This window comes from Leucopleurus acutus (genome assembly GCF_964270905.1).
Source record: "Leucopleurus acutus genome assembly, chromosome: 2".
In the NCBI taxonomy this organism is placed as follows: domain Eukaryota; kingdom Metazoa; phylum Chordata; class Mammalia; order Artiodactyla; family Delphinidae; genus Leucopleurus; species Leucopleurus acutus.
The window spans coordinates 162,997,420-163,066,536 of record NC_139143.1 but is presented as its reverse complement, the minus strand read 5'-3'; the positions used below and the strand labels follow the sequence as shown (position 1 = coordinate 163,066,536).

Genomic DNA, 69,117 nt, shown 5'->3' with positions numbered 1-69,117 from the left:
CTTTTTTGAAGGGACACCTGAGTGGCAATCTCCACTTTCCTTACACCTTTCCTTTGTATGCTCTTTGGACAGGTTTGGAGAAAATACTTTCTGAGGTCATACCTCATTTGGGTGCTTCCGGTGGAATTCCTTTATTTGTTTGAGTCTATTATAGAATTCAGCAAATTCATTGGGTCCTGAAATGGCATTGAGCTCCTCCTTTCGTAACCTGCAATTTCAGAAAGAAAACAGAGAACACGGAACACAAACTTAGTCCTTTAACCATGGCTCCTCAAAAGCAATAATTCCTGGATTGGTTGTGACTGTCACTTACCCATCCTTATCATCATACAAATCCCTCAGGTTCCCACTGACTTCCATATACCTCTGAAAGGCAAACACAAACCCATCAGGATGAAGCAATCTGTACAACTTAGACCCAAGCAACCAACAAAGGCTCTCTTGTCAAAGCCCAGGGAAACCTCAAGAGATATGGTGTTAAAAGTTCCTGTTCTTTCTGGTACCTTCAACAGACAGCACTGGTTCCTAGTTACTTTTTTTTTTTTTTTTAAGATGTTGGGGGTAGGAGTTTATTAATTAATTTTATTTATTTTTGCTGTGTTGTGTCTTCGTTTCTATGCGAGGGCTTTCTCTAGTTGTGGCAAGCGGGGGCCACTCTTCATCACGTTGCGGGGGCCTCTCACTATCGCGGCCTCTCTTGTTGCGGAGCACAGGCTCCAGACGCGCAGGCTCAGTAGTTGTGGCTCACAGGCATAGTTGCTCCACGGCATGTGGGATCCTCCCAGACCAGGGCTCGAACCCATGTCCCCTGCATTAGCAGGCAGATTCTCAACCACTGCGCCACCAGGGAAGCCCCTTAGTTACTTTTTAAAACAGGTCATTTTGAAGATTAAGTGATGTGATTTGAGGGGTGGCAGAAAGTTCCTATATTTAACTTTCCCTAGAAGTGTCATAAAAGAGAGCCATTGTCACCCTTTGGTAAACAGCAGTTCCCACCTAAGACACTCAAAGATAAAAGGGCGGTCCAAGATGATTTTCACTACTTCAAAAGGCTTGACTGAGGAGTACACAGACTAAATAAAACATCACAGAGTTTCTTTTGGATTCGAACTGAAGATGGTATGAGTACGTAGTCCCTTCTCCAAAACTTTTGGGACCAGATTTGTTTCAGAATTTGGAATTTTTAAGTTCAGGAAGGTACTGCATGCAATATCCCTAGTGGAATCTGGAACACATGTTAACAGTTCTGCAGTGAAACTTACGCATTACTTATTAAATGTGATAAAGACCATAAAAAGCCTCCCATCTGTTCAGATCAAGTCAGATTTTTGCCACTAAACAATTACCAGAACAAACAAATAAAAAGCCTTTTGTTTTCAGAGCATTTCAGATTTGGGAATTTAGATAAGGGATTAGGAACTTGTAATATTAATTATCTCCCCAAAATTAGAAACTCTGTGATTAGGTCTTTTATTCTTTTCTAAACAGATTTCAAACATGCAAGAGTAGAGAGCATGGTATAACGAACCTCCATTTACCTACCACTTAGCTTTAACATAAAAACGTATCAGTATGTTGCCTTTAATTACTTTTCTAAAAGTAAGAAATTGAACTATTACTAGGAAAATGCAGTGTGGTAGGCAAAAAGTACTTCAAATGCTTCAATACAGTGTTCTGGGAGGAAAACAGTAATACACAGCATTCTCTTTTGGGGAGAAGGGAGAGTACCTTCTAAGCCCGAATGGTTGACTCCTGGTAACTACTCATTGCACATCCATGGGATACAGAATGCTCTAAGGGGCATCTTTCCAAGTAATTAAGAATGAGTAAGAGTTCCCCATGCACAGAAGCGAGCAAGGGTGGCTAAGCACCCTTTGGCAGGCGTACAAACCCTCGACTGGCCAACCCGGTTACCTTTGTCCAGGGCTCCAGGTGACCCCCCCGCCCCCTTCTTCCAGCCCATCGCGACCCAAAGAGAAGTGGACAGCGGGGCACTCACATCTTGCATGGCCCGTGTGCGGTGGTCAGAATTGATCTGGTCCCGGAGCTGAAGAAAGGCAAACGGTGACACAAGACACCGTTAGTCGGAGTTCTGGAGTCGGAAAGGCCGCCCAAGGGCGGAGCTTATCCGCTCAGGTCTTAGTGGCCCAAGCACAGAGGCCTCTGGGCGCTGGGCCCGGGGGAAGGTTACCCAGGCCAGAGCTCGGGTAGGGAGCCCCGGGAAGGGGTGGGCGCGGGGCAGGTCTGAGGACCGAAGAAAACTCTCAGAGGTTGAACCCGGGCATGGGGCCCAGCCTCGGGGTAGCCCCTGCCCAGGCCCCACTCACCGTGGACTTCTTAGTGAGCATCTCTTTAGCCATGACGTCCATGAGCCGTTCCTTCTCCTCGTGATAGCGCCGCTGCTGCTCCAGAATTGTCTCCATCTTCCTTCCTCCGCCGCCGCCTCAAATCAAGCTAGAACACCGACACTGCCGGAAACAACTCCTGCTGCCTTGCGCGCCCGCGTCCCTAAGCGGCGCGTCCGGCGTCACCTAAGTTCCGCGGCTGCCGGAAGTTCTTCGGGGACTCGAGGAAAAGTGAGCACCGCAGGAGACCCAGTCAGTGCTATGGAGACGGCTGCAGTGCCCCTGCTGGCCGGGGGTGTGTGGCGCGATGCCGAACGATTTACAGGTGCCTCTAGGGGGCATACAGAAATCCACCAGCCTGGCAGTAAGGAATCTGACCTGGCTTCCTCGGCCGCGTGGCCGGGCGGGTAGGGACCTGGACTGAGTAGTTGAAGAGCATGGATGAGAGCTGGGGAACCGGAACTTGTGTCTCCGGCTCTCAGTGTGACCTGTGACAACGTTTTTTCCTTCTCGAGACATCGGTGTCCTTGTCAGTAAAATGGGTATGATAGCGGGTTTCTTTTCTTCTTCCCTCCTTCCCTCCTTCCCTCTCTCTTTTTCTTTTTTGATACATGGAAACAACCTAATTGTCTATCAGCAGGGGACTGGTTAAATAATATATGGTACATTCAAGCAGTAAAATGCTATACAGCTATAAAAAAAAAAATGAGGGCTTCCCTGGTGGCGCAGTGGTTGAGAGTCCGCCTGCCGATGCAGGGGACACGGGTTCGTGCCCCAGTCCGGGAGGATCCAACATGCCGCGGAGTGGCTGGGCCCGTGAGCCATGGCCGCTGAGCCTGCGTGTCCGGAGCCTGTGCTCCGCAACAGGAGAGGCCACAGCAGTGAGAGGCCCACGTACAGCAAAAAAAAAAAAAAAAAAAAAAAAAAGTAAAAAAAAATGAAGCAAGTCTATATGTCCACTTCTAGGTGGAGAAATGAAAACGTATGTCCGTGTGTTCAGACGTTCATAGCACCATTATTCATTATCAAGAAAAACAGGGCGTAACCTCCAAAAGCCATTAACTGGTAAATGTACAAACCAAATGTGGTGTATCCATACGATGGAATGTTATCAGCAATAAAGGAATGTTACAGTATGGATGAACCATGAAAACATCATGCTAAGTGAAAGAAGCCAGACACAAAGAACGACATTAGTGTCTGTCGGGATGGCAAATCTATAGAGACAGAAAGTAGATGAGCGGTTGCCTGCTGCTGAAGGTGAGACCGGAAGTAACTGCAAAAGACGCAAGAAATCTTTTGGAGGTGATAGATATGTTCTAAAATTGGATTGTGGTGATAGTGGCACAAATCTATTAAATTTGCTGAAGTTAATTGAACCGTACACTCAAATTGGGTGAATTTTATGGTATGTAACTCATACCTCTATAAAACTGTTTAAAAAATCTGTATGAATTCAGATGGAAATATGGCCACACAGAGTGAAAAAAGCTAGAGGCACAACAGTGTATATAAAAATAAATACACAAAGAGATTATTTCTGGAAGGATATCCAAGTAACAGTAAACCATTGTTGTTTATGAGGAGACAGACTGGAAGATCTGGTATGGTAGGGACGTTTTTCTTTGTATATGTCCAAAGTACAGCATGAAAAATTTTTCATAACATATACATGCATTACTTTTTTAATTTAAAAACTTTTCATTTAAAACTAAAAATGAAAATACATATATGCACATGCCTGCTTAACAAAAAAGAACTAGGAGGTTATAATCTAACAAGGAGGGCTTCTCTGGTGGCGCAGTGGTTGAGAGTCCGCCTGCCGATGCAGGGGACATGGGTTCGTGCCCCGGTCTGGGAAGATCCCACACGCCAGGAGTGGCTGGGCCCCTGAGCCATGGCAGCTGAGCCTGCGCGTCCAGAGCCTGTGCTCCGCAGTGGGAGAGGCCACAGCAGTGAGAGGCCCGCGTACCGCAAAAAAATAAAAAAACAAGGAGTTATTAGTGATTTACCTTTCCTTTTTGGAATTCTCCAACTTTTCTACAATAAGCATGAATTGCTTTTTGTTTTTTAAAGTTTGAAAAATAACAGAGATAATGACTTTTGTCCTGCCTGCTCATGGGGTGTTGTGAGGGTCATATTTATGTCTAAAAATTTAAGCAAGACCTCAACCTTAGGGAGAGGACCCCTGGACACAACTCCTCCCCAGAAGTTTTTCCTGCACCTCTAGGAAAGAGGTAAGAAATTTCTTTTCTGGATTGCGGAGACAGCGCGTGTATCTTTTGGAGGGTAGGGTGGGTGGTGGGTAAAGGTTTGGGATCTACTGTATTTCATCGAATATGAGACAATGTTAAAGCCACCATTATTTTACGGTCAACTAAGAAAGAAAGAACAAAAATTGTCAACTAAACTATGTCACACTTGATTAGACGCTGCGTCTGGGTTTCTGAGATGTTAAATCTGAAAGATGTTTATCCTGAAATCAATGACACATTGTTGTACTTGCACATCCCTTTCCTCTTTGGTGGGTGGACCACCTAAGCACCATTCACCTGATGCCTTCCTTCCCCGAAAACCTTCTCCTTCCCCATTCTTTCAAACCAGTCACCAAGTCCTGTCTTTTCCATTCCTGCTGCCACCTGTCTCATTATCTCTCACCTGAACCACTGCACTAGCCTCCTAGTCAGTCTGCTCATCTTACCCCTCCAATCCATTATTCACGCTGCAGCGGAGTGATCATCTCACACCCCTGCTTAAACATTTCCACGGGCTGCTTTACCCGCAGGGTGAGGTCTGTTTGACTTGGCATTCGGCGTTTCATGACCTGGCCGCTGCCTGACGTTTTAGTCTCTTGGCGCTTCCTCCGAATGAAATTACTTGCTGCTTCCCCAAAGCACACCGTATGTTTTTTCAGGCCTCCAGGCCTTTGCACTAGCTGTTTTCTATGCTTGGACTACTCTTCCTCAGCAGGTATTTATTGAACATGTAGGAAGTGCCTGAAGCTGAGAGTGGAGGGGTGAGCAAGGCAGGCGTGAGCCCAATCCTCAGAGGCTGGTGGAAGAAAGAGACAAAAAATGTCGACATACAATCATTAATTATAAGCACACATGGTGGGCATTCGTAAAGGTTTGTAGAAAATGTCAACCACGGCTTCAGAAAGTTTAGGATTCGAATTGGGCCGGGGAGGCAGTGTGGATCCACCTATGTGACTTTGGGGAACTAACGAGTGGAGTCTCCACCTCCGTGAAATGGAAAAACGCCCGCCCCATAGGATTTCTGGGAGGATTTCTTTTGAGATACATATAATCACGCGGTTCTGCCGGACCGGAGGGCCCCTCCCCCACAGGGCGCCGAGGGTCCGCCCGCCCCGCGCGCGGGCCCCCACCCGGGAAGGCCGCTGGCGGTACGTGAGCGCCTCAGCCTGCGCCGCAGCCAGTGCGCACGAGTCGGGCTCCGACGGTCTGGACCGCGGAGCCCAGACCGCAGGCCGCCGAGAGAGCAGGGGCAGGGGCGTCGGACGCCGGGAGAGGGGAGCAGCGCTCCGCCCCATCTCCCCATTTTGGGGGATAGCCCCCCTCGCTCATTCCCGCCCCCGCCCTTGAATCACGGGGAGGCGGGGCCATGACCCATTCATGCCGGGAATCGGATCCAGATGTTCCTGTGGCGCGTGCAGCTGCATCCTTGCCTTTTTTGGCAAAAAACGTGCGGCCGCGAGCGGATCCCGGGCCGCCTCCGCTAATCCTCGGGAAGAGGGGGAAGGGGGGCTGAGGGTCTGGGCCCAGATTGGGGATCCGCACCCGGTGCTCGGCGGGGTTTGGGGAGGGATGGTAAGGGAGGGGGGCGATTTGTACCCGACGGAGAACCCAACGCCGTCGGCCCGCCCTGCTCCTGTCCGGAACCTCCCCCAAACCCCTCCCTTCCCCACTTGGAGGAAAAAGCCCTTTGCCAGCAGGGGGGAAGCCAGCTAAGCCTGAGAGGGACAGGAGCGGCCGCGGGGATCCCCTTTCTCGGGAGAGATTTCCCACCCCGCCTGGCAGCTTCCTCCTCTGCCCTGCATGGAGGAGGTCGAGGTCGGGAAGAGCCTCCGAGTCCCGTGGTGTGCGAAGGAATCCTCCCTGCCCCTCCACCCCCAGACAAACACACAGAGGCCTTCGCTTCCTCATACTGCTTTATTGCAGAATCTGAAAGGGGGGTGAGCCAAACCCACCCCTCTGCCCATCTCTGGGCAGAATGGAGCTGAAATGAAATGAAACGAGAAAACACTCGACAGCAAGGGCTGGGCAAAACCCTGTACCCTAGGACCCCCTAACCAGTGAACCCCTGATGTGCTGCCCAGACAGCCCCATCCCTGGGAATAGCGGTGGGATGGGGGTGGGGAGTGTCAAGCCTGAGTACAGTCCACTTCGGAGGACTTCTCAGGCACCCAAAGGAGACCTAAAGTCTTCAGGAGAGAAGTCTAGATTGAAGGGGGCCGGGGTCCCAGAGCTCTGATTTAGGGGAAGCCGGACCATAGGGAGAGGACTGAGTTCTGGCGCTCAGGCTTGGGGAGGGGATTTGAATGGTGGAGGCTCCGTAAGAGCCCAAGTTTGGGGGCCCTGGGTCAAGAAGTACCAGATTGGGGATGTTGGAGTGGGGAGGCTGAATCCTGGAGCCCAGGGGTAGCCCCAGTTTGGGGAGGGGCTGGGTCCCAGAGGTGGTTTGGAAAAGGAGCCTTAGTCCTGGAGCCCTGGTTTGGGAGGGCCTGGGCCCAGGAGCCCTGGCTCAGGGCCCCGCCTGGCTGCAGCCCTGGCACAGCACTTGGTCTCCGTCCGGCACGAAGCCCTGGCCCACCAGGGAGGTGGAGCATCGGGCGCAGGAGAAGCAGCTGTGGTGCCAGTGGCGGTCTTCAAAGGACACATACTTGCCTTCACCGAGTCCTGGAGGGAGGCTGGAGGTTAGCTCTGCGATCTGGAGGGTGGGCGGTCCTGTCCCTCGGCCTCACCCAGTACCAGGTCCCATTCCCTTGCCTACACTCTACCCACTCTGTCCTTTGACCCTTTGTCCCACCTGTGATGGGGCGCTTGCAGCTGCTGCACTTGGGTGCAAAGAGTTCTCCAAAACAGGCCACACAGTAGGGATCGTCATCTCGGGAGGTGAACTGCTGCCCTGCCAGGGGCGTCTGGCAGCCAGTGCAGACCAGGCATTCCCGATGCCAGGGCTGGTCACGGTATGTCACGCCACCCTGCGTCAGTGTCTGTGGGGCGGCGTCTGTCAGCAGGGGGAGTGGGGATTCCTACCCCACGACAGAGCCTTGCTCACCCCACCCCTGTGTGCAGCGGAGCTCGGCACCCCCGCCCCGCCGGCCCAGCCCCCACCTTGCTGCAGCGGGCGCAGCGAGGAGCAAACTTGTTCTCATAGCAGGGCACGCAGTAGTGAGCACCCTTGTCGGGCACAAAGGAACGGGAGCCCAGCGGCTGCTCACAGCTGCTGCACAGGAAGCAGTGCTCGTGCCACGTCTGGCCTCCGTACTCCAGCTTCCGGGATCCTGTGGGGAACAGGGGTCCCACTCAGAGGCTGAGTCCCGAGCTCCTGAGTGCCACCCTCTGCCACCCCCTGAGGAGGGTCCCCGCTGCTCCCACAGGCTACAGGGTGGTATCCATGCATTTGCAGCAGGATCCCCACCGCATCTAGTGCACATGCTAACCACCTCCCCCCAACACTGGATATGCTGGCTAAGCACATGCTAGGCCCCCATAAACTAGACCTGAGGGTTTGGCATAGGTGAAGTCCCCACATGTACCAGAATATGACGATCTCAGCATACGCCAGGCCTCCAGGTCACAGGCACGATGACTCAGTATATGCTAAGCGCTTATATACCAGATGTGATAGTGTGAGCACACACACAAAGACCCCATATACGAGGCAAGCAAGTCCCTGCCCACACGGAGTTCTGCCCCGGACGTGATAGATTCAGAACATAATAAGCCCCGGCATATCCTAGTCATGCCAATCTCCACGTGTTCTAAATCTTCACATTCTATTAGCCATGCAGGTTGCCATACGTGTTAAGCCCTTTATTTATATGTCTTTGCACACACCAAGCCCCAATGCAACAAACACTGACAGTCTCAGCACACTCGCCGCTCCTATGTGTGCCAAACACGCTAAGCCCCCAGGTGTGTATCATGCGTTGTCAGTCCCTGTGCGTGCTAAGCTCCCAAGAGCAAATAAGCACGACAGATACCGCACACAGTAAATTTCCAGGAACGTGCTGCGTGTGCAGGTCTTTACCAAGCCTCCATGTTGTATCAGACAGGCATGCCAGTCCCTTACAAGAACCCTACACAGATGCCAGGCATGCCAGTCCCACGCACAACGAGCCCCTGGGAGCCCCCGGGAACGTACCGGGCATGACGGTCTCCCCGCAGGCGGAGCACTGTGAGGAGAAGGCACTGCAGTAGCAGTCGTTACAGAGCAGCTCGCTGTCCTGGCAGGTGAAGGGCTCGTCGGCCAGGGAGCGCTGGCAGCGGCAGCAGCGGAAGCAACCCTCGTGGAAGTGGCGGTCTTCGTAGAACAGCTCCTGTGTGGAGCACAGCAGGGGCACTGGCACCTTCGCCCCCTCCTGCCAGCCTCCACCCACTCCCTGCCCTGTGTGGTCCAGTCCTTACCCTCGAGTCGTGCCCGATAAGCTGCTGGCACTCGGCGCACGTGTTGGCGAAGGTGTTGTCATAGCAGGGCACACAGTAGGGTCCGTTGTCTGTCTGGATGTATTTGCGCCCGTACAGGGACTCGCTGCATTTTGCACAGTCAAAGGCCTCGCTCATGGTGGCTGTGAGTGAGCCCTGTTAGGGACACAAGGTGGGGCAGGGGTCACCCAGAGGGGCTGTGGCTTAGCCCACTGCATTTAAAAAAAAGCAAGAACTAGGCATAGGAAATGCCAGGTCAGAGCAGGTGGTGATGGGGAATGGGTGTTTCTGGGAACACAAAGAGTCCTGCATGTTTATTTCTGTATTTAACGTTGGGGATGAGAGGGGGTCAGGAAAAAACCAGGAAGCAGAAGTTCTTTTCTTATCTTGGCCCTGGCAGAACTGGGGGGAGGGGGCTTTTCCTGGGTCAATGACTCATTTCCTGCCCCTGCATTTAGCCTGAGTTTAGCCTCCACTGTCCCTACTGTCCCCAAGGGGGTAAGAGCAAGGACACGGAGCCACCCCACCCTGTCCCATATGAACAGCACTCTCACCCTCTCCTGACTCCCAGGAAGGGACCCTAGGGGTATACCCAGAGCTCTGGAGTGGGGAGCTTAGGGATGAGAATGGGGCTGTTTGCACTCCACCCCCCAAACCCCAGCCAGGAAACAGCGGAATGTAAGAAGGAGGCTGAGCCAGTGAATGGTGGAGGTGGAGGAGGCTGATGGGAGAAATCACATTGGGCCTCCCCTCCCAGGAGAATCCAGCAACAAGGACTTCAGAGGCTCAGCCTAGGTTTAAGCAGGAAGGAAATCCTGCAGGCTGGACACAGCCAAGCTTCCCCAGCTGGACCCTCTGCCCTCACCCCCTCCACCTCCCGCTGGGTCTCTGCTCACACCAGCCTGGGCAGCCTTGGCCTGCAACACCTGCAGCAGCTGTGGCAGCACAGATGGCCAGATGTCAGGTTTTGCCAGCCAACAGGGGAGGAAAAAAGGGAAATGAGATGCTTGGGGACGGAGAGGGGAACTGGAGGTTATGCAGTGTGCCTCCTGCTGTCTCCTGCCGGTCATCACTCCTGGCAGCGACTGGCAAAGCCCCAGAATCTTTCCATCCCCTGGGTCATTATTTCCCTCTCCCTGCCTCTGGGAGAGACAGCATCTCCCCAGCTTTTTGAAGGGTTTGGGGCCAGGGAGTGAAGGGTGAGAGAGTGGGAGCCACTGAAGACATTTCCTCTCCAATCAGGCCTCCCTACGGTGGGCAGTCAGGAAAGGGGGAGCCCTGAGCGCTGTTGCTGCAGACACCCAGCCCCCCACCAAACCTCAGACACTTTCCATTTTCTCAGGAACAAAGCATGTTTGTGGGATGAGGTCATCCACACAGCTGCCTCTGCAGCAGGAGCTTGGGGAGTAGGGAGGGTGAGGAAGTGGGGTTCCCAGTCCCTTCTGCTGCCCCTGATTCCAGTCTCTAGCCCCAAATTCAGAGCTCCCCACCCCCAGTCTCCTCCATCATGAAGCCTGCTCTCTGAGGACTGGGATCCCGGGGTGGGTGGAGAGGAACCACTTGGACCCTAGGAAGGGGATGTTCTCACAGCTGCAGATGGGCCCCAGGAGTACAAAGGAACCCACCAACACACTCCTCCACATTAGACCCCAGTAACTGGCAGTCCCCAGAGCCTGGCCTGGCTCACGCTGAAGGCGAAGCCCTCCTTTTCTCAGCCACCCCCACCCCCCGCAGGAAATTCTAGCCAACAAGCGTGGCTCTGGTTTGGAGTTCAGACTCCAGGCGCCAGCAGACGCCCCAAGCCTGGGGGCCTGGCTCTTCCGAAGGGGTGGCTCACGAACCCACAGCTGCCCTTCTGTACGATGGGAGGACACTCAGTTCATACCCCAGGCCAGGGCATGAGGCCGCCAGGAGTCGGGGTCTTCAGAGCCGGGACTTCTGGGCTGGGGGCTATGCTGGAGGGTGGAGGGTATCCCTCCACCTCAGTCCGCTCCTCGCCATTCAGGCCTGGGTTTCCTCTGGCCCAACATCTGAGGGTTGCCTGGGCTGTGAGCCACTGGGCAGCGGGGGCCACACAGGTGGAGTGTGGCCATGCATCCATCCACGAGTGACCTGGGCCCTTCCTTCCTTCCTGGCTTGGCCCCCAACAGCTCTGTCATCTTCCCAGGTCCAGACTAGCCCTAGGCCTGCCTACTGGGAGGCAGTCACCACTCTGAGACAGGGGCACCCCAAATAGGGTATGGGCGTGGCTTCTGTTTCTTTCCCAGAATCCCCTAGTCTGTCCAGCTGGGCTCTGGTGAGGACAGAGTGAAGGGCACTATCAAGGCCCACCTGTCTCTGCCTTTTGTCTGCCCCTCCCCCCTCCCCCTTTCCCTGGCAGGACTGGGGGACTAAAGGGAGCCAGTCCTGTATTCCTTCACGGCTGGTAGAGGGGTCGGGGGGAGATCGCTCAGTCTGCCAGATGGCTCTCGGCCGCTGCCCCCAACACACACACCTGCCTACACCTGACCCACACACACATCTGACCCCTCCCCGTGAACCTCCTGCAGCTCAAAATGGCTGGATAATGGCCGTGGCATGTGCTGTGTAGAGGCTTGAGCTGTGAAATATAAACCTGGGTGATCTTGGGCAAGTCACTTAAGCTCCCTGAGCCTGCTTCCCCATCTAATACTACCTTCTACCTCCTAGGGTTGTTGCCAGGCTTAAATGTGATGATACTTGGAAAGCACCTGGGAGATACTAAGTAGTCAGTAAATGGTAGCTCTTAGTGTTTTATTATTAGCCCCTCACTCATACGGGGGTCAGTCAACAGTTTCTCAGCCAGGCCTGGGTCAGGGGGCTGGCCTGGGACTTGACCTTGACATTCTCAGCGGGGCCCCAGGGAGAGAACAAAAAGGGAACCCCCTAGTTCTGCTGGGGGAGCTGAAGAGGCCCAGGCCGTGGGGCTCACTGAGACCAGTGGGGCCAGTCTGACTCCAGTGAGCATAACTCTGAAACCCCCAACACAGGTACACAGGTGTACACACCTGCATGCTGCTTTGCCTCTCACAAAGCGCTTTCCCACCCACCCACCATCTATCAGATCTCACAAAGGGCAGGCGGGATAGGGTATCATCCTCATTTTACAGCTGAGCACAGAGGCCAGGGACAGGGCAGGGGCATGCCCGAAGTCACTCAGGTATCAGAGAGCTCAGGTCCCTTGCCTCCCAGCCTGGAGCCCTTTCCTGTTTCCCTAGAAATGGTGGTGGACGGGGTGGTCAGCGTTTAAGAGCAGCGGGACAGGAGATGCTGGATGATATCACTAGTACAAGAGCCTGGCTCTTCTCCCCAGCTGCCAGCCCTGTGACTGGAAGACACCCAGAAGTCTTTCCAAGTACCCATGCCAACCGCTCAACCCCTTCGCCCCCCTCCACCCCCCCTGTCCAGGAGGACCCTGGCCAGGTCCCACAGCTGTGACTCAGGATCAGAACAGACCCCTCCCCCAGCTTCCAGGAGTTGACAGGGGACTTGAGGGGAGAAATCAAACTCCCCCCACCCTCACCCCTGCTACTAGGCATCCACCCCAAACTCTCCACTCTCTTCCCCGCCCCCGCCATGGGGCCTGGGAGTCAGAGCGGTTTGGGAGAAGGGGGTGGGAAGCAGGATCCAGCAGCTGCTCTGGGGACAGAAGAGGAACAGTTCATTCACCCCGGGTCCCCCAGGGCTGAAGCAGCGCGTCCAAGATTTGAGTTTAAAAATAAGCTGGGGCTGTCTCAGAGAGTGCGTAGGGCTCCTTCCAGTCTTACTGTCTCATGTCTCAGGTCCTCTGCCTCACGGGGGCTCAGCTGGCCCAGTGTTTGTTTCCCCACATCCTCCCTTCCCAATCTTTCAGGCCTGAGTCCCGCGGGGTCTGTCTTGAAAACTGTCACTGCCCCTCCATGACATCTGTCTCTTGGCGTCTAGCTCTGCTCCACTCAGCACGTCTGTGTCTGTACACTTCAGCAGCTGTCTGTATGTTTCCGTGTCTCTGGGTCTCGGACTGGCTATCTCCCCACGGCAGCCTCTGTGGATTTCTACCACTGTCTGCCCAAGTCTTGGCACCTCAAGGGTCTCTAAAGGGTGGAATGTCTTGGTCCCTACCCACCGCCCTTCTCTATCTCTTAGCATCTCTGTATGCCTGAGTGTGTCTGTCTCCAGTCTCTGGATGTCTTTCTAGGCCTCTCAGAGGCTGGTTTACCACAAGGTTAATGAAGCTTAAGCTTCGGGGCCCCTCATTTGCCCAGAACCCTCCAAGGCCCTGGAGAGGGCTGACAGCACGTCTGGGGTCACGGCATGCTTCTTCCTAAAATGCTCCGCTCCACAAAACCTGGGTCGGACCCTACGCCTCGGGTCTGCCTCCCGGTGACTCTACGCCCAAGTCTCTGTCCCTGTTTCGGGTATCTCCGCAGCCTCCTTGTTTAAGCTCGCCGCTCCTGTCTTGTCTCGGTCTCTTGCTCCACCGGGCGTTCTGGAAGCCGGTTTCTCGAACCCTTCCGGTCTCTCTCGACTCTTGCTTTTCCATTTCAAACTTGGCCCCCTGCCCCACCTAACTGGCGTTGCAGCGCCCGGAGCGGTACGGTTCCGGGGGCGACCCCCGGGGCTCGGCGCCCGCGCGCCACCGCCTCCTAGCGTGTTCCCTGCGCCCGCGACCGGACCCAGGCGGGGACAGGGGGCGGGGGCCGCGGCTGCCCTTAACCCCCGGCTGGCCGCCTCTCCTTTCCCGCCACAGGGCGGGGGCCGGGAGCCGGGATGGGGAGCCGGGCTCGGCGGGGAGCTCACCTCGAGGCAGGCGGCGAGAGCGGGGCGCGGCGCTCGCGTGGGGCGGGGGGTGGCGGGCAGCCGGGGCCGCGTCCCTCGGCGCCTCCTACCTGCGGGCCGGGCCGAGCGGGACCGAGCTAGCTGCCGGCGAGGCTGCCGGCGGCGCACGGACTGTGTGGGCGAGCGGGAGCGCGGCCCCAAGCCCTCCCCGAGGAAGTGAGCGCGGGGGCCCGCCCCGCCCGGACCCCGCCCCCGGCCCTCGTCCTGGAGGCTGGGGGCCAGACCCCGCCCCCACCTCCCTTTAGGGCTGGAGCCTGCCCCAGCCCCCTGGGCCCGCCGGGCCTAACCTGGCTCTACCAACCTTCGTGGGCGGCCAGGACCCCGCCCCTGTCCCCTCCCTGCAGCTTTTGCTGTCCTCCCTCTCTTTCCCCACTCTCCTTACCTCCCCCCACCCCAGTCCCCAGCGGCTAGCTGTATTCAGTCTCAGGCAAGGGATACAGGAGGCAGCCGACCAAGGTCCATTTGGGGACCCAGAGGGTCCTCATGCCCTTTTCGTGTCCCCTCCCCCTCGCAGTTTACCCCCAGGGATCACACTCTGCCCAAATTTGTAAAAGAGGACTTATTCCAGCCTGTTGGAGGGGGTGGTTTTGACCCTGCTGTCGCGGCCCTGTCAGTGGGAAGGAAGGTGTTCTCTGGAAACAAGGAGTGAAGTCTAAGGACCCCTTCTATAGGGCCTTGACCTTCAAAGGGCATTATTCCACAACCCTGAGTGGTGAAGACAGAAGTAACCACCTCCTCACCTCCAGCTGCATCGTGGGACAGAGAAATCCTCCCTCCCTCCACAGTGCCCAGGAACAGTTTTGACCTTTGAGGCCTAGGGGAGACCCTAATCCTTGGCCCCATGATTTTTGAGCTTCTCAGGAAGGGGTGTGAGGAGTGTGCAAGGATGGGGCGCTACAGGGGCGGTGGAGGGAAGTCCTCCCCGACCTCTACAGTTTCCAACCTTCTGGCTTCCTCCCTGTGCCCTGCCCGGGCGGGAGGATTGGCGTCTGCCAGGGACACAAGGCCCCTCCAGGTCCTTGAGGCCACCGCCCCTGGGATCCTCAGGCTTGTCACTAGGAATAAATAGCCTCGATCTGGAAGGGTGGGGGAGGGAGGAGGAGGCTCTGCTGTGCTGTTAGCAAAACAAGAGACAGCAAACCAACCCTGGAAATAACCTCCTCAGAGTCTAGAGATTCAGGTGCCCACAGAGGCTCTCCCATCCCACAGGCTGGGTCCAGCCAAGCTCTCAGAGCAGAGACTCATTCCCTCCCAGGCTGGGGCTGCTGAGTACCCTCCTCTCCCACTTCTGAATCACACGCCTACCTTTCTGGGTCCCAAGTCACACTTGAGGTCAGGTTTCCTTTCAAAATTAACTAATTCCTTATTATTGTTGTTCCTGATGCCTAAACGGTTAAGTGTCATGAGGGCAGGGACTGCGGACTTCTGGTTCACCACTGCATTCTCAGTACCTACTCCAATGTCTGGCACGTAATAAATATCTGATGAATGAATGAATGATGGACACTGCTTCCATTTGGACTCCCACACCCCAGATTGGACCACAGGCACATGCTATCTGGAGCCCAGGGAGGGCACAGCCAGCCCATGGGTGGGCCTTGCTCTGGAATTTGCCTTGCAGGCGTAGGAGACTCCTAGCCCAGGGGAGTGCAGGGAAGACTGCCTGGCTGGAGGAGATGGCAAGAAGGGGTTTGCTCTGGGGTGAGGGGAGGGCAAAGGTGAGCATCCTTCAGAAAGGGAGGAGTTATGAGTGAGTAAGGAAGGTGCTGGATCAAAGGTAGGGTTGGGGGGGGTCTTTTTTTTTTTTAACTGAAGTACAGTTGATTTACAATGTTGTGTTAATTCTGCTGTACAGCAAAGTGATTTGGGGTCTCTGGTTTTACTCACGGCTTGAATCTCCGATGAGCTGCCTGAATCAGAGCCAATATTTCCTGAGTTCTTACTTTGCACCAGTCCCTGCCTAAGCACTTTACATATATTAATGCACTTGATTTCCAACAACTTTGTGAAATATGTATTTTTATCCGTGATTTAAGGATGAGAACATGGAGGCACAGAGAGAGTAAGTAACCTGCCAAGGGTGACACAGCTAACAATAGAAAAGCCTGGATTCAAATCCAGACAGTCAAATGTCAAAGCACCTTATGCCAAAAAAAGAGCTTAATCATTAGGCTCTATCGCCTCTGTAGTCATTTAACCTCTTGAAGCCTCAGTCTGTCATCTGTTCAGAGTGGGGGACTCCCTGTGTCACAGCATTCTTGCGAGGATTGGATGAAAGCACACAGTAGGTATTCAACATGTGGGACACTCCCTCCACTCCAACACTCTCTTTCCTGGTCAAGTGTTAAGATTCTGCTTCTTGGACTTGGAGTCTGGAGGCCCAGAAAAGTTAGGAGACTTTTGACTTGGCCCAGCCTGAGAGAGGGAGACTGGTGTAGGGCAGGGGCTGTATCCTTTCCCCTCCGCATTTCCAGCTCCCCAGTAGGCTTGCATTTCCCCGCGTGCTCTAATTTCCGTTGACCCACGTGGACGTGCCCCAGGCAGGTCTAGGGATCAGCCTCATGGACTCCCTGTTCCTGTTTCCCATCAGTCCTCCCCCCTCTCTCAGGGAACAGGTGTGTCTGACCGGGGCTGGAAGCAGAGCCTGAGTGCTGGCTGACTGGCGTTGGGTGAGTGGGATCTGGTTGTCCCTTCCCTCACCCTGGAGGCCCCCCCTCCACTCCGCTTCCTTATCTTGTTCAGGGTCTCCGAGCTGTTCTCTCACCTTGGAAGGGTTTACAAAAGGAGGCCCTGGGTGACTGATGAGTGGCAAGACTCTCATGGTTTCCTCTGGGTGCTGAATCACTCTCTGATGCTTGTAACCACAAGCTCTCCTCCCCCCAGTGAGAAAACTCCCTTCTTTCTCTGGTGTATTGCTCACTCTTACCCATTGGGCTGCCTACAGCCCGTGCAGGCCTCCTAGCTGAGCAGATACCCGCTTTCAGATTGCCCAGAAACACTTGCCTAGTGACCCCAAGCCTGGCAATGGGTCTGTGGGTGCAGAGGGTAAAATGAGTGACTGCTACAGAGCGTGGGGGAGGAAGAGTAGAGGGAGGACTAATCTGTGCTTAAATGTCAACTACACGCAGGGCACCATGCCAAGTGGCAGTCATTACTTCATTTCTTACAAAAGCCACGTGAGATGGTTATTATTACTATCACTATTTTACAGAGTAGTACCCGGGGCTCAGAGAGTTTGACAAGGTGGCCCTAAATCACAAGCTGATAGGTGGTGGATGTGCAATTCAAATCTGGGGCTGACTTGAAGGCCCACCCCCACTTCCAATGTGCAGAGCTGCCTTCTCCTGGGTATCCCTGCCACTCAATGCCTTCTTCAGGGGAAGTGGCAGGAGCTACTAGGGCTGCCACCTAGTCTGATGGCTGGGCTTCTTAATTGAGATGAGGCTGGAAATGTGGGCATGGGCCAGATCATGAAGGGCCTTGTCTTTCAATGGTTAAGTAACAAATAAGACGGAATTTTGCTAATGCATGTGGCCTTAGTTGGGCAAGGCTCAGACTCAGGGGCAGGAAAAAACTTTTCACATAGCAGATCTCAGCTACTTTCAGCTTTTACACGCCCACTGGCCTACTGGACTCACACCTCTAGGGACTGAGGAGAGGATTTCTCCAGAGGTCTTCAGCTGGAGAGATGAGCACTGTCATGAGAAATGGGTGCAGTTACAGAACTTGCCGAAGTTTAGCTTCACGTGGTGGAAAAAAAGCCAAATGCCTCTGGAATGTTCTGCTGTGCTCAACCCTTTCTCAATCCTTACAGGTAGGTTTAGTAATACTAATAATAACAATAATAGCTCTAATTGATAGTGAACTTGCAGATGTGTGAACACAGTATTAAGGACTTTAAACATATTATTTCATTTAATCCTCACAACAATCCTGTAGGTATAGTATTATTACCTCCATTTTACACATGGAAGACTAAGGTTCTGTGAAGCTAACTTTGTCTTGGCTGGTAACAGTTAGGATCAAACACACCTCCATGGTTTATGGTCCTAATCATTACATTGTACTGCCTCTGACACTCATTCTATCAGCTACACCTTGAGGGTGTGAGGGACTTAGAACTTTACAACTAATGCCATGATATAACTCCTCTGTTCAACTATGAGCCCCTTGACGGCCCTATGAGGAGAGCAGTGCATGCTGTTATTATCCTTGTTTTATGGATGAGAGAAATGATGCTCATTAAAGCCAAGTAACTGCGTGCATGTGCGATTGGGGCAAATTCTGGACCAAAAGATACAAAAAGACCAAAAAAATCCCAACTGCCACTTCTGAAGAGTCAGGAGCAAAACAACGGGTGTTGGAAGCAAAAGCAGGGTACTTACTGCGCATGCCCCCTGCACTCAACACCACAAAGGCGTGGGCAGAACACACCTAAGCCACCCCTCTGGCCTGACCCCTGGACACACCCCAACCCTCACCCCATATAAAGAAAGAGCTTGCCACGCCCACAGTTCCGGGAGCAAGCAAGGAAACTGTTACCTGTTTTTGCTCCCTCCTCCACCTGCAGGGGCCCCAATAAAGCCTTGCCTGAATTTCTTACCTGGCCTCTAGTCAATTTCTATTGATTGGGGAAAGCCAGGAACACTGGTCGGTATCAAAGCGACCTGTCAAAAGTCACACAGCCAGTCCATGGCAGAGCCAGACATGGTTTTAAGGATGCTTGTCTCTCTATAGAGTGCTCTTTCCGGTACACCAGAAAATTCACAGGGCCCCTAGCTTTTGCATGGCACAGGGATATCGGCTCGGTGCTTTGTGACCGCCTGGAGGGGTGGGATAGGAAGGGTGGGAGGGAGGGAGACGCAAGAGGGAAGAGATATGGGAACATATGTATATGTATAACTGATTCACTTTGTTATAAAGCAGAAACTAACACACCATTGTAAAGCAATTATACTCCAATAAAGATGTTAAAAAAATTATTATTATTTTAAATTGGAGTACAGTTGCTTTACAATATTGTGTTAGTTTCTGCTATACAGCAAGGTGACTTAGCTATACATATACATATATCCCTTCTTTTTTGAATTTCCTTCCCATTTAGGTCACCACAGAGCATTGAGTAGAGTTTCCTGTGCTATACAGTCAGTTCTAAAGTAGTTACCTATCTTATACCTAGCAATGTATACAAATACACCGCATAAACACGGCAAACGGAGCAGAGCTGTAGTCGACTGCACATGCGCACACTCCAGGCCCAGCTCACCCCAAGGACAGTGCCAGCCACGATGCTCCCAGGTGCCAACGGAGCGGATCACGAAGGCGAACTCACCGTACACGTGGACAGGCTCTGGCGAATAAGAACTGGCTGTTGTAGAGTCACGAGGCTAGACCTAGAGAACTACACTTCCCAGAAGGAGCCTGGGATGGACGCCTTTTGCTAGATGACGTATTTCCGGAAAAGCAGGCGCTGGATAGGCTGCAGAAAGGAAGGGGGCGGTTCTAAACCTCTGGCAGCTTGGCCTATATCCGGTAGGGTCAGTGGACGAGGCGGTGCGGACCCGGCGTTGTCTGTTGAGCTTTTCCAGGACTGAGCAGACATGGCGGCGGCTTTTCGGAAAGCGGCTAAGTCGCGGCAGCGGGAACACAGAGAGCGAAGCCAGGTAGGACCGCACGGGCCCCACGAACGCTGGCCGGTGGCCCCATGTGCTGTTCTCGCCCCGGCCCTACCCCCCACCAACCCAGCTGCGGGTCCTGGCCTTTTCTGTGCGGACATGTTGCTTGTAAATACATGCAAATATATGCTGACGACGCAGGCGTGGCTGGGGCGGACCCTCGCGGTTCGGGGAGGAGTGGGTGGTCGTTCTAGCTAGGAGAGCACAGCTGTCCCTATTCCTGGGAGATAATCAAAGCTATCTTGCAAGGTTTCATTGAAGTAGTTAAATGAGATACTGTGTGTGAAGTGCTTGATCTTCTCTGGAGAAGTTGAGGTCAAAGTTCACACAGGCAATAAGTGTCCCCGCTGGAACTGGAATCCACATCTAAAGATACTCAGCCCTGTCCGCTGTGTATGCGGGCTGATCCCGAAGAGATTGGAGTTAATTAATGTGCTATCATCATCATGCCTGGGCTTTGAGATCCATGGAGATCTTCCACGTAGGCTTTTTGTTTATGTCTCACCATGTAATGTTGGTGTTTTCCAACCCCATTATACAGATGAGGAAACTGAGGTCCAAAGAACAGAATTGACTTGCCCAGTCACAAACAGCAAATTCAGACCGAATAAACAATTGCAGGACTTCTGTGGAGGGTGTGTCTGTGTGGAGAGATTGAGTGGAAATTCATTTAATATATGCAGAATCAATTTATTATTCTGTTCTCAGGAATCACACAATATCTGATCCAGAAAGGCCCTTAGGGATGTCTGGTGCAATTTCATTTTACAGATGGGGAAGACAAAGAGAATGATGTGTCTAAAGCTGTGTCACTGATGGATGGGATGGAACTAAGGCCTCCCAACCACAGTTCAGTCTTCCTGCTTAATAGCATTTATCAGACATTTATTGTGCACTTGCTGTATGCTTAGTGGTGTGCTGGGAGTCGTGTATCGATAATTTGCCACCTTGTTTGGAGCCCTGTGTGGATCTATCTAAAAATAATAACAGCTAGAAGTGCTTGCTGTGTGCCAGAGCCAGACAAAGTGCAAAATGCTTTACCCTTATTATCTCATTTATCTCTCAAGAGTGTGTGGAAGTAGGTACTATTATTTTCTTACATTTGCAGATGGGGAAGCTGAGGCTCAGATAGGTTAAGTAATTTGCCCAAAGACATACAGCTGTAGGTGGCAATCAGCAAAGCCAGGGATCAGACCAAGTGTTTTGAATCCAGAGGCTACTAAAAGTTGAATAAAGAAGCAACTTTATAAGAGATGCATAAAAAAATGCCCAATGAGGGGGGGAAAAAAAAAGAAAGGGGGAAAAAAACCCCAAATTAAAAAACAAACAAAAATGCTCAATAAGGAACATGAGTGGGAAGAGGAGAGATGATGAGAGAAGCATCACAGTGAAACTTGTTGGACTTGGAAGGCGATGATAATAACTGTCAACTTAAAAAAAAAATTTATTTTATTTATTTATTTTTGGCTGTGTTGGGTCTTCGTTGCTGAGTGTGGGCTTTGTCTAGTTGCGGTGAGCGGGGGCGACTCTTCATTGTGTCGCGCGGGCTTCTCTTTATGGTGGTGTCTCTTGTTTCGGAGCACAGGCTCTAGGCGCACAGGCTTCAGTAGTTGTGGCTCGCTGGCTCTAGAGCGCAGGCTCAGTAGTTGTGGCACACGGGCTTAGTTGCTCCGCGGCACGTGGGATCTTCCCGGACCAGGGCTCAAACCCACGTCCCTTGCATTGGCAGGTGGATTCTTAACCACTGTGCCACGAGGCAAGTCCCATAACTGTCACTTTTTGAGCACTGACTGTATGCTAGGTACAGCCCAACATGCTGTACAAGGATTATCTTGTATAATCCTACAGCATTCCTGTGAGGCAGATGTTAGCCTCATTTGTATCAATACAAATGAGGAACCTGATGCTTAAAGAGGTTGAATAGTGTGTCCAAAGGCACAGTTGTGGGTAGTTGATTTGGATTCGTAGACAAGACAGAGGCAAAGAGCATGACATGGCCATGTCTGAGTGGGAATAGAGGGTCTTTGTGGGAGAGGTGAGGAGGAGGCCATGCTGGAAAGGTTGGTAAACACATTGACGAGAGCCAGGGAAGCCCACTTTGTTGCTCTTTTGACCCTTGAGTTTTCTTTCTCTATTCTCTGTCAACTTCTCTTTGTCTGCTATAATTAAAATAATAATGATCAAGAGAGGGCTTGGGTATTATTTTAAATATTGAGTTATTTCTTGCATCACTTCAAGGTAGAGGATGAGAGAGGAGACTGTTAAAAATCCCACCCAAGGACTTCCCTGGTGGTGCAGTGGTTAAGAATCCGCCTGCCAAGGCAGGGGACATGGGTTCGAGCCCTGGTTCAGGAAGATCCCACATGCCATGGAGTAACTAAGCCCGTGTGCCACAACTACTGAAGCCTGCACTCTAGAGCCCATGAGCCACAACTACTGAGCCTGCGTGCCACAACTACTGAAGCCCACGCACCTAGAGCCCATGCTCCACAACAAGAGAAGCCACTGCAATGAGAAGCCCATGCGCCACAACGAAGAGTAGCCCCTGCTCGCCGCAGCTAGAGAAAGTCTGCGTGTAGCGACGAAGACCCAATGCATCCAACAAGTAAATAAAGAAATAAATTTAAAAAATTCCACTCAAGTTATTATACAAGTTTAAACAGTAGAGAAGTTTATGTACTGCCTCAAACATCGAGAATATTCAAAGTGGAAGAGGATGCAGTGTAGGAGGGTGGGGAAGATCAGACTGTGGCCCCAGATAGAATAGGTCTCGTTCTAGCTTTGCCACTTACTAGTTCTGTCTATGTTCTTGGGCAAGTTGTTCTCTAAACCTCATTCCCTTTTTGGAAAATTGGGGTAACAGTAGTGCCTGCTTTATCCACTTTCCATGATTGTTTGGGGATAAATGACATTGTGTGTAAGGAGCATAGCAGATTGCTTTGTAACAGTATTTCTTTTTTTTTTTTCACCTTGATAAAAATTTTATTTACTCATGTTACATACTCATCCTAACAAGAGAACAGGAATTTTTTTTTACCTTCTGGGAATGTCAAAACTCCTAGATTTTACAAAGCAAAGTAAAAGTACATACAAATTCTTTTAATTTTAAAAAAATTTTGGAAGTGTAGAGTCTTCATTGCTGGGCGCAGGCTATCTCTAGTTGCAGTGAGTGAGGGCTACTCTTCGTTGCGATGCGGGGGCTTCTCATTGTGGTGGATTCTCTTGTTGCGGAGCACGGGCTCTAGTCACAAGGGCTCAGTAGTCGTGGCTCGCGGGCTCTAGAGCACAGGCTCAGTAGTTGTGGCGCATGGGCTTAGTTGCTCTGCGGCACGTGGGATCTTCCCGGACTAGGGATCGAACCTGTGTCCCCTGCATTGGCAGGCGGATTCTTTTTTTTTTTTTGCGGTACGTGGGCCTCTCACTGTTGCGGCTTCTCCCGTTGCGGAGCACAGGCTCCAGACGCGCAGGCTCAGTGGCCATGGCTCACGGGCCCAGCCGCTCCGCAGCATGTGGGATCTTCCCAGACCAGGACACGAACCCGTGTCCCTTGCATCGGCAGGCGGACTCTCAACCACTGCGCCACCAGGGAAGCCCAGCAGGCAGATTCTTAACCGCTGCACCACCAGGAAGTCCCCATACAAATTCTTTATAGTGATTTTCTTTTCTTTCTTTTAATTTTATATTTTCACATTTTCCTAAAATGTAATGGTAATTCTTAATAAATGTGGCCTATTATGATGATGTAGGCAAAAGCATCTAGCACTGACCTTGCCGTAGGTTAAGTGCTCAAGTAGTGATAGCTTGTAGAAAGATAATACCAAGATTTAATCCTTGTACCTTCATGCTATCCAAGTTCTGTATCAGAGAAAGTATTTTCTGTCATACTTGGTTTTTTCTCATGCTTAGTACCGAAATTAGAATAATAACAGTACACATTTGCTGGACACCAGCTATGTGCCAGGCTGTGTGCTGGCAGCTACCACTTACAGAGGCTCATTAAATCCTCAGGATAGTCGTGAGAAGTAGATCTTATTGTTCTTATTTTATAGCTAGGAAACAGGAGCTCAGAGATGTTAAGTGAAGTGCCCAGAGTCACAGACTGTTAAGAGGTAAAGCTTGGATTTGAACCCAGTTCTTCAGACTCTAAATTTAGCTCTCTTAACCACAGTTGCTTCCCTGTTACTATGTTTTCCCTTCATAGTATTTTATAAACCCTTGGATTAAGTCTGTAGTAATTTTAGTACAACTGGCAACTGCTTTCTTAGTGCCGAGTCATTGTTGCCTTTCTCTGTCCTTAATAGGCCAAGAAGCCTACTACGGCAGCACTTGTGACCTCTCTGGCGCCTGCATTGGCCTCTCATCCTTGGGCAGTGCCCATTTGGGGGAGGGGAGGGAACAGGATAGCACATTGGCTGCCAGGACATGGATTTACTGAACGCTCCAGAGATTCTTGTTCCTGTCAGGTGTCCTGTTGATTCGGGTATGTGTTTGCTGAGGAAACTAAGCACTTTTTTTCCCCTTTTGTCTTCTAGCCCAGCTTTCGAAAACATCTGGGCCTGCTGGAGAAAAAGAAAGACTACAAACTTCGTGCAGAGTGAGTACAGTCTTTCTGGGAGCCGTGCTGCCAGAAAAGCTTACAGCCTCCCTGTACTACAGCTGAATTGCCTGAGTGTCCAGCAGGGGATATTTCCTGCCATTGATAAAATGGCCAAAGCTCTGGCAGCCTGTCAGATACTTTTCTGCGACCCTAAACTTCTCTCTTTGTTTAGGCAGAGCGTTATTTATTTAACTGTAGTTGCATTGAGAATTCTTTTTATTATGTTGCTCCAGATCATTTTCTCAGAGTGGCTTTGGTTTGCTTCTGCCTTGGTGTTTGAGCTAAAAGCTGAATCTTTTTTCTCTCCCTTTTCTTGAAGTTCAAGATAGAATCTAACATTCCAGTTGTTGGAGTCTCTTACATCACCATGTGTGGTGTGGAATGAAGACATGTGAAAGATGGATTCATGGGACTGAGTGTGGGTGATAATGAACTTCAAAAACATTTTATAAAACAATCATCCCTATTCTTCTTCCTTAGCACTTTATTTACAAAACATTTTATAATTATTTGTTAGCCATGCATGTCAGCTGAGGTCCTTTTTATGCCCCCGGAGGAGCTGGTGATGGATTAAGTGGATTGCTCTGGGTTCCAGAATTTTTCAGGCAAATAATAATAACTGAGTGCTGTCATTAGGCCAGGCAGTGTTCTAAGAGAGTTACCATTTTTACATGCATTTATTCCAGCAGTCTTTGGGGATACTATTATTATCACACCCATTTCACAGATTAAGTTGGGATACAGATGGTTAACTAATTTATCCAAGATTACTCAGCCAGAAGTGGTGGAGCCAAGGTTTGAACCCAGACAGTCTGGCTCCAGAGTCCACGATTCTAGTCACTATGCTATACTACAACGTGTAGTTTCTGAATCTTATTTGATCACTCGGTGCCCAAGCTTGCATCAGAACCCCGTCTGAGGAGTTGTAATCTGTGCTTTGTTGGGTCTCTCCCTGTAATGATGTAGATGGCAGTAAAACTTATGTGAAATGGGGACTGTTAATTCCAGGTAGAACAGGGATAGGAGAGGACCCACAAAGAGATGAGCTCAACGTCTGACACTGGAGTGTGACATTGGAGTGTGGGTCGAATGTAGTCACTCCTTTGGCTTTTTTGAGTTTCATTTTTTATGTATCATTAGATGCTTATAAAGTTTGCTTGTTGTGGTTTTTTTTTTTCTTTTTTGCCATGAACGTTGTTTAACCTGCTTTTCAGTGACTACCGGAAAAAGCAAAAATACCTTAGAGCTCTCCGGAAGAAGGCTCTTGAAAAAAATCCAGATGAATTCTACTATAAAATGACTCGGGTTAAACTCCAGGTGGGTGCCTAATGGATCAGTTGGTTTTTTTTTTTCCCCTGCAATGCCGTATGGCATGTGGGATCTTAGTACCCTAACCAGGGATTGAACCGATGCCCCCTGCAGTGGAAGCACAGAGTCTTAACCACTGGACTGCCAGGGCAGTCCCTCAGTTGGTGTTTTGAGCTCCAACTCAACAAGGAAAATAAGGATGAGGGAGGAGATGGATAGCTAGGACCCTGGGCTTTTATTTAGCTCTTCTCCAGTTGGTCAGGTGCTCCTGGTCATTATGCAAAAGGCAAAGCTGCCCCTTCAAGAGCAGCATGCGTTTGCAGTTGTCTGATGCCTGGAGCTATTCTGAGAGGGTGATTGGAGGTGCTGAATTGAATGTGTGTCTTGGGGGCCTGGTGCATTGTGTTGCTGTTGTATGTTGCCTTTGGTTGTCTTTGTTCCAGCCACGAACTATGCCAACAACTTATTTATGATTTTAATCTAATAGGAAACGTATCTTTTAAATTTGGATTTTAGGATGGAGTTCATGTTATTAAGGAGACTAAGGAAGAAGTAACTCCAGAACAGCTGAAACTAATGAGAACTCAGGATGTCAAATATGTAGAAATGAAAAGGGTTGCAGAAGCTAAGGTAACAACTAAAACTCTTTATTCTGATATGTTTTTGTTGGTTAAGAAGAGAAATAGAAATCCATTGATCTCGAGTTGTAAGTTGATTTCTTCTGGCATTTCCAATCTTAAAGTACACTTAATTATGATAGTGGTTTAAAAGTATAGTCAGCATGGTGGAGTGGAAAGAGGTCAAGTTTGAGACAGACTTAGGTTTAAACTCTGGCTCTGCCATTCATTAACCCCATGATTATGGGCAAATTAACTTCCCTGGGGCTGTTTCCACATTTCTATCTCAGGATTGTTGTAAGGATTAAATGAGTTTTGTGTAGTGCCTAGCTAGCCCCCTACCTGACATGTGGTTGGTGCTTGATAAATGTTAGTGGTCCTTTCTTTTAAAAGAATGAAGCAGATTCTTTGCTGGCTGGTGATAATGATGTGGAATGGTCTAAACTTGTGCAAATTCATTTCTGATACCCTAGAAGAACCCAATATAAAATGAGACCATATTCTGTATCCTAGAAAATTGAAAGACTAAAATCAGAGCTCCATCTGCTGGATTTCCAGGGGAAGCAACAGAAGAAGCATGTGTTTTTTTTTGACACCAAAAAGGAAGGTATGAAATGTTTGAAAGTTTCTGGGACAGTCTAGCATATTGGTCTGTGTTGTTTGGTGTCAGAGACAGCGCCTTAAGGATTGTCTTGACTTTTAGTCGAACAGTTTGATATTGCAACTCACCTGCGAACAGCTCCAGAACTAGTCGACAGAGTCTTTAACAGACCTACGATAGAGACCTTGCAGAAGGAGAAAGTGAAAGGAGTTAACAATCAGACTCGACTTAAGGTAATTTTCTCCATTTTTCTTCAGGTCTGAGTTTATGGGAATCTAGGTTCTTTTTTTTTTCTCCCTACTGCATTTAAGATGATTATTTTTGGAAAACTTACTAAGTTCTCTTAGAGAAGTGGAAGGAGGATTTGGTGATGGGAACGGAAGTGGAGAAGGGTTCCTTAGTTTCTAAGATTAGAGGACATGTAACATAGTGGTCAGGAGCTTACTTTCTGGCCTTTAGGTCTGCATTTGTTTTGGGGTTTTTTTGTGGTTTTTTTTTGGCCATGCTGCGAGGCTTGCGGGATCTTAGTTTCCTGACCACGGATTGAATCCGGGCCCCGGCAAAGCACCGAGTCCTAACCATTGGACCACCAGGGAATTCCCTAGGTCTGCATTTGAATCCTACCTCTGACCCTGGGCTTTGTGCTTTCAATGCTTGTAACAGGTGCCAACACTTTTAAAAGGCAGAGAAAGGAGGGGACACTGAAGATGAAGGGATTTGGTATACTTTGATATTAAACCTTTAACAGTGAATATGCATATCAAAAGGTCTTTCATGTTCTGCATTTGTACCCCAACTTTTGTATTGACTTGTCCTTACGGTGCTTTCCATCACTGTAACTGGGTTTGTGAGAAGACACGCTTTTTCTCCAAGTCTTCTGGAGTTGAACTCTCACTTCTGACTGATTCATTTAAAAAACTGCTGTCAGTGTGTTTCAAGCAGACAGCTGTTCTGTTTGGATTTGAATCATTTACACTGCATCAGCTTTGTTTAATTTCACAGCAGCTTCTCTAGCTCAGAGGCAGCTAAACTTGCTTTAGTAATATAAATACCCCTAATTAGTTTGATTATATTGGGTAATCCCATAAATCAACAGTCTGTGCAATAAAGTGAAAACAAAAGCTGTCTGAAACCACTGCTGTGAGACTATGCTAGCATTGGTGAATTGTTTAAATCCAAGGCCCAGTAATATTCCCCTCTGTGTAGATAACACTTCCAGCCGAGGAGCCGGCTGACTGGTGTTCTAGTGATAACCCTCTTTGTCACGTAGTTGTATTTTCAATTAGCTGTGTCGCCGACACTTCTCAAGTATTGCAGTAGTCCCTAAAGAGATTGGTGTTCCAAAGTCCTGTGTAGAATAGTTCACCATCTTACCTTTTGAGAAGTTGGGAAGGTTTGGATTGCCCTTTTTGTCTAGTGGTGTTGTTTCTTTTGACTGTCTTGTTTAAAGCAAAATTATTTTTATTAAGAGACTGCTGGTGGGTGGCTTGCAAGGGAATTTTTAGTCTGTAACTTGGAGGGGGTGAGCAATCCATGAATGGGCTTTAGGAAGTCTATGAACACCTTCTTCCCACCTTGAAATTTTGTGTGACTGGGTATATACATTTGTATGAATTTGTACGAATACATATATACATTTATGTCAAGAAAGAATCCAAAGCTTTCATCAGTTTCTCAGAGGTCTGTGATCCCCCCACATTGAAGGACCATTGGTCTTCGAGGGGTCATCAGCAGTGAGAATTTTCAGGTCAGCTTTCACTGACAGAGTCCTTCTGCTCTCTGAGTTCCGCGGTTCTGACACCACCACACTGCCCGGTGGCCCTTCTCTGCTTCTCTACTCATTGTGTAGGGTTTCCAGCACTGGTTCATTCCTGCACGTTAGGTAACCAGGACGCTCAGACAGCTCAGTGTAGTAGTGGAAAGATTCCTGGGATCTGTGAGACTCGAGGCGCAGTCCTGATTCTGCTCCAGGTGAGCCTTGTGTCCACGGGCAAGGCTCCAAGTTTCCATGGAGCTCTGGAATGTGGTGTTCCTAAAATGGCCAACTTCAGAGTCTCTTGTCACGTTGATTCTGGGGTAAGGAGGGAATTGATGAAACCATTTATGCGTTTGGGCCCAAGTGGATTAAGAAACAGTTTCTTACTCATTTTTACCCTGTTAATTGTTTTACTGAAAATGTGTGTGTTTTTTCTGCAGCAAATAGCGAAAGAGAGGCAAAAGCAGTATAACTGCCTGACACAGCGGATTGAGCGCGAGAAGAAATTGTTTGTTATTGCACAGAAAATTCAGACTCGCAAAGATCTTCTGGTGAGAAGAGAGAGCCTTAGGCCTTCATTTTATTTTATTTTATTTTTTTCCTTGTAAAGTTCTAAACTGAGACTGGATTTCAGCTGTGTGTAAACCAACCCCAGTGAAAATGTCTGCTCCTCAGGGGCAGTGGTTTGAGCCAGTGTCTGTTACTCTGACAGTGTTGAAATGTTCCTTGATTAAGAAGGTAATAAGGGGCTTGCTTATTAGTCAGTGCTTTGGAACAGCAAAGGGTAGGATCGGGTGGCATATGAACTTTATAGCTTATGAGCAGCTATCTGTAACATTTAAACAGGTTAATAAAACAGTGCGTGTCACTCACTGGTGTTTAAAAATAGACAACATTGTGTAGTTAAATAGCAGAGCTAAGGAATATAAGATGCCCCTTTCATATTATCATTCCTCTAAATGTCAAGATTTTCAGCTTTGCAGATCATTTTGGTCTGCCTTTCTCAACTGGGGTTCCGTGAGAGAAGAAGCCCTACAAGATAATGATTTAAGTACCTTTCTTCTCAATTTTCACAAGAACTTCTGCACAGCCAGCCTCATTATAGATGCCCAGGGGAGAACTTGACTCATCGCGTCGGGGATGCCTTAGGACAAAGGGCTTTGTCTCTCTTGAACATTGAGACGGGCTGAATTAGAGGCTTTCTAATAGGTAGTTTATTAAACTTGCTGTTTTACACAGACCTCTCCTACTATTTACTGGTAACTTTTTACTCTTTTGTAGGATAAAACTCAGAAGGTGAAGGTGAAGAAAGAAACAGTCAACTCCCCAGCTATTTACAAATTTGAGAGTCGTCGAAAACGTTGAAGTGTTAAAGATAAGCCTGTCATTCCACGTGCAAGAGTTTATGTTTTTTTTCCAGTAACTTCAGATTCCACTCTTCTAAGTGTCTTGGTTTTCCTGTTTATAACCATAATTTATTATAGATCTGACATTTGATGTGAACAGTGTTAAAGCCCCTTCCCCCGTCTAAATTGTTTGTGGGTTGTTGAATTGTTGAAATCAGTCTTTTTTTTTTTGGCCGCTGCGCGAAGCCTGCAGGATCCTAGGTCCCCGACCAGGGATCAAACCCAGGCCCAAGGCAGTGAAAGCGCCAGGTCCCAGTCACTGGACCACCAAGGAATTCCCTGAAATCAGTCTTATTTTTATATACTTTCATGTTTTTTCATTATAAAAGTTACATAATCTTTTATATAGCAAATTTGGAAAACACGTGAGTTCATCTCTAATCCCAATACTTATTCAAGAACGACAGATAGCTGTTGCATGCTTAACTATGCTGGGAGTTCAGGGAAATGGAGGTGAATGACTATCAAGAGCATTCTGGTTGAGTTCCTTCATTCTGTAGAGGTTGGCACTGGTCTTTGTGTTTTGTAGTTGTAATTAAACACCTTTATGGCCTACTTTTTTCACTTACTGTTAAATCATTAGCTCTTTTCCATTTTGTTACATCATTAAATTTTTAAAAGTAATATATGCTCATAGTAAAAATTAAAGTAAATATTTCTAAGGTTTGCATAATGTTTTAACCAGTGGATAGCCTGATTTTACCCCCCATTCATTCTTAATTTATTGGATATTCAGGTGGCTGCATAAGTTAGCCAGGAAGGACTTTTTTTCTTTTACACTCTACAGCTGCAGATAGAAACCCTTGGAATTAAGAACTCACAGGGGCACCTCTTCTTTATTGATGAAGCTCAGATCAGAACAGACCTGGCTCTCCGTTCCTGCCCTCCTGGCCAGCTCTTGGTTCCAAGGCTATAAATGGCTTGGTACAGGCCTTCACCCTAGAAATAGATATCCCAGCGTGTGTGCGGCAGACACATGGACCTCCCAGAGTCTCACCCTTCCCTTACTTGCCCACACAGGGATGGTAGGCCGAGGCCAGTCAGGACAGGGCTGAGCGTGCTTACAGCAGATGTGTGAGGAGCAGGATTCTGGGAGGCTCGCTTACACCTCACCCCCTGGAGGGGGGAGAGCACCCTTCTGCGGGTATTTAAAAAGAAAAGTTACTAAAGCTTAATAAATTCCTGTGACTATTATGTTCTTATACAAAGCCTGAAATGAAAGCCTGTTCCCTAAGGGTGTACTCAGTGGGATTCAGATCTGGGAGCCCTGAAAAGCAGGAAGAAGGGCCAGGGGACCAGAAGCTAGCAGCTTTTGCCTTTAGGAAGGTAGTGCTTCCCAGTCTGGGAAGGTGCTGTGCTAAGTAAATGCTGATGGTCTTATGACAGAGGCGTCTGGAGACTTGAGACCTGAGTCAGGAAAGGGACTCATCCCGTGGGCGTTGGACAGAGGAGCAAACAGATCCAGCAGCAGTCTGTTCCTGGGACAGAACAGCTTGCGTGCTGCTGCTGCTGTGGCTGCCTTGCCCCCGCCGGGGAGGAAGGTGGGAGGAGGGTGGAGGTATACCTACGGGCCTTCTGGTGAAGCGCACGCCCACCCAAAGGTGCACACACTTTCTAGGCTCTCAGGGGAGTAGATGCACAAGGCTTCATAAACACAGGTGTGTGCACGAACACACCACTGGGGTTACACGTACGCAGATTACACACCCACAAGTCCTCAAATGCTATGTAGGCGTACAGGCCAAATGGAGCAGGAAGGTCCATCTTCTCTGAGTACAAAGTTCCAGGGTAGAAGTGATCAGAGCACTCACTGTAAGCTAGGGGTCCTGAGCTGCTCTTAAACCGAAGGCTGTCTCTGAGGCCCGAGGATTCTAAGGGAAGAGATTGGCTGCCCCTGTGTTTAACCTAAGAGGCTCCAGCCTCATGGGTCCTGAAAATAGGCCAAGGGCTTTGACGTTTTAGTGCCCATTGGAACCTCAGACTTCTGGCTCCTTGCTTGGGAAAGAGACTGTTGTTTCTTCTGCATCCACCCCTCCGGGGCCAGGGCTGCTTTGGGCTCTTGGTGGCGCCCTGCTGTGGCTGTGCTGGGGGAGTGTGGCGGCTTGCAGAGGTGGAGAACATTTTTCTTAGCAGGACACGTGTCGTTCAGGTTTGTACAATCCAAGTGTCCAAGGCAGCAGCTCCACGGGTGACATGGAAGCCCCAGGTCTCTCCAGCAGAGACCCAACCAGCCTGGCTTAGGCCACTGCCACCTGTTAGGGCCCTTCTGATTGAAGCAGGGGAGTGTTAGGCCTTACTGTATATATATTTTTTAATTAATTAATTTTATTTATTTGTTTTTGGCTGCGTTGGGTCTTTGTTGCCGAGCATGGGCTTTCTCTAGTTGCAGTGAGCGGGGGCTACTCTTCGTTGTGGTGCGCGGGCTTCTCATTGCAGTGGCTTGTCTTGTTGCGGAGCACGGGCTGTAGGCGTGTGGGTTCAGTAGCTGTGGCTCGCTGGCTCTAGGGTGCAGGCTCAGTAGTTGGCAGCGCGTGGGCTTAGCTGCTACGCGGCATGTGGGATCTTCCCAGACCAGGGCTCGAACCTGTGTCCCCTGCATTGGCGGGCAGATTCTTAGCCACTGTGCCACCAGGGAAGCCCTTATTTTTGAATAAAATCTTTTACTGAACTGATTCCTGGCGACAGGGTGGGAAAGGGCCCAGTAGGTGGAGCTGCTGCCCCTTTGCTGGGGTGAGCTCTCAGGGTGCTGCTGTTGAAAGTGCCCAGTACTCCACAGGTGCTTCGTATGCATTTGTTTATTGGATTTAATGCCACATGGTAGAACTCTTGTGAAAAAAGATTTTCTCCATCCCTGCTCCCCTAGCATGAGATAAGTGTGGTCCCCAAAGGACTGGGCAGGAAAGGGCTTTCCCTTCACGTTTCTAGTGAGGACCATGGAGGAAGCCTGTGTTGGAGTCCCAAGTCGTCCAGAGGGTGGTTCCACTGAGACATGATGGGGTCTCCCCACGTGCAGTTCTGAGTGTCTGTTGACGGCTTGCTGTCTCCCCACGCTGCTGTCTGTGGGGCAGCGAACAATTAAGAGCTGCACGGCCTCCAGCAGGGGAGGCAGCCAGCAGATGCAGACTCGCCCTGCCTACCTGTGGAGGCCGGTGCGGCTGGGGCCTGTTGGGACTTGAGACAGGCGAGTGGGTGAATGGTGCCGGCCTCCCTTCCGGCTTAAGTTCTCCCAGCGTCGGTTCACAGAGCCGCCTCGTGCACGGCGTGTTGGGGAAGGGTGGGCCGAAGCCCCAGGTGAGCAGAGGAGATGGGGGACCTGAGATACCATCCTGGGGCTGTGTCAGCAGGTTTCTCGTGCAGCTACTTCCTGGGGTCAGAGGGTGCGCTGGTCATGGGGCCTCCCTGCTGGCAGGGCTCCCGCCCAGCTCCCTTGGGTCTGTCTCAGCAGAAAGTGTAGGGAAGGAGCCCAGAGCAGCTACGCAACACCGAGAGGCAGAGCCTCCTTTCCCAAGTCCAGCGAGTAGAGTTAGGAGGTTCAGGAGGCTGCCCAGTTCATGCTTCTGCTTGCCCTCCTTTCCTAACTTCTCCAGTCAAGGGGAAAAAAATCTCTCCTGCTTCTTCAGACTCCCTGTAAGGAATCTCCCTGTTCCTTATTCCTGAATCCATCATTACTTTGGGGAAGTGCTGTCTAATCTGTATCTCTCCTAACTGGAGTTGGTTTCTAGTTCTCCCTACCCAGTCTTGGCTGCATCCCTCGATGGCCCTGGTAATGGCCATGGCTGCTTCCTTTCTTGTGCGAGGGGAGCAGACTGGCTGGTGTCGGGGCAGTGGTGCTGCGAGGGTGGTAGTAGTGGCTGGTGCAAGTCAGAGCCAAGGACCTAGCTGTTTCTCGGCAAGAGGAGTTTATCTGGGGACTGCTGTGTTTGGGGTTGAGGGTGGGAAGGAAGTCCTTTCCTCTCCTCCTGTCGTGTGTCACCTGACGGTCAAGCCCAGACCATAAGTGTTAATGAAACTCTGGTGCCCCGGAGGCAGCTGGGCAGCCCCCCCTGCCCTGAATCAGCCTGACTCATTTACAGCTCTCTCCTAGTTCCCCCGAAGTCTTCTCTCTGCGGTGGCAAATGTCGGGGGGTTGGTTTCAGGTTTCATGTTTTCACATTACTGGGTGGAAAAAAAAAACCTTTCCAAGCCAAAAAACCAGCTTCTACAGCAGAAACAACATGTCCCGAGAGCACTGAAAATTTCCCCATCTTCTCTCCTCAGCTGCTCAGCGGCACTGAGGCCAGTGACAGAGGGGTTGAGAGGAGGGGGTTGGAGCCAGGCTGAGCAGAGCGTTGGGGACAGTCCCTTTGGAGGTGGCAGCACTTCCCTTCCTGCGTAAAGACGGGAGGAGCTTTGCAGGGCCCTCTCTAGCTCTGGAGCCTGTGGCCCCCCGTGGCCAGCTGTGGATTGCCAGGGGACTGGGACAGCCGTCTCAGGACGGGCAGGGGCTAGGGAATGAGGGACCGTCTTGCATCTCTAGCTAATTTGATCCCAGGGGGTCAGAGGGCAAGTGTCCCTCCCTCAGAGAGGGCTCTTGAGGTGGAGTGGTAGGTGGGGAGATGCAGGGTCCATCTGGCACGTGGAGACTGAGGGGTGCCACCACCTCCTGCTACTGCCTGGTAGCATTATAGACCACGCCCACCCCGACAGGGGCAGATGGCCTCTATGGCAGATGGAGACTAGACCAGCAGTGGCTGGATGAGCCTTGTAGTCTCAGTCTGGCTGTGTGTGTGTGTGTGTGTGTGTGTAGAGGATGGGGTCCTGGCCTGGTCGGGCCATGCTGCGGGAGAGGGAAAGTGGAAACCCCAGATGGAGTCAGTGAACCTTGGGGGCACACCTAAGTTTGCCGTGTAAGGGTGGCAGGTGCTCAGAGCCCCGACCCTGCCCACCTGTCTGGGCTCCAGAAGCTGCCCCGGTTAGTTCTATAGTGAAGGCGAAGGTCACCCGGGGCGGGAGTCCCTGCTGCAGCTGGAGCCTGGTGGGCTGGAGGCAGACCCCCCTCCCTGCCAGGTCCCCAGAGCTCAGGGCCTGGGCAGCAGCTCCTCCCACAGGGTGCGCCTGTTTATTATGCGCTCGGGCTCCCTCGCCACGCAGGCAGGCAGCGGCCTTCATTAGCAGAGGAGCTGGGGTCTGTTTTGGCTGCCTCATCAGCATCAGTGAACTGCGTCCCTGCGAGATTTGATACAATTTAATTAACCTAATTAAAAGCTCTGATTGCAGAGATGATTGGGGTAGCGCCAGCAGCGACTGCATATTTATAATGAGCTGCAAGGTGTGGGACCGCAGCCAAATGCCACGCATCCTAATGAGTGGGAGCCGGGAGCCAGGGAGCGGGAGAGCGAACGTTTATTTTTGGCAACAATGCCCAGTTCCTCCCTGCCAGGGAGTCAGAGACCTAGGGAGCAGAGACGGACCTGCCCGCCAGAGCTCTTCAGCACAAGGTGGGAGCAGGAACTGTGCCCCACGTGTCCTGGTGCCTTCGGACGCCCACACGAGCGCACAGTGACTGTGTTTTCTGCTGCAGAGTGGGGGGATGGGACCCCAGCAATGCACTTTTCCTGCCTCTCTCCATCTTTGGACCGCGAGCCCTGGTATGAGGAAACGGCCCAGCAGAACCACCTTGATGTCAAGACTTCTGAATCCCTGGGTTATTCTCTTCCAACTTGTTGAGGAAGATCAGAGGCTGAAAACCTGGGTGGGGATCCGAAAAGGGGTCTGAATGTCCAAGAGACCCAGGTGAGGATCCGGGGCCTGGAACAAACAGGAGAAACAGGAGAGATGACCCTCCAGCTCATCCCAGACCCCCATCTCCTCACGTTCTTCCGAGAACGCTGCCTCAAGAGGGCCACCTCCCTGGACTCTCCTCTCCCACTGCCTCTGCTTGGGGAGTCTTGGTTTGTCTGACTCAGCGTTTCCGCTGTAAATCACATCTAATAATAACGAGAGTGAGAGCTGTGGCAGAGATGCCGTGGGTGAAGGGGGCACCTATGAGAAGGGATGCGCTGCCTAAGTACAGGGGGGTGTGGAGTGGGGGCCGAGCTCCGGGCCGGCAGGAGTGAGGGCTGGGCTCTGGAAGTCACCATCAGAGGCCTGGGGGTGGGGGAAGAAGGTGGGAGCAGCCCTCTCCCGCCCCAACCTCTGCCGGGTGAGCATGTGTAGGTCACGAGCTCAGCCAGGCTGGCCCAGCCCCCCTAGAGTGCCACCAGGACAAGATGAGATTTGTCCCCAGCCCACCTTGCAGAGCTGCAGCTGTTTAGCTCTCTTATCAATCTTCTCTGTGGGTTTAATCATCTCTCTGTCATCCTGCTGGGGCAGCCCTCCCCTTACAGGAGCCCAGCTTTCCTCTGATTCCCCTCCTGCAGACACAACCATCCTTCTCCACCTGACTTCCCTTATAGGAGACAGAGGGTGGGCCAGGGTGGATTTGCCCTAGGTTTAGTCTCAGCGTTGGGGCCGAGGTCCCTGTTTCCGCAAGGAGTCAGCAGGGATTAGGGGTGGGTAGAGGAGGCACTGGGGATCTTTGACTCCACTCTGGACTGGGTAGGGCAGGGCCTAGGGGTTGGCCCTGAGGGCCAATAGCCTGGATCGAGGAGATTCTGGGTAGGTGCAGTGTCCATCCCTGCCGTCTCCCTCTCTCCTGCCAGCCCCTTGGCAGCAGCCTCTACCCACACCGCCCAGCCAGCCAGCTCTGGCCTCTTTTCCTGGGTGAGTCCTGTGGGGCTAGGCCCCATTGAGCCTTGTGGGACTCAGGGGCCCGTGGGCCGGAACCACGAGCCCACAGCTTTGCGTGCATCTTGGGAAAGAGGGTGCCCAGGAGTCAATGGAGCCTGTGTTGTGGTCCAGGCTAGGAGCCAGGGCGCAAGGGGCTCTGGGGCCCATCCCTGTGCTGACGTGCAAGATGACCTTCAGGGCAACTCTTGGGCCCTCTCTGCTTTACTCTCTGTCCCCTCCACAGTGTGTGGGGAATGGGCGGGGAGGGGGGTGGCCCCTCGGAGGGCATATGAGAAAGAGGGCCTTTCCTCCCCCTGCTCACTCACTACTCCCACCCCAGCATTCTCAGTGCAAGTGGAAAGCTGATTCCTTCCCATTTCTCAGAAGGGGACGGAAGGTCCCGAAGAGGATAGCATTAGCCTGAGCATCAGGCAGCTGTCCTTAAGGTGGGGGCTGAGAGGGTCCCCTCAGGAGGGGACCACAGGTTCTGGAGGGGCACTGACTGCTCTTGGGCTGGAGGGGGCTTGCCCCCTCCAGCACAAGGCTGGGCTCTGGAGGACAATGGCGTGTTGATGAGGCTTTGGTCCTGGTCTCACATGACCCGATGTGGGTGGGTGGACCGCACGTGGCTGAGCCGCCTGGGCTGACCTTTGGTCGCTGGCTGGGGAAGAGAGGAAGCCACGAAGCTTCCCTCCCACTCAGTGCACCCCAGGCACCCTGCCGCCCCCATCCCAGGAGCTGCCCTCTGGGCACATGCACTGTCTTCACCTACCTTCTTCTTTTGGCCTTTCTCTTCCCTTCCTCTTCGCACTGCTCTGTGTGTGCGTATATGGCGTGTGAGCATGTATGTCTGTGTGAGTGTGAGCAAGGAGGCTCCCAGAGGACGAAGGACAGTGAGACAGGAAACCCCCTTCATGGGTTCTTTCTAATAATGGATGAAGTTTCTTCCATTGCAGGGATAACACCAGGGTAGGGCCAAAGTGTATGCGTGTGTGTGTGTGTGTGTATTTACCCACATGTGTTCATGGGCACAGGTGGCGCATGACTGTGCACACAGAAGGCAACGCCTCCTACCCTGCCTCGTCTTATGACATATCCCTCCTCTGGTGGGAGCTGGGGATGTCGAGGTCAGCACCTTCCAGTTGGGGCTGGAGACACCCGCGGCCCCCCCGCCCCCGCTCCCCGGCACAGGGCCAGAGCGTTACTTTCCAAAGGAAAAAGGAAGAATTTGGGGGGCGTTGTGTAATTATTGTAATCGATTGAATTAACTAAAAAATACCGTTCAGTGAGGAGGCACACACAAAGTGAGAGTAATACGCAGTCATGTGAACACAGATGGAAAGTCAAGATACAGAGAGATGGGGGATAGGGTTATACTCGCACTTATGACTGTTTTTTTTGTTTTTGTTTTTGTTTTTTTTGAGAAGCTAGGAAAGGTCCTAAAGCATTTTCTTTTCTAAAAAAATTTCAAATTTTATTTTGGAGTATAGTTGATTTACAATGTTGTGTTAGTTTCAGGTGTGCAACAAAGTGATTTAGTTATACATATATTCATATATCTATTCTTTTTCAGATTCTTTTCCCATATAGGTGATTACAGATTATTGAGTAGAGTTCCCTGTGCTCTGCAGCAGGTCCTTGTTGATTATCTATTTTATGTACAGTAGTGTGTCCGTGTTAATCCCAACCTCCTAATTTATCCCTCCCTCGCTCCTGTGATTCTTGAAGGCGGTTATCTGTCCTGCCTCTTCTCATCAAGGTGGATGTAGCCAAGCAGGTTATTTCAAGAGAATCTTTTCCCGAAGTCCCCAGAGGGTTGAGCGTGGGGGGGTGCTCTGAGGTGGGGCAAACAGTACGAATAACTTGGTATAACACTTGGAAAGGGACCTCACGGCCTGACTTTGTCACACAATATTACAAATATCACATGAGAATACTTCAGCATGGTCTCCTTTGTTGGGAGCCTTGTCCAAGTTTCACTCTAGGGCTCATCCACCCTAATAGCCCAGCGGTGGCCCTGGGAGTATATACAGAAGGAAGTTAAATTCCCAGATCTGGGATAAGGTGGGGGTGGGGTGCCCCAATGCTGCCTTGGGGAGGCCTGTGGGTGAGAAGGGGACAGCATGGGTGCCCTCAGCCTTTTTCTCCAGGCTTCTCTCAAATTAACAATTTTGATGGTTTGGTTGATGGGTATTTCTGGGCGCTCATCCCTCCCTCCCTCCTTCTTTGCCCCTCCCCCACCCTTGTATCGTCCTACTGACCCCACTGGATGCCGGGGAGCTAGTATGGGAATGGTCCTTAGCACTGAAGCAGAAAGGAGAGAGCCTGGAGGGCCTGGGATGGAGGCTGGGGCTGAGGTTGGCGTGGGGCACAGAGGCTGAGACAGAGGCTGAGGCAGAGGCTGGAGTTGGGATGAGTTGAAGCTGAGTTGAGCCTGGACCCCAGTGGGGTTGTTGGAGATTGGATTGGCGGGGCATCTCTCTCAGTCTTGACAGGAGTCTGAGAAACCTATTTTTGGAGTCCAAGGCAGATGTTCTCCCCCAATGAAGAGCATGTTTGGTGTCTGCTTTCCCCTAGGAGGGGCGGGAATGTCCCCTCCCCCTGCTCCCCTCAGCTGAGCAGAGTCATACATCACCAAGGGGCCGGGCTCCCTAGATGTATTGCCCTAATACGTCGCTATAGCAACCCCACTCTAATCCTGCATTATTCTAATGTGGTCCCCCTCCCCACTGTGATGTATAGCTTGGGTCTTGGAGCTGCGAGGCCCCTTCTCTGAGTCTGCTCCAGGTACCCTAGGGATGGGTGGGTCCGAGGACGGCTTGGCTTCCTTGGGTCCTGTCTCGCTTCTCCTCCCCCTGTGCATGGGATCCTTTGTGAGCTGGGGTGTGGAGGTGGGCTCTGGCCCGGCGGCCCACCCGCTCGCCTGCCCAAAGAGGGGAAGCAGCACACGAGTGCCTGATGCACCGACCCACGCCAGCCTGCCCGGCCTGGGGACCTGAGGCCTTGGGGTTGGGGGCCAGGGCAGGACAATGGCTGCATTCCGGCTGCCAGCTACAGGCCTCCATTGTTCCTGTGGACACTGCCTGCTTGAGGGCCGCAGTTCTGGCCCTCACCCCGCATGGGGCGTAGGATGCTCCCTGGACCACTCCCCCGGGGACCATAGAGGGGTGATTCATGGGGTGACCAGGGCATAGCAAGCCCCAGCTATGCCCAGATTCTGGGGGGTGGGAGGGGGAGGTGACTGAGGGTTGTTTGTGTCAGGAGAGGGCGGGGTTGGACAGCCAGAGGACTCAGGGCTGTGGACACCAGCCACGTCATCTCGTACTCCTCCTCATGTGTGGGCTGGTCAGAGAGGCCCCATTGTCAGAGGGGCAGGCCCACCCAGGCTGGAAGGGAAGTGAGGATGGAGAGGGACCACCTCAGAGCTGGGAGGACCCGTAGACCACCCCCCATACTGCACTGGTCAGGAAATCGGGGTCCAGAGAATAGCAGGGACTTACCCAAGGTCACACAGCTAGGTGGGGACAGGTCTGGGTCCAGAACATTTCCCCATATCTCTCTGGTGCTGAGATACTGCTGCCATTTCTGGTAGAAAAACTGAGCTCCAGTGGTGATCTTCAGCCTTGGCAGAAGTTATATCCACAAGCGCCTTTCTCTCCCTCACTTGCTTTGAAATTTCTCTAGTTTAGGTCAATACCTGGCATCCCTGGAATGAGAATTTAGAGCTAAGGGGAGTCCTTGGGCCATGCAGAGGCTATACTGACTACATCTTCTGTAGGGCCCTGAAGAAAGGAGTGGGGCATGGAGGTTCCCAGTGCTCTGACACAAAAGATTCATAGATGTAACAGTAGATTTCATTGTTTCCTCCCAAACAATGATCTCCCTTGGGCTCTCACATGCCTACTCTACATGACTGAGAGGTAGGAAAGGGAAGAGGCTAACCCAGGAGCGTTTTAAAGACAGGGAGACTGGTCTGTTCCTGCTTCTCAACATAGGGCCTGTTGAATTGTATGATTGGATGAGTGGGTGGATTGTGAGTGGTTGGGTAATTGCATGGGTGGGTGGTTGAAGAGGTACATGGATGAACGGATGAGAGGATGGGTGGGTAGACGGGTGAATGGATGGTTGCATGGGTGCATGGGTGGTTGGTGAATGGACGAATGGATGGACGTAGGATGGATGTAGGTAAACGAGGGAATGCCCATTTCATATATTGAGGTCCAGAGATGGCAAATGACCCAACTTGGGTCATACTAAAGATAAACAGTAGAGCGAGGCCTGGAGCCAGGTACCTGGCCCCTGCCTTTTAGGCTGGGATGCCCTGTGGCATGGTTTGGTGGTCAGCCTCTGGGCAGGGTTGCAGTATAAGCAGGAGTTGGGACGTGAAGGAATCTATAGTTAGATTAGTGTCATGGTGGGTGGCTTCGCGGGGTCTAGGGGCCTTGACCCTGAGTTGAATCTTCTGTGTTGGGATCAAAGTGGGTGTGTGGAAGGGTCCTGAGCAGGGCAGGAAGAGGCATGAAGGCTCAGGAAGGGGGAACTAGTGGGGTCTGAGGGCATTGGGGCTGAGTGGTTTTATCTCCTTGGGATCAGGCCCTGAGCTAGGAGGCCCAGAGGCAACCCCTCATGCATTCTTCATGACCTAGCTTAATGGTACCATTGTCTGTGGGGCCTTCCCTGACCCTCTGGGTGCTGTCTCCCCAGAACCCAGCACAGAACCTTAGTACTTAGAAGAGGCTCAGAGCACATTACTGGGGGCATGGGGTTGCCACAAAGAGTCAGATGTGGGGAACAGACTAGGAGATTGCACCTGCCTAATTTTCTGTGTCATTTTGGGCAAGTCCCTCAAAATCCTTGGGCCTCCGTTTCCTCATCTGTGGACTGGGAATGGAGAGCTTGAACTTTTCTTCCCAGAATGGTTTTGAGAATGAAGAAAAATAATTCTGGGGGTAGAAAAAGCACTAGGCATTATTTTTCTGCACTGCTTCAGCCCCAGCAATTATACAATAATATATATTGTACATATAAAGTTGATTTTATAGCTAATATTTAATGTGCACTTACACTATGCCAGGCTCTCTTCTAAGTGTTTATGTATATCATCTCTCGTCTAATCCTCACAGCAATCCTACCGGGCAGGTACTGTCATTGTCTTCTTTTGACAGATGAGGAAACTGCGGTATGGAAAGCATACGTAGCTTGCCCAAGGTCCCATGGGTAGGAGGTGGTGAGGCCAGGATGGAAGCCTGGGCAGATGCCAGGGTCCGCATTCTCAGCCACTATATGTAGCTTCTCAGTGCACAGTGCTCTGAATCGACACATCAGGAAGGCTTCCTGACCTTGGTGATTCATCCAACTTCCCTGAGCCTCATGGGATTTACCTGATTGCACGGTGGTGGAGAAGGGGGCAGATCTAATTAGCTCTAATACCCTTGGTCCCTACTTCTCTCCCTGGCCCAATCCTGAGTTCTAGAAGCCCCTCCGCTTTGGGCACATGCCCCAAGCACTGGACACTGCTGTTCACCCCAGCAGGGAGTATAAAAATAACATGGACCTGTGTGTCAGATAAAATGGGTTTTATTCCAGGCTTTATAATTAACTAGTCTTGCTGCCTTGGTTAGGTCACTCAAACTCTCTGGGTAGCAGTTTCCTCATCTGCAAAATAGGAATAGTTAATGTGAGATAAAGAAAATAAAGTACAAAGTCAGTGCACAGATAAGTATCATGTCAGAGTGCCTTGGGCGGAGTGGGATCCGTGTAAAAGTTCATTACCTTTTGGTTTTCTTCCCTGTTCCCTTGCTTTTGTACAATGCCCTACCCAGGCCCCACAGTAAAACAGCTTTCAGTCATCCATCACCTACTTATGCTGAGCACTCTTGTGTACCTCATGTCCCTTAATCCTCAAAATAGCTCTATGATGTAGGGACTGCCATTGTCACCGTATCAGAAAACTGAGGCACAGAAAGGGTAAGGAGCTGGCCTAAAGTCACACAGCTGATAAGAGGTGGAGCCAGGATTTGTACCCAGATCTATCTGGTCCCACAGCCCCTCTGCTTCACTATTCTGCTCTCTGCCTCTCCTGAGACATGGAGAGCATCCCCAGGGATTTTGATGACAATGGGAAAAGGCAGGTAACCCACAGTGGCAGGAAGGGGCTTTAGCAGAGGGCCAGGTCTGTCCATGAGCTGCTGAGGTCAACTCTAGCAGCTTCTGCATGGAGGGAGCACTTCCTCCTCTCCAGGCTGGCCAGCCCTGGGGAAAGGCAAGGATGGTGACAATTTCCAACCGTAAGCAGGGAGGGCCATAGCAGTGCAGGGTCACAGTCTGCTTCTGCTAAGAGCTGAATAATCTGGAGCCTTTGAAGAAGGATTTCTGAAAAGCCATCAGGAGTGAATCATTGACTTAGGGAGGCAATGAATCAAAGGGGAGTTCATAAAACGGCAAATGAATCGGGTGTGTGGACGACAAGCCACTGCTATTCCCCAGAACCCTCCGGGGACAAGAGAGCCGAGAGAAAAGAAATAAAAATAACATGGGGCCTCACGCCTGCTCCAAACCCGAGTCAGCCCCTCCTTCCATGTGGAAAGACAGAGAGGACAGAGGGATGAGACCCACTTGTGGGGCCAGAGGGAGGCTCCCAGGGCACATTTGGCTCCCTGGTCCAGGCTGCGGGTGCAATTAGCAAACGCCCTTTCCCCTTCCTTTCAGGAGCCCTCACAAGAAAGAACACTGATTTTGACGAACACCCAAAATAATGTGAGATGAGGCACCATGCATTATGCATGAGGTCTGATTTAACATGAACATTATTTCTTGTGTACGAGACCATATGCCTCCGCGCTGTCTCTGCAGCCTAATAATACCCAGACCCACCCTGGTCAGGCTCAGCCAGAGACATGTCCACTGCGGGTGTGCGCGTGGGGGGCCGTTGAGGCAGAATCCTCCTGGTTCTTGGTTCTGAGGGGAGCCCATTCAGGTGCCCTGGAGGTGGGTGGGAGGTAGGTCATGCCCCTGGAGAAACACCAGGGAGGGAGCTGGGGGTGCGTGTGTGAAAGTGTGTGTGTGTGTGTGTGTGTGTGTGTGTGTGTGTGTGTGTGTGTGTGTGAGAGAGAGAGAGAGAGAGAGAGATCAGGAGCCCGTGACTACATGACGCTGGGTTCATGGTGTGGCGATGTGGGGACATGTTTTTAGCACAGGAGGGACGATGGCAGGAATGGATAGTTCTAATTGCTGTGTGTGTTTGTATATATACACGCATATGTATGTGTGGGGGTGTGTGTTTAAAAAATAAGATCACACATACATACAAACACACAGCCTAACTTTAATTATCTGAAGGGAGCAGGCGAGATCTGGGAGGAGCTGGGAACAATGATGGGCAGGGATGTGTTTGGAAAGTGGGGTGAGTTCTTGAAAATCCTGAGAGGAGGGGACCCCGCAAGGGATGGAAACGATGCTGCATGTGGCAAATCAAATAGCACGGGTGCAGGTACCCAGAGACTCTGGAGAGCTCGCTGTCAAAGGCCGCGAAGCTGGCCAGACGGTGGCACGGGTGTGCCCGAGAGTGTCAGCACATGTGAGTGAGCAAGCTGGCAGAGTGTGCATCAGGGTTTTAGCTGGTTGAGAGGAGGAGTAATAGCGATAGGTGTGAGTGGGGCAGAGACAGAGGAGGTAGCTGTGATGGAGAATTTCCAAGAATGGCTGTGGAAGCAGGCGGGGTAGTAGATGGGGAAGGAAGGGTCACGGGCAAGCCTGTGCGTGTGAAACAGGACCGCTTCCATTGGAGGTGAAAGTTGCCTCTGCTCTACCCGACACCCGCTGTAGAGCAGCCAGCTTGATGCTGATTTGGGGGTATGCTCAGCTGTGAGGTGGCCCTGGTGACTGCCGCCATGTCCCAGCTCAGGGACCAATAGAGGGCAGTCCTCCCACACGGAGGCCTCCCACGCGGCAAGGGGAGCCCAGAACGGAGGGCCAAACACCAACTCCAAGGCCCTCACACATGCGGAGCAGGGACAGGATTGACGGCTCCTCTGGCTTCCAGTCACTAAGCCAGAGGCTCCAGGTGAATCCCCTTCCCTAAGCTCGGGGGCAGCCGCCAGACCAAGTAACCAGCCTCCTCTCGTTCCTCCCCCTGCTCAGGTGGGTCTCTTTTCAGGAGCTCCAGCCCTGCTGGGGAAAGCCTGGGCCTGGGTGTGTCACTAGAGGCTTGACCTTCCACGTTGTCGGCCCAGAGCCTCTCCAGAGGAGGCTCAATTCTAAAGAGCCCTAAGTGGGCAGTTGTGGTGGGGGTCAGCTCGTCCTGTGGACACCCAGTTGAGTCTTGGGGTCAAGGGATGATTGCACAGGTCCTAAGCTATGCAACATTGATGCCAGTGCAACTTCCTGGGGCACGTGGTGGTGGGGAATACAGGCGTCCTTGAAGTTCAGGGCCGGGCACCATCCAGGTGCGCCTTGATGATCACAGGCGACCACAGTGGCCACCTTCCTTCTTCCCATTTTAGCCACCCCCCACCCTGCAAGTGTTGTCCCAGCTCAAAGCATCGGCAATGTAGCACGGACTTTCTTTCACCCCTCCTATGTCTGGGAGCAGCTATGGATTTGCAGGCACAGTGGCACATGCACACGTTTGTACACCGACACAGAGAGGCTCACACGGGGAGAGGGATGCTCTCTCTAGCTACCAGAATCTGTGGTTGCATGATCTTAGAAAATAATTTTGTTCCAGTGAGAAGGGGAGGGAGATGGGATGAGAAAATCCCAAATCTGTTAGGGAAAGCTTGGGCTTCGTGGGAGGTCAATGCTAGGGACAGCTGGCTCTCTTGAACGAAAGGAAGTTTCAAGCTCTCAGGAGTGAGCAGGTGGATCCACATACACATGGGAGGGAAAAAGCCGCGGTCAAGCTCACAGCCGACTGCCATTCCTAAACTCTTACTTTATCCAGGGAGTAAGACTCCAGGGAAAGACATTTCTCCATATTTCCTACGGTTTCTTTCTCATACAGTAAGATGTGTTGTGGTGCCTACCATCATCCCAGGCTGGCGACTAGGGGAAGGAGCCCCCAGGGGCCTTCTGTGACCAAGGGTTGGGTTACCGGGTAGCTGTCCCAGGCTGGTGTCTCATTAGGCAAAATCCTCGCCAAGTGGAATATTTTCTTCCGTCCCCTTTCCCACTTTTTTTTCATCTTTTTGTTCTACTCCTCAGCTGCTGCTAGATCTTGGGGGCCACATTGTTTTGCTGTTTTTGAGTTGACTTGCTTAAATAATAAATCCACCCTCTTAGACGGGGTTAAGCAGACAATTAGGAAATCAATCAATCAATCCATGGGTGTCAGCTGCAGGCAGAGGCCGGGGAAGGGCCCCCGTCTTCCTGACCGCCCTTTCCAACCTCCAATCCTGCTGCGGCTCAGGCGGCAGGGAGCTCTGAGCTACATTCGCTTCCATTTCAGGGCCCCGAGGCTGGGACAAATCCAGGAAGGACGAAACAAGGAGGGAGTGTGGGGAAGTGTGGGACTACTTCGAAGTTCCGTAGTTAGTGGAGCAGGAAATGAGAGGCCTAGGTGGGGTGACCAGTGGCTCCTGGTCGGTCGTGGTGTCACCCAACTGGCAGGTAAAGTTTCCAGCCTCCTTTGTAAGAAGCCTGGGGAGGCTCCGTGGCCTGCCGGTTTGGGGAATGGAATGGCTGGGACACGGGTGCCAACTGCAGGGCTAATCACTAACTAGGCTGGACTTAAGGAGGGAGGAAAAAAAAAAAAAAGGAGCTGCGAGAGGCTGAGCCTTTGAAAACCATGGTGGCCTCTGGTTGGTGGCCTCTGCAGAGACAACTCTCTCCTGAGACTGAGGGGCAGAGCCCAGGGTGTCACCTGGAACCTTCAGCATCGAACAAGTCATCCTGAGGCCCCAGCCCGCCTGAGACAGCCAACTTGGGGGTCTGGGAGCACCTCTCTGGGCGCCCAAGATATTGTCGGCTGGAGCCAAGGCCTCTGACAGGCCTGGGCTTGGACAACTTCCCTGGTGGGAGGGGGCCACACACATACCCTCACTAGGGACACAACTTTCTCCCCAGCTTGTGCCTTCAAGCTTTGTCTCCACGAAGAGTGACAGAAACCTCATGTGGTTTCTCCTGAGAAGGGAAAAGAACTGCATCTACGGAGGAAACAGGAAGAGCCGTTTGATTAGTATTTTTAAGAGGAGTTGCTCTAAAGGAGAAAGAGCTTGACTGGGACACAGATAGTCTGTGGCTTTGGCCCTGAAACCCGGAGCTGCCTCCACCAGCCTGACTCTGGGGAGGGGGGCAGGCTGTGTTTAAGGTTTGACAGGGGGATGTCTGAGAATGTCTGCTTCCCTCCCCAGGTCATGACTGCACAGCCTGGGAGTCCTCCTATAGGCAGGAGCATCACTCCCTGGGGAGCGGGGGTTCCCTTGGGGACCCATCCCTGGAGAGGCGATGCCTGGGCTTTCTGGTGGCACAGCTCTTCTTGCCCGCACTCCTCCCCAAGAGAAGTTGGGGCAGGTCATTTGTTTGCATAGAAGTAGGACCAGCTTTGCCCACGCAAAATGGCGGGGGTCCCTGCCCAGGCCATTCAACTCCCCCAGGACCCCTGTCTAATCTGTTAGAACTCCCAGTGGATCCAGGCAGGTTTGGGTACTGTTTGTTTGCAGGTGGAAAGCCAGCTGGGGTGGGCTGGTGGGGCCTGACTCGGCTTCCAACTGCCCCAAGACCCAGAATGATGAAGTTGGCCTGGATCCCACCTGGGGAGTGCAAAGTCAGAGGTGGGGAATACAAAGATGCCCGGCTGGTGGTCCAGGTCGAGAGAGGCAGGCTTCTTCCTTGGCCCAGAAGAGCAGTTGAGTTGTGCCTGAGGAATGGCCGATCCAAATTCGGTGTGGTGTCTGCAGTGTCTTAGGCCCTGGTCTGGTCCCAGGATAGTCTGTTTATGGGGTGGGGTGGGGGACATGAGGTAGCTTCATCTTCCCTAACCTCACTCATCTGAGGCAGGGGCTCAACCATTGCCCAAGTAACAAGCAGCACCGATACTGGCCTGGAAGAAGGTCTGTGTGGTCACCTTCCTCCAAGAGAGTGAGGCCAGAACTTTGGGGGAGGTGAGTCGGGGTATCCCATCCCATCACCCACAAACCAACCCAGCCCTAGCAGTAAAGAGGACAGGACACAGCCCTGGGGTACATGTTTATGTGAGTAATAAAATATTTACTATAACATAAATATAAAGGGAACTTCCCAGTCTACATTATTATTATTTTTTTGCAATAAAGATACAAAGAGAATGCACCAAAACATTGTTCCAAAAAATAATAAAAATAAAATAACAAAATTTAAATTCAAACGGTAACAAACAGAACAAGAAATGGAGAAGGGGGAAGCTCCAAACACATCCAGAAAATAAATAGAGATGAATCAGAAATCTGGAAATCATATTAAAATATCTTTTTCGGATTAGTGGGTGTACAAAATCCTTTAGTATGGGGAGGGAGGGCAACCCGGAAAACCAAAAATAAAAACCAAGCACAAAATGTTTCTTTCTCCCCGCCAGTGTGTACATATCTCACATATTTACATGGTTCCCACCTCACCCCAAATTTGGGGAATTTCTCTGCAGGCCTCCGCCAGCATCCCGCATCCCAGGGGGTGAAAGGGAGCGGACGGAAGCTGCAGGGACTCAGGCAGAAGGTTCTCAGGGAACGGCTTATTTCTACAGCTGGTTAAAAAATATCTCCAACTTTTCCAAGTTTCGTTTGTTTGTGGCCGGGAGGTCAGGGCCCCGCGGGGAGTGGGGACCCTGCTGTGCGGTGGTCGGTCTACAGCCGGGCAGAAGCCCCTTCCCATCTGCGTGTGCGTGGGAGCGCAGACCCCTCCAGCGTGGCCGGGAACCGAGCCGGAGCTCGGATAAAACGAAACGAAAAATGAACACTCGAATTTTTTTTTGTTGTTAGTTTTTCTTTTTTGTTTGTTTTTTGTTTTATTTTGCTTTTTTGGGGTAGGGTAGGGGAAGGTAAGGGGAAAAAATAAATTAGGCTAGATTAAAGCTTTGGCTATTTCCTGCTTTTATACACAGACGCGGCTCTCGCGGCCTCCCCTCCGGGGCCCCGATAAATACAGTATACAGCGATTTAAATTAAGGGCGCGGGCGGAGTTAGAAGGACCCCAGGAGCCGAGAGGCTCCGTGAATAAATAAAAACTGTAAAAAACCAAGCCCGGAGGAAAGGTAAGGGGGATGGGGCGCATCCTTATGAGAGAGAAGAGGCGTGGAGCGAATAAAGTGACAGTCCCCCACCCTCGACACTCAGGCTCGGGAATCCGCGCCGGGGAGAGGGATGGGGAACTCTCCTCTCTCCGTCCTCTCTCCCGGGTAATCCCTAACCCCGTACCGCGTTACCTGTCGCTGTGGGGAGGCCGCTGCCGGGATCCGGCCCCGAACAGCCCGGGGGGGCAGGGGCGGGGGTCGTCGAGGGGTTGGGGGCAGGGAGCAGGCGGCGGGCAGGATGCCCGGGGTGAGTTGGCGCGTTCCGGATCTTCGCTCCTCTCTCTTGGGGCTCGGACGACGCAGCCTATCGGCCGTCTTCGCCGCTCGCAGGAGAGGGTCGTCCGGGTGTTTGGTTTTATTCGAAAGTTTCTGGGCTTTTTGTAAAATCCAAAGCAACCGAACAAAAAGAGTTCAGGCCGCGCGGCGCCTCGCCGCGCACCGGCGGGGGGCCCGGCCCGCGGGGTCACTGCACGGAGCCGGGCAGTGTGTGGTGGTGGTGGTGCAGCGCGGCCGGCGGGGGCGCCGAGGGCGGCGACGCACCGCCCCCGCCCGGCCCCAGCTCGCCGGGCGCGTACACGTCGTCCATGGGCGGGTGGCCGGCGCCGGCCGCCGGGGTCATGCGCTTCTCCTTCTGCCGCCGGTTGCAGAACCAGACGCGCACCACCTCCTTCTCCAGCTGCAGGCTGTCGGCCAAGCCTGTGATCTCATGCGCCGAGGGCTTGGGGCACTTGAGAAAGTGGCTCTCGAGCGCGCCTTTGACCCCCACCTCGATGGACGTGCGCTTCTTGCGCTTGCGGCCCTGCGCCGCGATCTTGTCCATGTTGGTGGGGCTGCCGCTGGACGAGTCGGTCTCCTCCAGCCACTTGTTGAGCAGCGGCTTGAGCTTGCACATGTTCTTGAAGCTCAGCTGCAGGGCCTCGAAGCGGCAGATGGTGGTCTGCGAGAAAACGTTACCGTACAGCGTGCCCAGCGCCAGCCCCACGTCGGCCTGCGTGAAGCCCAGCTTGATGCGCCGCTGCTTGAACTGCTTGGCGAACTGCTCCAGGTCATCCGAGCTGGGCGCGTCCTCGTCCGAGTGCTCGCCCACCGACGAGCCACCGCCGCCCGCGCCCGGGTGCAGGTGCGCCGCTGCCGCGTGCAGGCCGCTGGCGTGTGCATGTCCGTGTGCGTGTCCGTGGGCGCCCAGGTGCGGCGGAGGCGACGGCTCCAGCTGAGCCTCGTGGCCGTCCTCGTGCAGCGCGTGGTGCAGGCCCGGCCCCGCGCCGCCGCCGCCCGCCGCCAGCATTCCGGCCAGGCCGCTGCCGCCGCCCCCCGGGTAGGCCGCCTGCGCGTACAGCCCGAGCGGTTGGGGCTGGTGGCCCCCGCCGGCCCCCGGCGACGGCGACATGGCCGGGCCCAAGTGGTGTGCCGTGCCGCCCTGCGCCCATGCCGCGCCCGCGTGGGCCGCCCCCTGGTGCACCAGGCGCGCGTGGAAACCGCCGCCGCCGCCACCGTCGTCGGCTCGGCCGGCGCTGCCGCCGCCCGCCTTGCCGTGTTCCAGGTGCGGGCCGCCTGCCCAGTCGCCGCCGCCGCCTCCTCCCGTGGGTAGCCACTGCGGGTGCGCTAGGCCCACGGGGTGGCCCGCGCCCGCGCCCAGCCACTCGTGGTGCATCAGCTTCTGCACTTCGCGGTACGCGGCCCCCGCGTGCAGCCGCTCGGCTGCCGCCGCCGCTGCCGCTGCCGCCGCGGCATCCGGATGCATAAGCGGTCCCGTGCCCCCGGCTCCGCCGCCGGGGCCCCGCGGCAAGTACTGCGCGGTGGTGGCCATGCCGCCCCGCGCCCCGCGCCGCGCCGCCGCCGCCGCTCCGCTCCGTCTGCGGGCCCCGCCGCCGCGCTCCGCCGGCTTAAAGCCCGACCAGCTCAGCGCTCCGGAGCCCCACCCCGCCCGCCGCCCATTGGCTGCCAGCGGAGCCGCCTCCCGCCCCCCGGTCCCGGCCCCCGCCCCCCCTGCCCGCCTGCCTCTCGGCCCGGCCGCCCAGAGCTCGCCATTGGGCCTCACTCCTGGGGTCCCGCGCGCCGACCATGCTGATTGGCCGCTGGGGCTTCATTCACAGCCCCCCTACCTTCCGCGTATACGCTCACGCCCCGGGGGCGCGGCCGCCACGTGGGGAGTGGCGCGGGGGTGGCACTGGGACCGCACCCCCTCTCGTCCTGGCTGCGTGGGCCCCACTTTCCCCCGGCGCTGGAGACTCCGAGCCCGGCGGGTCCCACGCTCCAAGCTAGCAGAATTCTCGCCGGTCACCCGCCCGTGTGGCCAGAGGCGGTGGCGGGGATGGCGGGCTCCGGGAGGCGCTCGGGTTCCGAGAAGCAGCTCAGCCCCGCGCTCCTCCTTCCGCCGTGCCGCTGCCGGCGGGCCGGGATTCCCGCGGGTCTCGGCGGCTGCGAGCGGCAGGCGGCGCGGGTCCCCGACTCGGTTGCGTCGCGGCTGCTCACCTCGCCCGCCTCGCCTCCCGCGACTTCCAGCGGGCACGGAGCTCTCCTCTGCGCTCCTCCCTGGCCCGTCTCGTTTTCCCTCTTCACCCTCTAGTCCGCCCAGCGCAACTCCGTCGACCTCCGCCGCCCTGAGAGACCGTCGGGCGCGGGCAGAGTCGGACTGGCCCCGACTTCACGCCTCTCACGGGCTCTCCTCCCGGGCGCCGCGGCCCAGGTGAGTACCTCGCGGGTGGCTCGGGGCCGGAACGGCCGGCGGCAGCGATGCTGTGGGGAGACGGGAGCTCCTGTAACCAGGCCGATTCCAAGGTTCCTGAGTGAGAGGATCTCGAGGTGGAGACCGTGGCTCCGGGAAAGCACCGCCGACAGGAATGGTGGACACACTGGGCCCACGGGTATCTGACCCACGCCGCCTCCTCGCTCCTTCTCCTTCCTGCCTGCCCGGCTCATTGGCCTGGGTCATGGCGGGGTCACGCCCCGGGGAAACTTGCTCTAGGTGAGGAGTGGCGTGGACATGGGGAAGGGCGCTGGTGCCTCAGAAATCCGGCGTGCAGGCTGGGAGCTGTCCAGCCTTGCAGGGAGCCCTGGGCTGGAGTTTAACCCACTTGCCTGGGGCTGCTGAAAAGGGAACCGGGACTGAAGAGGTCTTGTTGGAAAGGTGCGGCATGCAGTGGCTTACCTACTCATCCCCCAGGTCTTTGAGAACTCCCTGAAGGATCCTGAGTGGACTTGGGCCCCAGCATCAGCTCTTCTGTGCCACGCTGGCTGGAGGATGAGTGGAATGAGCTGTAGCCTCCACGTCTTCCCCACGCTGAGGCTTGGCTCTCGGGGAGTCTTCCAGCTGCCAGTTCACCTCTTTTCTATCCCTGATCTTGCCTCCAATGGATTCATAGATTCCAGGGCCCCGGGGGTCCCAGATTGGAGGACCGAGCTGGGGGCCCAGCTAGGGCCCTACTGGCAAGTCAGGACTGTGGAATAAAGCCTCAGTGTGTGAAGAAGGGTGATGGGGGGGGCTCAGGGGGCAGCCGCAGTGGGGGTGACTGGGGCAGAGTCGACAGTGACAAGGGTCATCCTTGGGCACAGACTGTGCTCATCCAGGCCCTAAACGCCCTAGGACCAGCCTCTGGCTAACCCGCAAGGGATGGGGTGGCCACTGGCCACTGTCCTGAGCAGGGTCCTTAGGTACCACTCCCACTGCAAGAGCTGTGATGGAGCCCTGTGTCTGAACCTAGCTCGGGATGCTGGGCTTTCCTGGACTCTGGCCCAGGAAGTGGTCACCTTGAGGCAGCCCAGGACTTCCTGGTCCACTCGCCTTCCTGGTCTCTCTCCCAGGCTCAGGAGGTAGGACCAAGGCTGGGAATCCTGTAGTGAAGTCCCCTCTCACGCCAGCCCTAACCAGACCTGCGTGACATTGAAGCTTGGGCTTCCAACCTGGACCTGCTACTGTCTTCCTGGGCAAGAATAACTCTGGCCCAGTCTTCTAGGGCTTGGTTCTTCTACCTGTAAATTGGGAATAACAGTACCAAAAGTAGCACACCTGTCTCACTAAGGTAAGTTAGAGGGTGGTACAAGACAACGTGAGTGAAAAGGGCTCAGAAAGGACTTTTCACTCGCGTTGTTTCTATTGTTAGTGCCCAGTGAAAGGACAGGTTACTCCCCCTCTCTAACTCAATCTCAGCTTGCTCATCTGTAGAGTGGCGTTCTGGAGGTTTGGGTCAGGTGACCTCTCTGGTAAACTCCCTTCCAGCTCTGATGGTCTGTGAGTCTATGAACCTGTCTCAGTTTCTGTCAGAGGAAGGGAAATGTCTGGACAGTGGACAGGTGTTGTTTGGAACGGTCATCACGAGCAATGGGTACTTTACCAAATGCTTTTCATTCATCACGTTACCTGCCGCTCTCAGCCCCGGGAGTGAGCGCTGGGATTGTTCTCCCATTGCACAGCTGAGGGAACTGAGGCTCGTCCGAGGGCCGAGAATGTGTGGAGGTCCCACTCCCTGTCATCCTCCCTGTGGCTGTGGGATGGGAAGGGTGTGGAGGCAGCGGCTTTGGCCGTCACAGCAGAGAGCTCACAGAGAGAGCTGTCTGGTCAGCTGGCACTCTTGAAGCTGAGTTCCCCAGGTCTGTGCTGAATTGAGGGGTGGCTGTGGCAAAGCCAGGCTCCTAGGTTGCCAGCTTGTCAGCTAGCAAATCTCAGTCCCAATCCCATTACCCACCTTCAGTACCCTTGCCCTTTGCTTTGCCTGTTGGAGCCTCAGTTTCTTTATCTTAAAATGAGGACAGTAATGCCTGCTTCTCAGGTTTGCTCTGAAGCTGCAAGGATGAAACAAAGCATGTAATTTAGATGCCCCCTTTTAATATGAGATGCTGCTCTGGGGTGAACAACAGTGTGAACTAGGAAAGGATAACTTTCCTTTCTCTGCTTTGGAAGTTTTAGATCTCCTACAATAATATGGGTTTGGTCTTGAGTCACAATTTTCTTATATTTGAGAGTTAAGTTTCCCCTAGGAAGTCTCGACATCTCCTTTGCTCTTGCCCCTAGAGATTCTGGGTGGGACACTGGGGGCTATGACATGGCCATTGGCAGAGACACCTGTTACAGAGCATCTCCTCTCTCCAGGAGCCCTACCCTCATAGACCACAGAGAAAACCCAGAACACGGAAGTCAGACAGCCAGATGACCAATGCAGACACAGAATGGTTTAGGCATATGAGCAGATGTGCATTCACACACACACACACAAATGCATAGCCCGCAGATACACACATGAAATTTAGCCTGGAGACAAACATTCAGATTCATAATAGGAACACATGGACTCCCATCATTAGGCTGGATATTCAGAGTCACACAGATCAACACACAATGATAAATACAGGCATGTGTCTCAACAGGAACATGCGCAGAACCCATGCAGAGGCTGTAGTCGGCTCAAGTAGGCATTCCTTCAGCAACATAGACATAGAGGGACCTGCGGGCCCTTCGGGTGACAAGCATGGAGGCTCTCAGCTGGCACGCCAGTTCACACAGATGGGCACACCCTCGTGTGTTCACAAACATGAGCACACACTCTCCCACCCAGTGCACAGATACAGAGAGGCCCACCCCACGCATCACACAGACACCTACATCCTGTAGGAACTAACCCATCTGCACAGCGGATCAGAAAGCAGAGGAAGGGGCTGTACCCAGCCCTGAGTTTAGTCCATGTGAGTCAGTGGCCCCACTCATTTGAAGGAAGCAGGAAAGCCCTTTCTTGTCATATATTTTTTTTCACTCTCCTTGTCTGCGGAGGACAGCTCCCAGCCAGGCCGCCGCCAGTCTCAGAGGCTCCCCGGCCTCCCTCCCCAGCAGGGGCCCCTGCCCAGACTGCCCCCAGGCCAGGAGCTGCCCGGGCTTTCCCAGAGTGGCAAGACCTCCTCCAGGCTCTGGAGTGTGACCGAGCGCCTGCTCATTTGACACAGGTCACCGAGCCTCCGGCAGATGGGGCCCTCGCTGTGGGGGATCTCTGAGCTGGAGGGGCTGCAGGGGGAGGCTCTGTGGGGCTGAACTGCAGCCACACAAGCCCCACATTCTCTGTGCAAAGTCTCAAGTCACAGACACAAACCCCTGCCATCTACATTCACACTCCCGCCTGAGAAGTTCAGATGCAGCCTCTAGAGTCTGACCACACTCGCCATCAGCTGCACCGCAGCCACACATGCACTGTAATATTCCAGACGCACATCCCAGACAGGCGAGCCTACACAGTGGCGCACTGAACGAGATTTGGGAGGAGGAGGAGGCAGCTGGTTCCGGCTGCTTTCCCGCTTTGGACTCTGGGCCCCTGCTGCTGTGTCTTGTGTGTGGGGCAGTGGGTCCTTGGAGTCCAGGGCAGCACTGAGAGGAGATGCAGCCACAGACCCAAGGCTTTTTCAGTGTTGCGGGAAGACGGGCTCCAAGACACTCCACCTGGATTCCTCGCAAGTCAGGAGTGCTGAGCGGAGCTAAAGAGAGGAGAGATCGGGCCCGTGGGGAGGGCTGCTAGAGGAGCTTGTGTCCTAGGATGCCCTCCTGTGTGCGTGGGCTTGAAGTCTTTGTCCGAGGCAGGCTGGGCTGGAAGGGGGGCGGGATGCGGGCAGCACTCAGCCCACTTCCTTTCCCTTCTGCCAGTCTTCTTATGCCCCAGATCCTGTGTTTTCAGAGTGTCAAGGGTTCTGGCTTCCATCTTGACTCAGACTCAGGCCTGCTGGATGACACTGGACCAGTCTCAGCCTCCTGACCTCTGTGAGCCTCAGTGTTCTCATCTGTAAGCTGGGCAGGATGGTCTCTGCTGGGTTCTTGTGAAGGCGGGATGAGATCACTGCCCCGATGGAAACTCGGAAAGGGGAAGCATGGCTTGGTTTTCCTCCCTGGCTGCTAGGGGTGAGTAAGAGGCTGTGTGAGTAGGAACAGAACCTGCCTGTTCCCCCAACCAGTTCTTGCTGAGCGGTGTCAGGAGTGACCACGCCCATAACCTGCTTGTTCTGGGCTGGAACGTGTTTTTGACTGGAAGAGTCTGTCAGGGTCCTGGCTGCTGCAGATTCCAGCCTGGGTAGGCGCATCCACTCCCTCTGTGCAGGTTGGTACCAGCTAGACAGATTCATAGCGCTCACCACCATCCAGAGAGCTCTCCCACAAGGGATGTGATCACTATTCTGAGCTCTCAATCCCCCACCTCTCTCCCTCTAAGCTCAGCCATTCTAGGTGTCCTACCTCTTTTGTCCTTCCAGTGCTCAAAAGAGCCTAGCATAGAAGAGCAGAGAGGTAGGAGAGGCATGGCTGCCTTTGGCAGAGGAGAAAGAAGCAGTCTCATTTAATTTAAGGTTCTCTATCTCTCAGACTTGGGGAAGGGAAGGAAGGATGAAAGGTGGAATATCTCTTAGGGATGAACCTTTCCTTATATTTTTGCGCCTGTCTCGGCCCCCTAGGTCTATGTGGTGTGGGGATCCTCCCAGTGCATCAGTAGAATATTCAGATTAGGGGTGGTCAATTGCTCTTGAAATTTACTTTCATTTTTAGCAGAATGGCAGCCTCTGAGCTGGTGCTAATGCCCACGATCCGGTTATGCAGAACACGCTCTCTGCAAATCGGTAAATCATTAGCGGGGATTAATCACTCTGAAAGGCTGGGGCTGGGTTTGAGTTTCTCTCTCTCTTTGTTTTTTAAACACACTTTTTATCTGGATGGCTGCAAAATTCAACACCACAGGGTGGGGTGGGAGCAGCAGTGATGATTTAAGTTCTTGTCACCATTGTTAGACAAGGGAGGTGCCTTCCTGGGCCTGGTGTTGACTCTGGCCCGACCGAGGGGTTGGGGGTAGACAGCTCAGGTAGGGGGGAAGGGAGGGAGGGGAGTTCCCTTGTGTTTGTGTGCATCAGTGTTTTCAACAGTGTGTTGGGGGCTTGGTGTGCTTGTAGCTTGCTTGCGTGAATTCCTGTTCGTACTTTACAGATGCCCATAAGGATTTCAGCGCTTGTGTTTGGGTGCTTGTGCTTGGTTAATATGTGTGCATTAGTGTTTGTAATCGTATCAGACAGTGCTTCCCTTTAAGAGTGGTTTTAAAGACCACACCTCACCTTCCTCAGCCTCCAGGAAGCTCTGGAGGGGGAGTAGGCAGAGCTGGAGGGAGGTCCCAACTTCACCTTTGGGCGGGGGCATGGCTCATGGATTATTTACATATTCATGAGCTGCTGTCTCTTGGAACTCCCCTCTGGAAGAGACTAGCATGAGGCCCCTTATGGCAGATGGGGAGATGGGGAGGCCAGGCTCTCACCGTAACGCCTCTCACTCTGCCACCCCAGGTCTAGTGGCTGTCCCTCCTCCACCCATGGACCGGGAAAACCCAGGGTTCTGAACCCCAACTTCTGCAAAGCTGCAGTACACACAACTCTAGTTTCTGATGGGAGCTGTGTGGCAGTGATGGGAGAGCTCTTTTTCCTTTCTGGTCCGTGACGCCCCTATGGCGGCTCTTGGGGAAAGAAGGTCATTCTTCCAGCTAGGACCAAGCTGATGAATGGGATTCACTCCCACTTAATGTCCACACCAGGCCAGCCTCCTAACCCCTGTCTTTCTCCCTAGTTTAGTGCAGCCCAGCTTTGGAGCAACAATTATTTTCAAATGACCCAGTAATGACATTCCTGGGGTATTGGTCAAGGTACATGAGTATGCAGATGAGGTCACAGGACTTCTCCCCTCCAGTTCCAGAGGGTGGGGTTTGAGGTAAGACTAAGTGGGCCTGGTCTTTGCATCAGCTTTGATCCCCCCAGTCCCCTTTCTCCATACAGAGTCAGCTTGGGTAGCCTGGGCACCACTACCTACCACGCCACAGATGGCGCAGATGCCCTGTGCTTCTGTTCATGTACCTCATTCATCCCCCAACTGTATGTGCCTCCCCCTCCCCTCTGTGCAGCAGGCTAGCCTGGAGTCGAGGGAAAGACAGAATGATATAGGTCTTTGGCTGTTACAAGTTGGGAGGGTCAGGAGAGAGTTGGCTGGGCTCAATGCTGGCATTCCTCGGCTTTCTTGAGAGTAGCAGGTGGAGGGCGGAAGTGGCAAAGGAGGATTTAGGAATTATATTTTCCCAGGGACCTCTTAGCATCTTTATATATCTCTGGTGTCAGACATCTGTCTGAGCTTAGGGTAGCATCTGTCTGGGCTGGAGACAACATCTGTTTGAGTCTGGGACACCTGGCTGAGCCCAGAACATTATCTGGCCCCAGGACAGCTTTTGTCTGGGCCCAGGACATGTGTCTGAACCTGGCATGGCATCTGTCTGGGCCTGGTGCAACATCTTCCTGGCCTGGGGGCGATGTCTGTTTGAGCTCTGGACATCTGTCTGACCTGGGGATGTCTGCTGAGCCCAGAACAATACCTGTCTGAGCCTGGGGGTGGACTTGTCATGGCAGATAAAATCACCCTCGAGTCTCAGCTTTGGTTTGTGGCTGAGAACAGAGTATATGCCAGACTCATGTCCCTGCTCTCATTTCTACCAGGGAAGGGCTCTTCTGTAGAGTGCCTCAGTTTACCTCCTTCTGTAGGCCCATTGGCCTGCTTGCTCTGGACACCTCAAGGGACAGCCAAAGCCTACATCCCAGGGACTCCAGGAAAGCGAAGTTAAAAGAATAAGGGAGTGGATAGGTTATAAAATCTAAGACTGGTCTAGGACCGTTCTTCCTTCCTCCCGTCCCTTCGTTGAATCAAATCAGAGAGCTCCCCCAAGACATGGACATGTCACTTGCCTCCTGAGAAGCCTTCCCTTGCTCCCAATTGTATATATTATCAGGCCCAAAGCCCCCTCTGGTCCTGCCCCTGCCTCTGCTCTGAACCAGCAGCACGGAGCTTCTTTCCCACAAACACACTGGGACCTAATGATTCCCTACCTTTGTGCACTCCCCTCCCTCTCCTTGGAATGTCTTTCTCTCCCACACCCCTCCACCCCCATCCTCCCATCACATCCTTCAAGTCCTAGTTCAAGGGTTACCCACTCTGGGAATTTTTTTTTACTCCTTCTCTAGACTAAGCCACGACCTCTGCCCTGCTTCCACAATGTATTGTGAAGACCACCTCCGTGTTAGCATTTGTGGGCCTGCACTGTCATTGCCCTTTGTATATCTGTCTCTCCCATGGGACTGTGCGCTCCTGGGGGTAGCTGGCTCTGGTTCATCTTTGGCTCCCCAGCACCCAGCCCAATTCCTGGTCTATGGTGGTACCAGTAAGAAAGGCCTGTTGGATGATCACATGGCTGTACCTCTGTCATCTCATTTCCATCTCATTTCATTCTCTGTCTGCAACCAGGATGAAGACATATAGGATCCAAAGATTTGGTACATATGCTCCTGACAGGAGCAGGAAAGAGAAGTGATTCTCGGAGAGCAGTGATGAATCCAGACCTAATGGCCTCTCTGTGGGCTCCGGGGATGGGACCACATCTAAGAAAGAAGACCTTTACCTGGGTCCAGGCCCATTCCCTGAGGGCAGGTGGGAGAATGGAGACCTGGCCTAGCTTGTTGGAGAAGTTTCAGAGTTCCTGGGCTTACTGGTCCTGCCAGAGAGGAAAAGTCACATAAGGTGTTGTTAATATAAACACCGTGCCCAGAGCAAACTGCTCTCCCTGGCCAGGTTCTGAGGAGAGCATCTGGGGACAGAGGCTGAGTAGGGAGGGGTGCAGAACGGTGAGGAGGTGGCTGAGAAGTGGAGGCTCCCAGGGCATGGTCTCTGCCTTGGTGGCTTTTATTCCACCACATAGAAATAGCTTTCTTGTTCTTGCTGCTGCTGAAAGCCATACAAGCTCATTTGTCAAATTCTTTGCCTCAGAAATATCTGAAACAGAAAGTGGAAGTCCTCTGTTCATCTCTCTTCCTCCCCTCTCTTAACTACTCCTATTGGCTATATCTTTCCAGAACTTGTTTGCATGGGCACACACTATTTAATAAAATGGCTAAGATTTATTGAGTGCTTACTGTGTGCAAGAATTGTGCTAAGTGCTTCTACCTGGGTTTCCACATTGCATCCTCACCAAAACACTATGAATTAGGTGCAACTCTGATTCTCATTTTACAAATGAAGAAACTGAGAGATATTAATGATAATGGCCCACGTATATTGGGTGCTTGCTAGGTAGGTGCCAGGTACCATTCTAAGTACTTTGCATGTTATCTCACTGAATGCCCATAGTATGTATAATGCCTGGCATGTACTAGGCAATCAATAAACAGGGGTTGATGCTTCCAGCTTGAAAGTTGGAGAATCTCAGATGAGACATCTAGGATTATTCAGTGGACCGCTAGAGGGGAGGGCTCTTGTGCCAAACCTCCTGAGCTGCAGGCAGCATCCCTGGTGCCTGGAGATGCTGACTCAGCAGTGAAAGATGTAAATTCCTACCTTGGTTTGCATATGATTTACACATATTTATTTATGAATGTCTTTGATTAATGTCAAAGCGCCTCGGTGATTTTTCTGCCAGGCTTCAGGGCCCTGCAGAGGGCACGGTTAGTGTGGACCGGCTGCAGGCTCTGAGTGTGCATGCGTGGGGGGCTGCTGGATGGGGTGACAGTGACAGCTGTGGAGAGGTGGATGGCAGCTGGGGGGTTGAGTGGGCAGACTGGAGCTTGGGATTCTGGAATGGGTGATTTGGGCAGCTGGTATGAGTGGAGGCTGTTTGTCCGCATAAGGCAGGGTACAGCTAAGGGGCTGGGGCAGGGTCAGGCACTGGGGTGCGTGACTTGTGGGTCTCTAGACAAGCCAGGGTGCCAGTCAGGCTTTCTAGGTAGGAACTCAGGCCCTAGGAGCCCAAGGACAGGATCTGGGGTTCAGATTAGGACACCCGGTCTAGCCTGGTGAGGGCTTCTAAAACAAGGAGGCTCGGAGGCAGGAAGGGCCCTCCCTCCAGAGGTGTTCCCCCTGGTGCTGCCCAGGGTGGGGATCCCCTGCTTGGATGCTCTGGGACAGGGAGTGCTCTCTGCAATCAAGGCCTTGGGAGAATCTGCTAGTTAGTAGGAATAGTCTGTGTGTGCCAGCTGTGCCCAGCCCTGTGCCTGGCACCATCGGGAAGACCAGTCCCAGCCTGCAAACCTTGGCAGGGAAGCCGGTGAGATAAGGCAGGAAGGGCAGGGCCCCGACCTTGATTGAAGGTTGCAGGCACTTTTATCCATTATCTCCTTTGATTGTCAGCAGGATCAAAGGCAGTGGCTGTCTTATCTCCTCATTACAGAGGAGGAAGCAGAGACTCAGAGAGCTGCAGTGACTTGCCCAAGGTCACACTGTGAGTGGAGGAGCTCAGATTTGAACCCAGCTCTGTTTCATTCTACAGCCTGAGCACTTAGCCAGTTTATTCTGCTTCAGCCAGGTATAAAATAAGGATCACACCTACCTTGCTTAATTGTTGTGAGGGTTAGTTGAGCTCAAGTGTGTAGGGAGGGTAGCACAGTGGCTGGCACACAGTAAGTGCTCAATAAAAATTTTTTTTTTTCCTTAAGTGATAGAGCTAGGATCTTTTTTTTTTTTTTTTTTTAGAGCTAGGATCTTAAATCACAGTCCAGTAGACTCTACTGTTTGCATGGTACCGTGGTTCTTGCCAGGTTGGTTGGGAGGGGGGTGGTTGGGGACAGAGCATGACCTCCTCTGTGGGTTGGGTGAGCCCTTGTCATGCATGGGCACTAATGGCCATCAGCATATGGGAGGGGCCACCTGCCAGGCCAGAGCCCCTGTCTACTCTAGGCCTAACTCTGGGTAGGGTGGGGACACTGAAGTTGTCTAGTTAGAATTGCCTGGATTTGTGTGTGTGTGTCTGTACGTACTTGGTGAGGGTCCTTGACTGGGAAAGGAGAGACAACTTTGGGAGCTCTATTAGCAGGCAGTGGTCAGGGCCCGTTCTCATTTTCAGTGGCAGAGATGAATCAAGTGAGGGAGGGAACCCTCATGTGAGGATATGAGGGAGATCACTCCTGGCGGGGGAATAGCAAGTGCAAAGGCCCTCGGGTTAGAATGGGCTTAATGTGTACATCTTCCTCAGTAGTTACGGAGACAGAATTAACTTGTATCTTCTGGTGTTTGAGGCAGAGGAGCTAAGTGGGGGCAGGATTCATTCATTCATTTGTACATTAATTCAACAACTATCTAGTGCCCACTTTGTGCAAGGCACTATCCTAAGTGCTGATGGCTAACACTTATTGAGCGCCTACTATATTTCTAAGTACTTTAATATATTATTTCATTTAATTTTTACAACAACACAAGGAATCCTGGGGAGACAGTTGGGCTTCCTCTTATTCCTTCAGCTTCTTCCCATCTCCCAGTCACCACAGTCACGAGTGTCTGCCACTCAGAAAGGGCAGGATCCCCACAATGGGTGAGGCAGGGTGGTCCTGAGAAAATCACGGCTCTGGAGTCTTACATGTCCTGCCTGGGCCCTGCCCAGGATCAGGCCCTGAGCCTCCTGGAAGCCACCCAGTAGAGGGTGGGGTGCCCACATTAATCCTATTCAACCAGGCCTGCCTCAGAACTTTCTCTCCCCGGGGCTCCCAGTCACATCTTCTCTGTATACCCTCCACCGCTTAGCTCCTGGCCTCCCAGCAGCTCCCTGCATAGCTAAGCCCTGCCTTCTGGACTCTGCTCAGGGAGCCAAGGTGCGACTCGGAGCCGAGGCTCTTGGAAGGGAGAAAAGAAAGTTCCGTACTTGTTTTCTTTTTTTTCCCTAAAGATATATCTTTATTTATTTATTGAAATATAGTTGATTTACAATGTTGTGTTCATTTCTGGTGTCAGCAAAGTGACTCAGTTATACACATATATACATTCTTTTTTCTATTCTTTTCCATTATGGTTTCCCAGGATACTGAATATAGTTCCCTGTGCTATACAGTAGGACCTTGTTGTTTATCCATTCTATATGTAATAGTTTGCATCTACTAATACCAAACTCCCAGTTCATCTCTCCTCCCCCTCCCGCCCCCTTGGTAACCACAAGTGTGTTCTCTATGTCTGTGAGTTTGTCTCTGTTTCATAGATAGGTTCATTTGTGCCATGTTTTCGATTCCACATCTAAGTGATATCGTATGGTATTTGTCTTCCTCTTTTTTTTTTCTTTACTACAAACATTTTTTTTTTTTTTGCGGTACGCGGGCCTCTCACTGTTGTGGCCTTTCCCGTTGCGGAGCACAGGCTCCGGACGCACAGGCTCAGCGGCCATGGCTCACGGGCCCAGCCGCTCCGCGGCATGTGGGATCTTCCCGGACCGGGGCACGAACCCGTGTCTCCTGCATCGGCAGGCGGACTCTCATCCACTGCGCCACCAGGGAAGCCCCATTACAAGCTTTTACTATGCTAATATGTGTTGTGAATGATCATAAGATACATTTAACATATAGTGTTTCCCATACTTAGTTTTCCCCAGGGCTCTTCCTTTGGGAAGCATCTCCTGGAAGTATGGTTGCTCACAACACACTTTTGGAAAAGCAAAATTAATCTCGCTGTCAGGGCAGGTGTTTCAATTGATTGTTTTTCCCCAAATGAAAGCTGTAGATTTTCCCCTTCCACACTTGTTTTCTGATGGGACTGTCCTGAAACACTCCCTGTGCTTAACTAACTCTGATGGAGGGCGGTGCTCACCTGGCCTGGCCTGGCTCCCTCTGTCCTTTCCTTAAGATGGTGAGCACACAGGCCTCAGCCAGGGTGGGTTTCTCAGTTCCTGACCACCCACCTGTGCCTGTGACCTGGGCTCCTCAACCTCTCCTGCAGGAAAAGGTACGGAGAAGAGGAACTAGAAAAGTTGCTCAAAATGCAGAGGCCAAGGGAGGAGTCTGGTGCTTCAGTCTTTGGTGAATAAAGAAACCTGGTAAAGAAGGTTTTCTGGATGGGACAAAGGAAAAGGAAGATCTTGTTCTTATGGGCTATGCTAACCCGGAAATCATGACTCCGTCTGTTTTCCCATCCACCCATCCATCTATCCATCCATCCACCTACCCATCCATCCACCTATCCATCCATCCACCTATCCATCCACCCCTGCCCCATCCATCCATCACCCATCCATTCAGCCACCCACTTCATCCATCCATCCACTGACTGAATGCCTAACACAGCCACTAGTTCAGTTATGCTTACTGAGTGCGTATGTTGGAGAGCTGGTCAGTATTTATACTTTTGTGACCCTTCTGTTTATGTATTTCCTCTCCCTGCCGGGTTCTTAGAGAGGTTCCTTGAGAACTCGGGGCCCCAATCCCCCTATAGAGACAAGAGGAAGGGCTCTGTCTTGGCTGTGGGGCTGTTAGCAGCTGCCTGGCCTGGGCACCCTGGGGGACCAGGGTCGTGGGGAATCTTGCATGCTGCTCCCACCCCTGCTGGGCTGGGCCTGTGACCCTCACTGTGACCCAGCCTGGAGGATGCCATGCTGCTGCAGGGGAAGGGACTCACCTCCTGGCAGCCTGCCTGTGCTGCTGCAGGGGCTGATGGCCCCTTGCCAGCACCAAGCTTTTGGAGCGGTAAAGTTGTGTGGCTACGGAGCCTCTCCACACTGCTGTAATAAACAAGCAGGCTGGGACCCGAGGCGGGAACCGGGTCAGCGGCTGGCTGCCACGCTGGCAGGTGGAGGAGCCTCGTGAGGGCTCAGAGGAGTGGGTGGGCGAGCACTGAACTGAGCTGCTGCTTTGGGTCCTGAGAGTCCAGGCCACTCTCCCTGCCCTCCCATCCTGCCCTCCTCCCGGCCCAGGCCAGACCTGTGGGGCAGCTCTGAGCTGCCCTGGTAGGAGGTGAAACTGCAGGAGGAGGGGCCGTAGACAAAGACCCAAATCAAGACAAAGACACGGAGAGGCAGAGGGTTATAGAGATGGGGCTTCAGAGAGAGAGGGAGAGGGAGAGAGAGACTGAGACTCAGAAAGACGGAATCGGGTGAGAGAAGAAAGATTCAAAGGCCCTGAAGAAGAGGGTGGGGGGAGGGAGTCCAGGGCAAGAGGAGAAAGCGGTGGGCCCAGGGGGATTAGCTCTTCCAGAGGCAGGAAGTGTGGAGCTTAATAACAACCCCCTCCTATGTGGCTAGCACCCCACAGTGAACAAAACTTTTCCACTTGCTTAAGCTCATTCAAGCCTCACAATAGCCTGGCTGAGATGGGCTTGGAGTCCTCCGAAGGATGGGGGCAGGGATGTGCCCCGTTGTGGGGAGCAGCAGGGGGAGGGGAGCCACGAAGCTGGAACTGGAACCTGAGGACTGGCTGTGAGATGGGTCCCACAGAGTGAGGGGCTTGGAGACGGAGCCCCCAGCTGGGCCTGAGTCCCTCCAGTGACTGAGGCTTCCCCAGCTCTGCTCAGAGGCTCTCGATGGACGTGGCTGGCCTGTGCTGGCCCCTACTGCTACCGTGCATTATTGGTCCTCTTCCCCGGGAGGAAGAAGTGGTCCCAGGAGGCCTCCCTCTTGGTCCCCTTTCTCCTGTCCCCCCGCTGCCTGGCTGTGGTGTAGGAGTGTGGGCTGTTGATGGCTTCCAGATGAATCCACTTCTGGGAACTGCCTTTGGTGGAAGGGGGGCACCTTGTCCAAAGTTAGCCCCCTCCCTGGGGTCAGCCTGCCTCCGATGGCTGATCAGTTGGCGGGGGTGGGCAAAGGCCAGGTCCCCTTGCCGCAACTTGGGACCCTTGGAAGGGCCGTTCCAGCTCCGGAGCTCCGTGTGAGACTGGCTGTGACTGCATTGCACATCCGTTTCTCCCTTTGCCCAGTGCCGCTTCCTTCTCTTGCTGTTGTCCTAAGAGTCTTCTCCCTTAAACCTCCTTTATGCAGATCTCATAGTCTCAGAGCATTTCCAGGGAATCTGACCTCCAACCGTTGGGCACCACCTGGGCTCAGCTCAACTCCCCTCCCCCACATCCTTGTTTTCTTCCTCTTCTTCATCTCCACCCAACTCTCGGTCCTGCTGTTCCGCACCTGGCAATGCCTCTTACCTGCTTGCTGTTTTCACTCCTGCCCTGCTACAGTGGGGCTGCCCAATACCGTAACCACACGCAGCTAGTGGGCACTTAAAATGCGACTCGTCCGGATTGAGGTGAGCTGCAAGCGTAAAATACACACTGCATTTTGAAGACTTGGTGTGAAAAAGAGAACGTAAAACATCTCTAAGAAATTTCCAACAGAGATGTCATATTGATAATATATTGGATGAAATAAAAGGTGTTATTAAAATTAATTTCACCTGTTTCTTTACTTTTTATGTGGCCATTAGAAACGTTAAAATTTTATACGTGCCTTCCATCATATTTCCACGGGACAACGCTGCGGCACAGTCCGTTCTTCCACAGCAGCCAGAGAGATCTTTTAAAATCTTCATTGGATCGTGTCCCTCCTCTGCTCACAACCCTTTAAATGCTCCCATCTCATACAGGCTGAAAGGCTTATGATGGCTTTCAAGGCCCTGCATGACCTACCCTCTTGCTTTCTTGCAGATCTTCCCTCCTGCCATCCTCTCCCTTGTTCCCTTGTTCCAGCCGCACTGGCCATACCAGCCACCCTGTAATTCCTTAAACTTGTTAAGCTCATTCCTACCTCAGGACCTTTGCACTTGCTGTTCCCTCTGCTAGGAGTGATTTCCCCACCTCTTCACACGCTCATTCCCTCGTTTGATTTAGATTTCTTCTCAAACTTCTCCTCCCAGACTGGCCTTTTCTGTCTACCCTGGCTAAAACATCTGCCTCCCAGTTCTTCTCTAATGTCTTGGGCAGAGCATTTATCCTTGTGCAGCATTATAGTACCTATTTGATTGTTTACATTTTGATTGTTTGTTTCTCCAGTTGGAATGTAAGCTTCGTAAAGCTTGGTCTGACTTGGTCTGACAGACTTGGTCTGTCTTACTTACCAAAACATTCCTGTGCTCAGAACGGGGCCTGGAGTAGACTAGATGGTCGATGAATATTGGTCAAGTGATTGAAATTTACAGCTGACAAAACTGAGATCCAGAAAGATGAAATTGTGCTCAAGGCCACACAGCTAGGCAGGGACAGAGCAGGGAATAGCTCAGGGCTGAGGCCCACGCTCTGCCCACTGCAGGTACTGTCTGCAGCCTCTTTCCTTCCTTTTGGTCCCATCACAAGGGAAACACAGGCGTCTCCTTGGGGAGAGGGGATCTGGCTGTGGAGAGGCAGCAGACTTTGTTTTTCTGGCATCTCTGATTTTCTGAGTCCTGGAGACTTCCATGCACAGGCACTCAGCTGCCAGTTGGTCCCTCCTTCCCCCGTGCACCCAGACTCCCCAGTCCAAGGAAGGCCCTCGGATGGAGGTGGAGGGGAACAGGATAACTATGGGGTAGTAGGAGTGTGGTCTTCCCAGGGCTCGGGCAGAGACACTCTCTGCCTAACACAGCCTCATAGAACTTACGTTTGAGAAGACAGCAGAAGGGAGAGAGAAGAACCCTGGAAACTGTAGGGCTCAGAGGAGGTGGAAGTGGAACAGTCAGAGGGACCAGATCACGGAGGGCCTGGGCAGGTGGTGAGTTGGACTTGGGCCTGGTTGAGTTTGAGGTGCCTGTGAGGCTTCAACATGGAGATGCCCTGGGGGCAGTTGAGTCTATGGCTCTGGAGCTCAAGGGCAATTCACTCCAGGGAAAGAGGTTTGGGGTTATTGGCATAGAGACAGATAAATCTGTGGGAATGGGAGAAGGCCCAGGGGATTGTGTAGCATGAGAGGAGGAAAGTACCAAGAACAGAACTGGGGACCCTTCCTTTAGAGGGCTGGTTGGGGAAAAGGAGCTGGTAAGGGAACCTCAGAGGGAGAAACAGGAGGCAGAAGGGGAACCAAACAGAGGGCTGCTACCAAAGTCCCGAGGGGGCTCCATAAGTATTTGTGGAATGAATGAACGAATGAATGCATAAGTGAGGTAGAAAGGATTGGAGAGCCCCCGGGCTCCGGGCCTGTCGTGATTCTCCGTTGATGACCGAGTCAAGGCTCCTTCTCCCTCCCTGGGACGCTCTTGCTCTTTCCTCTCTCCTCCTGGACCTGCGCTCTGCTGACCCCTTCCTCAGGGAGCCACCATGGGATTATGTCCCTACATCAAAACTAGGGGAACTGAGGCAGAGAGGACCAAACCACACAGGCACCCTGCATCTTAGTGCATGTGCATTCTGGGGGCAGGACAGCATTTCCAGGCAGGGGACTCCCAGCTGGGTAGGGTGTCTTGGGGGCTTCTGAGAGCCCATCTCTAGTCTGGGATTTCTCACCCTGTAGTCATGGACATCCGACTGGCATTTGGAAGGCTCTTCAAGATCACCTGGTTCAACACACTTATTTTATAGATGGCAAGCCTGAGGCCCAGGGAAGGAAGAAGCTTGCCCACGTTCAGACTCACAGAAGTGATAATACCCAGCTACCATTTATTGAACGACTGCTGTAGGCCAGCGGTTTCACATCTGTTCTTTTGTTATTCCCTCTCTTTCCTTTGTAGTCTCTGATTTTGCAGATGAAGAATCAGAGGTTCAGAGAGGTAAAGTGATTTGTCTGAAGTCACACAGTAGGTGGGCCTGGGCTGGGATTCAGACCCACATCTGTTTGATCACCAAAGATTGGGTTGTTCCTTGGCCCTCTATGGCCAGGTCTCCTGCGTCCCAGGCTAGAAGATTTTCTGTGTTGGTTGCTGCTTCTGCCAGACCCAGGCAGCAGCTAAGGAGGGAAATGACATTCAGCAAACTAGAGGGAGTACCGGCACCTGGCCTTGAGTGTTGGCTATGCACAAAACAAATGGGAGAAGGAAGAGAGGGCCCCCCTCCACTCCTGCCCGCCACTCAGCCAGGTAGGCCCCCAGCAGCCTGGCTTTCTCCCTCCCTGGGGCTGGAGCTGCCTCTGTGCTTCTGCCTGCCTGATCAGGGCAGAGCAGCTTCATGTATTATTAATAGCACTGCCAGCCTTCCTGTTTTCACGCTGATAACCTGCTGGGGAGGGTGGGTGGGAGGGAGGGAGCAAGGTGGCAAACCCTGGAGCTTTGAGGGCCCCTCCCCACCAGTAGAGCCGATCTGCGGGGGCTGGCCCAGCCCCAAGTCTCTGAAGTTGGTTTCTAGAACTTCCCCCATCTGAACCGGCAGGAGGGGACCAGGGCCTCTGAAGGGAATTCATGTGGGAGGTTGGAACATGTGCCTCTGGAAAGGGCCCTGTCCCTCACTTCACCTAGGATACCAAGGGCTCAAATCACCTTGGCCTCCCTAGAGGCAGAGATACCCATACCCAAGTGGCCTCAGGGCTCAGGGCTGAGAATTCAGTGGTGTGTAAATGTGTGTGTGTGTGTGTGTGTGTGTGTGTGTGTGTGTGTGTATGTGTGTGTGTGGGTGTGAGACATTGGCTCCCAAGATTCC

General features: G+C 52.7%; 4 protein-coding genes across 4 annotated transcripts in view; 1 reads left to right on the top strand and 3 right to left on the bottom strand.

Moving 5' to 3' along the window:
- Positions 1-2,523, bottom strand: part of SF3A3 (splicing factor 3a subunit 3) — a 28,461-nt gene extending 25,938 nt beyond the window's left edge. The window contains exons 1-4 of the mRNA XM_082859695.1: positions 2,328-2,523; positions 2,000-2,047; positions 314-366; positions 103-208 (exon numbers count right to left, since the gene is read on the bottom strand). Of these exons, the coding sequence (XP_082715821.1) occupies positions 103-208; positions 314-366; positions 2,000-2,047; positions 2,328-2,423 (303 nt within the window). The 5' untranslated portion in view covers positions 2,424-2,523. The remainder of the gene's footprint in view (positions 1-102; positions 209-313; positions 367-1,999; positions 2,048-2,327) is intronic.
- Positions 2,524-7,106: 4,583 nt separating this feature from the next.
- FHL3 (four and a half LIM domains 3) lies at positions 7,107-13,894 on the bottom strand (the record flags this gene model as incomplete). Its single annotated transcript, XM_082832901.1, has 6 exons — positions 13,811-13,894; positions 8,996-9,169; positions 8,733-8,907; positions 7,700-7,869; positions 7,392-7,578; positions 7,107-7,261 (listed from the first exon to the last, which is right to left on the bottom strand). The coding sequence occupies exons 2-6, from the start codon at positions 9,149-9,151 to the stop codon at positions 7,107-7,109; spliced, it is 843 nt and encodes a 280-aa protein (XP_082689027.1). The 5' UTR covers positions 9,152-9,169; positions 13,811-13,894.
- Positions 13,895-19,388: 5,494 nt separating this feature from the next.
- On the top strand, positions 19,389-30,436 carry UTP11 (UTP11 small subunit processome component). The gene is made up of 8 exons (XM_082832618.1): positions 19,389-19,512; positions 24,057-24,118; positions 25,336-25,438; positions 25,946-26,059; positions 26,560-26,653; positions 26,750-26,880; positions 28,844-28,954; positions 29,685-30,436. The coding sequence occupies exons 1-8, from the start codon at positions 19,450-19,452 to the stop codon at positions 29,766-29,768; spliced, it is 762 nt and encodes a 253-aa protein (XP_082688744.1). The 5' UTR covers positions 19,389-19,449; the 3' UTR covers positions 29,769-30,436.
- An 18,842-nt stretch (positions 30,437-49,278) lies between these two features.
- POU3F1 (POU class 3 homeobox 1) lies at positions 49,279-50,622 on the bottom strand (the record flags this gene model as incomplete). The annotated part of the gene is made up of 1 exon (XM_082834823.1): positions 49,279-50,622. The coding sequence occupies one exon, from the start codon at positions 50,620-50,622 to the stop codon at positions 49,279-49,281; it is 1,344 nt and encodes a 447-aa protein (XP_082690949.1).
- Between the last annotated feature and the right edge of the window lie 18,495 nt (positions 50,623-69,117).

What these genes read in the sequence shown, in the direction of transcription:
- UTP11 (XM_082832618.1), top strand. Translation starts at nt 19,450, where the DNA reads ATGGCGGCGGCTTTTCGGAAAGCGGCTAAGTCGCGGCAGCGGGAACAC. An exon ending in TGACTCGGGTTAAACTCCAG is followed by an intron (nt 25,439 to 25,945) that starts GTGGGTGCCTAA and finishes TTTGGATTTTAG; the next exon opens with GATGGAGTTCATGTTATTAA. An exon ending in AAAGGGTTGCAGAAGCTAAG is followed by an intron (nt 26,060 to 26,559) that starts GTAACAACTAAA and finishes TCTGTATCCTAG; the next exon opens with AAAATTGAAAGACTAAAATC.